Genomic DNA, 72,089 nt, shown 5'->3' on the forward strand with positions numbered 1-72,089 from the left:
CTTCAGTATCTATTTTAAAACAACTAAATAAATTATAAAAACTTCTGAGTTCATCCCAACCTCTCGTCCATTTACTCCATGCCAAAAGTATATGCAATATCATGTGCTCCCGTATAACACACGCGTTATACGATCATCGCACATACAACAAACACACAAACAAACAAATAAGGGTAAGCTAACAAAAAACAATGATATTCATAACAGAAATTCATACATAATACATGTCTAATAATACTCAACGTCGCATTCAAGTAACACTTAAGCATTATGATCACAATCAATCCTTGGTTTGAACATACCAACCCCAAAATCCAAACAATCATATCAAAATCTTCAAACATAATGATAATAATCAAGCTTTGGTTTTCTGCGGTCTCTCACCCCACAACAACATCTAGTTTCCTATAACAGATGGTTCGATGTGTCCCACTATCGCAGCCAGACTGTCTCCCTTATTCCTCAAGGAATTATGAGTAAAAATGTCGATACATCGCACATCCAGCACTATACTCGCAATGAGCCGAAATAAGGTGAAAACATCTTTCCCTTCCTCACTGCTTCACACAGGCGAGAGGGTACAACACTCGAACCAATCTTCTACCACTGCTTCACATAGGCGAAGAGGACCCATTTCCACTGCTTCACACAGGCGAAAGAGTCTTCATTGGGTTGCTAGGTACGGAAAATCTCAGACAACACTTAATTCCACCAAGATTCTTCAATTAAGGAAAAACACTCCCAACACTCAACACATGAGAATTTCATATTGCCAACAATACACCACTACATCATGCGTAGCAATAGTTCCATAACAAATACACACCACCACATCATGTTTGAAAATATAAAGTTTCATAACATAAACTCGTCAACTTATCAAATAATACATTCAAGCAATGAACTCAACGAATGACATTCATTCTAACGCATGCATAACATCCCACGCAAGTAATTATCCTCATACCCCAATTAAACTATATAACCATGCAACCCCATGAAAATCAAGAAATACCACCAATCAATAACCCATTTATTCACGTCACTTTCTCACTGAATCACATCCTTGCACACCTTCATGCCTCAACATCCTCACTTACATCTCTCTCTCTTGGAAAATAACTAATTCTTATAATTTTTATCCAATCTAACTTAACAGCACATTATGCAAACGATTTTGGATTTTAGAAATAAAACTGCAGATTGTGTAAAACTCCAAAAATTATGTATTTATATTCAAATTAAAAATGATTGAATCAAGAATCAAATGCAACATTAACCAACTTAATTGATTAACTATAGAGAAAGTTATGCACCAAACAAGCAACAAAGGTCAATGCTGTAAACAACCAAACTACAATGATCTTGCGATAAACACTGCTCTTACTATGGAGCTCCGATTCAGGATCCGACCGCTCAAAGTCAAGAACTATGTGTTAAGGATCAACTGTTAAAATTTCAGCTCGATCCAACGGTTAACAAAGTAGAAACCTTCATTTTACGAAAAGTGTGCAGTGTAGGAAAATTATAAAAAAGTGAACCAAGCAATATATGGTGGTTTCAAAACGAGAATGAGAAAAAGAACGGCCTGCACCTTGAATGGAAAACAACCATCATCCCATGCAACTTTAAGGCTTATAAAGGAAACCAAAAACATGATTCTATCATATCTAAAAGAGAAACAAGAAAGGAAAAGTAAAAAAAAAAAAACACTGCACCATAAAATTTGACAGCCACCACTTCAAGGATTTATCCATCAAATAATCAAAGAAGGAAGAAGAAAGAACAAGAGTAACACGCTTCAAACATAACAAAAGAAAAGAAAGAAGGTCAACTTGCCCTACAATACACATGCATGATTTTCCCATTTCATCCATCAAACAAACAACAAAAGAAAACAAGGTTGGCTTCCCCTACCTCGTGAAGTTCTTCCAAACATCTACTTCGTTGCCTCGTTTCACTTCTCCCTGGAAACGCATAAGCTGCACATACTTTAATTAAATAATAATTAAAATAATTAAAATCATTACATGAGGGTAGCCCAATTCGAACCAACGTACTTGCACACATAAATTCACTCTCCAACCAACAAACCAATTACTTTCTCATGTTACAATATGCACCACTTAATTATATACACATATCCACAACATTAAATATAATATTAAAATTTAAAATAAATAAAACAATAACTTACATCACTTAAATAATTATTATAAATACCACAATAACTTAAATTACTCAAATAATAATTATTTCATAATTTAATAACCTAATTAAATTAAATAAATCAACAATATTAATCAAGCCATTGATTTTTCCCATGTGTTTCCCTTTTGTCTAATTTTTCCCGAGTCTTACAGAGTGGTTTGTTGGTGCTGTCAAATTTGTATGATGAAGGTGTTTGGGTTCCTGATCGTATATGGTGCAGCGTTAATACTTGGTTGGTGCAGTTGTTTTCACGCATAGGATTCATGCCACGACTTGCATTATTCTTTTGTTTTCTTATTTCAGGTGTAACCAAAAATCCATGGTCTGCATGCATACTGTTATGGTGTCATGTTATGATTCATTTACGTGATGCATGGGGTTACAGGTGTTAATGGATAGTGCATGTTTTCATTGAATAACCACTACATTCCTTCCATCTTCTTCTAAAAGCTTTTATTTAACATTGAGTCTTGTCCCTGGAGGAGTTACATTGCATGATAAAAGAGTGAACCATAGCCTTTCCATGGGACCCCTAGAACTTCTCTTTTCTGTATTTTATTCATGGTGCACACCCTTTCTTCATTTTCATACCATATGCTTTTGTTTTTCTTAACCATGTAAATGTATCAAGTAGTTTGGTGCTCTTTAAAAGTCATTATCCCAAGATTAATCGGTGGGTGTAAGCCATGGGGTTCACGTTCAAAAATTCTATTTTCTTTCCTTTGTTTTTGAGTGCAGCTTTACACAATTCCTTTGGTCTCCTTTCTTATGCTACTTGGTTCTTTAAAATACCTTTTGGTTAGTTCACATGCATGTTTGAATTGTTGATTGTTAAATCATAAAGTTTTGGTTCAGCCACTCCTATCTTTCCTTTCTTATTCCCTTTGGTTCTTTATGTCACGGGTTGGAGTGGTTCGTTGGTGGGGTTTGACGGTGTTGTTCGTTGGTGCTAGGGTTTTAGTTAGTTTTATTCTTTTGAAACCCATAACCTACATGGTAGTGCTATTTATTTTTACGATGAAACAATATTATTTTTGAGAAGCATATTTCTTTTTCTTTCTTATTATTTACAACTCTTAGTTAGGTGCTTATGGAAGACCATGGTCACATATAGATAGGTTTTTCTTCTTTATGATTTTGGGGTGCAGACTACACATGATTTCATAGTGTATCTTTCTTAAGGTTTAAGACCATTCTTTAATGTTTTGATGGGACATTGGTGCTTTTTGAAAGGTTTAGTTTATGTTTTCCTTGTTTTATTTTTTGTTGGGATGCGTGGGCATTGTTTATGGATCACGTAAATGGGTGGCAGCATCATGCAATGGTTTTGTGTTATTCAAATGAGGTCCTTTGGGTGCAGCTTTGGCATTTTAGTAACGTGATAGTGCATGCGAGAAGTCTCGTATGAGTTGGTAAGGCATGTTTATTGTCTTCTTGATTTAGTTATATCACATGTTTCTATGTTTTGTAAGGGGACACATATGCATATAAATTGATGTTTGTTTATATGTTAGCGTTATTTGGTTTTCATGGGTCACATGATTATGGAGTTTAAATGGTGGTTTGAGGATAATTAATTGTGTGTGATGTTATGTCTGTGTTTGAATAAATGTCACTCGTTGAGTTCGTTCTTGAATGTATTGGTTAGTAAGTTGATGGGTTTTTGATGAAACTTTATTTCCCATGCATGATGTGATGGTGTGTATTTTGTTGACATTATGTAATTCTCAAGTATTGCATGTTGGGAGTGTTTTGCCTTGCTTGAAAGCTCTTGGTGGAATTAAGTGTTGTGTGAGGTTTTCCGTACCTAGAGACCTAGTGAAGACTTTTTCGCCTGTGCGAAGCAGTGGAAAGGGGTCCTCTTCGCTTGTGTGAAGTAGTGGTATAGGATTGGTACGAGTGTTGAACTCTCTCGCCTGTGTGAAGTAGTAGGGAGGAGAAAGATATTTCTCCTTACATTCAGTTCGTTGTTGAGTATAGTGTTAGGCATGCGATGCAATGATGTTTTTACTCATAAGTCCTTGAGGAATAAGGGAGATTTGTCTTTGCTGCGATGGCGGGACTACTCGAATTGTCTATTTCTAGGAAACTAGATGTTGTTGTGAGGTAAGAGGCTGTAGAAAACCAAAGGTTGATTATGATTAAGGATTCTTGATGAATGTAATAGTCTGTTTGGTTTGGTATGGTTGTTTGGAGTTTGGGGTTGTGTGTTCAAACCAAAGATTTGATTGTGATTACAATATTTAAGTATTTTACTTGGATGTGATGTTGAGTATTATTTATCATTTTTATTGTTGTATTTCTTTTATATATCATTATTTATGGTTAGCTTAACCCTATTTGTTTGTTTGTGTGTTTGTTGTGTGTGCGATGATCGTATAACGTGTGTATTATAAGGGAGCGGGTGATAATGCAGAAGCTTTTGGCATGGAGTAGATTGACGAGAGTGATGAGTCATTATTTTTCTCCATTCCACTAGCCTTTGTGTACCCATTTGATAGTTGTTCAGTGCTTAATTGTTTATCTTTAGTGTGTTTTCATATGTTGGGCTTTATTGGGCCACTGTTCCAAATTTGGGTTAATTTCACACTATTTGGCCTAATTTTCGTTTTTAATTATTTTTAGGTATTTGGGTGAAGCAATTTTGGAGCTTAGACATTAATCTTTAGATGAAGAGAGTTGCCACGTCATTTCCATATCATTTCCACATCATTTAAGTGAATGGGCCAACATTTGAGGCTTAGTAGTGGCATTTTTGTAATTTTGCACCCAATAGTAACATTTTTGTAAATAGTAGGGGCAAAATTGATTTGACCACGAGAATTTTAGGTCATTATGCAACACCAGCTGCACTTCTTCTTCTCCAACCTCCATGGAGGTGCTCTTTTCGTTTTTCACGTTTTTGTACTAGTTTTTACCGTTTTTATGCACATTTGACAGCACCCAATGTGGTGGGATTTACGTTTTGAATTCATTTGGTAGCTTGGGTATCTCATTTTGTGGATTGTATTGATTTGAAACAACACCCATGTTGGGGTTTTTAGTTTTTTTATATCATAACAACGTTTTTCATTCCATTTAAGCTTTAGAACTCTCTTTTGCTCTTGAATTTGCGTTTGAATAATTTGTAAGTTAGGGTTTGATGCCCTGTTTTTGTGAATCTCGTTCTGAAGGGCTTGTATGCTCCATTTCCATGTCTAGCTAAGCTTTTTGCATTGATTCCTTAATGAAATTGAAATGAAACCATGAGATTGTTGGTTATTTTGGGTTGTATTCGGATTTGCATGTTTCAGGTTATATTTTCATGATAAAATGCATTTTTGATGCATGCTTAATCTCAAATTCGTGTTTTGTGCACATTAATGGCTCGTATTCATTCTTAATGTTTATGGGTTCTGTCACAAGTTGCTTACTTTTGTGGGTGTTAGTTGCCTGAAATTTGTTGTGCTTAATGACATAATGAATCCATGGTAATTTTCACTTAGTTGATTAACTTAGAGTTCATGAGAGCAAAACCGAATAGAACAAGTAATTTGGAAATCTGTGATTGGTGGACTTTCAATTAAATCAAGGAATCATTGCGCTTTTATATAACTGTTCAATTTTTCTGCATTGCGAATTAAATTTTGTGTTGAAACAGAATCTGCCAACCCCCCCCCCACTTGTGTTATAGTGTTGTGTTCATCTGGAAATTGAAGCTTTGGACAAAAATATTGGTCGTTGGGAGACGACTTGGTTCAACTTTCACATATTGCATTTAATTATTTTAATTTGGTGGGGTACGGCCTCTATCAAGAGGTTGGGGTGAACTTAGGAGTTCTTATAATTTATTTAGTTGTTTTAAATTAAATACTGAAGACTATGTAATTTTCTTTTGTTCAAAATTCATATTTGATTTTTTTAGACAAATTCACGTTTTGAACTATGGAATTTAAATCAAATTAATTGTTTTTTTATTAGTTCATTTTCAATGATAATCCATTTTCCATCAAATGCGTTCATTTTCTAACCTTCCGTGACATCCCAAAAGTGCGGTGTTACACATGATATTTAACAAGACTCTAATACTCACATCTTTCATAAACACATGCAATTAAAGATCATGAGGACTTTTCACAGGTTGTAACGAGGTCAAGGAAAAGGTAGGAAAACTTTAGGACTTTTGAGTTTTTGAATTAAAAATATAGAAAGAATAAAGGAGCATAATTTCAAAAACAACTCTTTTTCACTTTTATCCTTTGTTACTCTTTTTGAGAAAGCAATTATTTTTCTACATTTTATTTCAAAACTCTTTCATCATTTTTTTCTTTTATTTCATCAATGTATGACCTTTGAATATGAAAATATATTGAATAATTTGAAGTTATTTCATGACACTAATAAAAAGCGTACTAAGTGGTAAATTGTTAAAAAATTACAACTGAAGAACAGGCGCATATTGTATCCAAAAAAGGCATTTGCTGCACTAAGTAGAGTTTCCAAATTTTGACGTGATTTTGTTAGTGATTTGCCATATAATTGCATTCCAAAAGATAGGTTAACATAATCAGAGGTTGTCCATTGAATAATTTGACGATTTTCTATCACACCAAGAAATATTTGACTAATATCATAGTTATCTAGAAAATATACATGAAGAACACACATATTACGGCTTAAAAATGTAGTTACTGGTCCTACATACAAGAACATCAATGTTCTTTTACATGCAATGTAAGTATGGAAAGTTGCTCATAGCTCGCTTATTTGTTGAATATTATTATAGGATAATAGAGTTTGATAATGAAATACTGAAAAATTTTACTCAGATTATTATGTAAGTCATCATAAAAGTAAAATACACTTTAGGAAAGGTTAAAATATGTTATTATTTTCGTAATAGCAAATATAATTACATAGTAATAGAAGAATAGAAAACAAATAAGAGAAATAATCAATATTATTCTTAATAACACATAGAGTATAAAATTATTTTTCAATTTTGAACATTCAAATCAATAGATAAACCACAACACAAGAATTCCCAAAAAATTAAAGTTTTAATTGATGACATAACATCTGACCAAATTAAGTTTACCTGATTCACAATTTCATATTAAAAGAGTACAAGATTTTAACAACTTGTTTAGAATGCACAATTCTGATTAGACACATTATTATTTTCATGAACCATCAATAAAACTTATATAAATTAACAATAAAAGAAGGAAAATACTAATAAGTAATTCAAAATTGTGTTAACAAGAGAATATAACCTTATTCTATCAAGTAAATAATTATGATCAATTTAGATATACAAATTACGAATAATCATTTTAAAGATTAATGCACTCACCTTACATGATATCCAAAAAGTAGTAAAATCTAGAGATGTAGGGATGTGAGATAGGTTCTAGGATATGAGTAGAAGCTTCCTAGATTATTAGTGTTCTTGAATTATACATATTAAAAACATATTTTGTTTTTGTAGATTAAGCTGACTCATCCTTGACGAGGCACGGATTAGGCAAAAGCTGAGTTGTTAAGGACCGACCTTGCAGTTGCAACTTGTGGTAATTGTAAAGTTTTCGACGTTCAAAAAAAAAACAAAAATATTTCATTCATTGTCGCAGGCTGACCTTAGCTGTCCCTTTCTGTCAAACATATGATATGATGTCTGAAATGGATAAAATTTCGTACACACTACCACTCTGCAACTTACTATAAATTGTTGCCAAACCTCGCTACTTCAAATTCCAACCTCATTCATTCAACTCATTAGCAGTTACGTTCTGTTTCACATACTTTCTGCTGCTTCTGCTATCTGATCAAGTTATCACTCCTCTTTAACCTTTGTGTGCCAATATGACTGTCACGGCGGCGCCAACGGTGAAGGACGGGTTTCTTACGGTGAGGGGCAGGACCGTTTTGTCCCATGTCCCCGGAAACGTTCTTGTTTCTCCGGTTGGAACAGAGTCCGCGTTCTTGGGTGCAACTTCAACCGTTTCAAGTTCTCGTCATGTTTTTGATCTTGGAATTCTTCAGTGAGTCTCTGATTTCATTCGCCTTTTTATTTGCTTGGCTTTCTCACCTTCACCAGAAGCTTCTAGGTTTGTATCAAACGTCTATGATTATGTTCACATGTTATACACCTCGTTAAGTGTTATTGATTTTCCTAATTTTATAAACTAGTCAAGTCTAAAATTTATCAGAAGGGATTATATTCGTGTATAAAATTTGTTGGCTTTTTTCTTTTTCTTTTTGGTAATTTAGTTCTGATTGTTTGTTAATAAATTCTGATAGATTATGATTGTGTGTTATTAGTTAATACATGAAAAATCTGCACCAAACTCTGAGAGTTGCTTACCAACTTACTGTGGAAAACAAAACAAAAAATGCAGGGGATATAAGTTGCTATCTTTGTTTAGAGTCAAAATCTGGTGGATGATACCGCGTCTAGGGTTATCTGCCAGTGATGTTCCAATGGAAACTCAATTGCTGCTCCTTCAAGCAAATGAAGAATCTGCACTTGAGGATGAGTTTTCTTCTGACTGTGAAGAGCTAGCTACAGATAACACTTGCTACATTCTCTTCTTGCCTGTTTTGGATGGCCAGTTTCGCGCAACTTTACAAGGAACTCAATCGAATCAGCTCCAGTTTTGCATCGAAAGTGGTAATTACTTCAGTTTTCACTATTTCATTTCCTTCCCGTTATTATCATCCTCAGCTCTGCTATTTAAAAGTAATGAGTATGACTTTAGATTTTTAATGCTGCAGGAGATGCCCATGTTCAAACTTCCCAATCACTAGAAGCAGTACTTGTAAATTCAGGGGACAATCCATTTGAGTTAATCAGGGATTCAATCAAGTATGCTTCTTGTTCTAGAATGACCTAAGTCTCTATCTGCTTATTTGCTTAGAAGTCAGGAAATGTTAATTTTCTATTTATAATCACATAGGATATTGGAGAAACACAAAGAGACTTTCTGTCATCTTGAAAACAAGAGGATCCCTGCACATCTTGACTGGTTTGGATGGTGCACTTGGGATGCTTTTTACACTGCAGTGAGTCCACAAGGAATAAAAGAGGGCCTTCAAAGGTATGTATATACATACATAAATAGATACATACTACTTTTTTAACTAAGTACACCTATTGATAGATAGCCAGCAAATTTTGGAGATATCAATGACTGCCGATTTTACCTTTTATCAAACAGTTTCTCAAATGGAGGTTGTTCGCCAAAGTTTATCATCATTGATGATGGATGGCAAGAGATCCTCAATACGTTTCACAAAGAAGGTGAACCAGTGATAGAGGGAACCCAGTAAGTTCTCTTTTCAGTCGAGGCCGCATGTTTTTCTTCTCCATTTTCTTAGTCATTTGTTCACATCTTTTTTGAACTGTTAGGTTCGCAACTAGACTAGCTGACATCAGAGAAAACAAAAAGTTCATCAATGCCGACTCTGACAATTCTTGCAGCAATCTCCACGATTTTGTTGACTATATCAAACATAATATGAATGTAAAGTAAGCTGTCTGATCCCATAAATATACCATGCTATGACTACATTGATACTTAAGAAACTGACCATGAATATAATTGTGCACTCTTTAGATACGTTTACATGTGGCATGCTTTAGCTGGTTATTGGGGAGGTGTACTCCCATCATCAGATACAATGAAGAAATATAATCCAAAGCTTGCATATCCAATTCAGTCACCTGGTGCCACAGGGAACCTTAGAGATATAGCCATGGACAGCCTGGAAAAATATGGAGTTGGAATCATTGACCCAGAAAATCTCTATGACTTCTACAATGACTACCACAGTTACCTTGTCAGCTGTGGTGTGGATGGAGTCAAAGTAGACGTCCAAAATTTGATAGAAACGTTGGGTTCTGGGTACGGTGGTCGTGTTTCATTAACCAAACGGTATCAAGAAGCATTAGAGCAGTCCGTAACAAGGAACTTTAAGGATAACAACCTCATTTGCTGCATGTGTCACAACTCTGATTCAATATACAGGTTTGCAGCCTATCTAATTAGAGGCAAGTACAATCCAAAATCTTGTTTGAATCCCTTTTCTGACTAGTTATTTTACATTCACAATTTTCAGTTCAAAGAAGAGTGCAACAGCAAGAGCATCTGAGGATTTCATGCCAAGAGAACCAACATATCAAACCTTACACGTTGCCTCTGTCGCGTTTAACAGCCTTCTTCTGGGAGAGATATTTGTGCCAGACTGGGACATGTTCCATGTAATATTCCTGTCTCATTGCTTGTCCAAATGTTTCATGTATGGACATATTAACGACTCGCTTGATATGATTAATTAATGATTCTATTTCAGAGCAAGCACGAGACAGCGGAGTTCCATGCTGCTGCAAGAGCAATTGGTGGTTGTGCAGTATATGTAAGGTAAGGCACCAAATCAGATTAAAGTCTTGGTTCCCATTTGAAAACAATTTCTTAATCATATAAAAAGTTTGAAAAAAAATATTTATCAAATTTGTTGCATTACAGTGACAAACCTGGCAATCATGATTTTAAAATCCTCAAAAAGCTAGTGCTACCTAATGGATCCGTCTTGAGAGCAAGGTTTGCTGGCCGTCCTACTCGAGATTGTTTATTTGAAGACCCCGTGATGGATGGTAAGAGGTAAGTAACATGTAACATGTTACTATCTGTCTCTTAAGAATGGCCAGAATTTTCTGCTTCGCTTTCACTCTTTACTGAACAGTGAGCACGAATATCCCTTCTCACTATTTTGCAGTTTGCTGAAAATTTGGAATTTGAATGCACTGACCGGGGTGGTAGGCGTCTTCAATTGCCAAGGAGCAGGAAGCTGGCCACTGAAAACGCTGGAAGCCGCACCTTTGCACATAACCATTTCAGGGAAAGTGAGGCCCATTGACGTTGAATTTCTTGAAGAAGTTGCAGGAGAAAATTGGAGTGGAAATTTCATAGTATATGCCTTCAATACAGGTGAAAAATCCTGCATCAACTAATCACATTTCATTTCCTTTTAGAACCTAACACACATTCATTCCTCTAGAAATGCCAAAACTAACTACTGTACAATACTTCAGGCTTGCTTTCCATGGTTTCTCTGAGAGGAAAACTTGAAGTGTCCCTGGATACACTTCAATGTGAAATATATACAGTATCTCCAATAAGGGTCAGTACTCAATAGACCTACTTTGCAATCTACATTTTTGTGAAAAACCATCTTAACCAAGTCTCTAATGAGAAAGAGTGTTCATGTGTGTCTAAACAGGTGTTGGGTCATGATGTGCACTTTGCACCAATAGGATTGCTTGACATGTATAATTCGGGAGGAGCAGTAGAAACCTTGGACTGCAACATGGATGTTGCACAGTGCATAATAAAAGTCAAAGGCAGAGGTGGTGGCCGTTTTGGAGCCTACTCCAACGTTAAACCAAAGCGTTGTGTTGTGGACATGAAGGAGGAGGAGTTTTCCTACAACCCTGAAGATGGATTATTGTCGTTTATGCTTGATGGTGAAGGCAATTCAAGGGATATAGAATTTGTATACTGAGGTGGCTATATAAAGTCATAAGTAAATGTAACCCGATTCCTCTTGAGAGCCATTTTTTTATTCACCTAAACCAAACCAACCATGAATGGAATATTTTTGCTTTAAGAATAAAAAAATGGAGTTGTAAATATTTATGTAACCTCTGTAACAGTGATGTGTAACGATTTTGTTCATACAGAAGCAATACGTTTTCTTTAGTATTTATCTGAACTTTTCAGTGGATTCCTGTGTCTTTAATCTTGGCCGCCTATTAAATATTCGTTTTCTTTTTATCACAAATAAGGATTGTATCTGAAGAAAATCAAGTCAGCATAGAGCTTTAAGAAAAAAAAAATGGAGTTGTAAATATTTATGTAACATCTGTAACCAGTGATGTGATATGGTCTTATTCTTTATAACATCTGTAACTTTTCTTCCTTTCACCATGCTCACCAGTTGCCAACCATTCTGGAACGAAGTCCTTGAGCAGTTAAGGAAGCAGTTGCTACTTCCTGCTACATGAACTGGGTTGATTTTGATCCAACTGTAGATGATTCCAGTGACTTGGGGTGTGCTTGGTTTCCCCTTAAACAACCAAACTAGCGTTCATTGGTTATCCAAGGCTGCATCCACTCATTTGACAATATCCTGTTAATGTGAATCTGTTCTGGTCAGAACTTCTGTTGAAGTTAAAACAACACTGAGGATGTTTTTCCATTGAACAGAAAACATGTTGAGGACATTAATTAGTCTTGAAATCTCAACAACCCATATTGGATAATATTACCTCTAACCTAAGAAAGATGCAATAAATCCAATGTACTGTTTCAACGTAGTCTGTTCAACATTTCTCTTACTCTTGTAATACACAATTTCTCACGTTTCATTTAACTTTTTTTTTTTTGTGTTCTTTTTTATTTTTATATGCATCATTTCCATTTCATAGTAGGTGATATTGTCCCTCTTGTACATAAGAAAAGTATAGGATTACCTATTTTTATTTGTACATATTATTTACGAAAATGATATTTCAATATAATTTTTGAACTCAATTTTGACATGGTTGACGTGCCTGACTTTTTTTATTTTTTTATTTTTTTTTAAAAATGAAACTTAAGTGACGTACACGTGCCTGGAAGTTACCCTCAAACTTCTTTTTGGCAAAATGAAATGAGACGGGGAGAGAGAAAGGGGAGAAAGTGTTGTTTGTGCGACAGAGAGAAAGGCGTAATCAAACGGAGAGAGCAACGCCTGGGTAAACTCCAGTTGTTAGAAAAATGAAGAAAGAGAGAGATCAAAAGCCATAGAAGAAGACGTTTGTGGTTGCCGGAGAACAGAGGTGTGACTAGAAGTCATCGACGGTGACGTTTCCACAGTTAATCAAAGAAGACAGCCACTAGGCTTCCAAAAATCCAACACCTCCGGCAAACAATCGCTCCCAGAGGTGGGGAGTTCTGTCAAATTATATGGGAAGTGCTAGCAAAGATTTTGGCATTCCGATTTTCAAATAAAAAATGGAACACCCACCATAAGGTGCACAACATCATGACCTCACATTCATGGAAATGAAATGAAATTAAATTAAAGTTACAATGGGCTCAAAAATCTTTTATCTTCCTTGCTTGGAGGCATTTCCAAATAAATAAAACAAACAACCGCTACCAGTGGTGTGGAGTGCTCTCATATTACATGGGGAGTTATGGCAAAGATTTTGGTATTCAGATTTTGAAAAAAAAAATGGAACACCCACCCTAAAGTGCACAACATCATCACCTCACATTCATGGAAATGAAATTAAATTAAAGTGACAAAGTGGGTGTTCCATTTTTTACTTCAAAATCTGAATACCAAAATTTTTTCCATGACTCCCCATGTAATATGAGAGCACTCCCCACCTCTAGGAGCGGTTGTTTGTTTTATTTATTTTGAAATACCTCCAATCATGAAACATTTTTGAGCCCTTTGTCACTTTAATTTAATTTCATTTCCATGAATGTGAGGTGATGATGCTGTGCACCTTATGGTGGGTGTTCCATTTTTTATTTCAAAATCTGAATACCAAAATCTTTGCCAACACTTCCCATATAATTTGAGAGAACTCCCCACTTCTGGGAGCGGTTGTTTGTTTTTATTTATTTGGAAATGCCTCCAATCAAGGAAGAAGAAGCATTTTTTAGCCCTTTGTCACTTTAATTTAATTTCATTTCCATGAATGTGAGGTGATGATGTTGTGCACCTTAGGGTGGGTGTTCCATTTTTTATTTCAAAATCTGAATACCAAAATTTTTGCCATGACTCCACATGTAATATGAGAGCACTACCCACCTCTAGGAGCGGTTGTTTGTTTTATTTATTTGGAAATGCCTCCAAGGAAGATAAAGGATTTTTGAGCCCACTGTAACTTTAATTTAATTTCATTTCCATGAATGTGAGGTGATGATGTTGTGCACCTTTTGGTGGGTGTTCCATTTTTTATTTCAAAATCTGAATACCAAAATCTTTGCCATGAATCCACATGTAATATGAGAGCACTCCCCACCTCTGGGAGCGATTGCTTGTTTTATTTATTTGGAAATGCCTCCAAGAAAGGAAGATAAAGGATTTTTTAGCCTACTTTAACTTTAATTTAATTTCATTTCCATGAATGTTAGGTGATGATGTTGTGCACCTTTTGGTGGGTGTTACATTTTTTATTTCAAAATCTGAATACCAAAATCTTTGCCAGCACTCCCCATATAATTTGAGAGAATACCCCACATCTGCGAGCGGTTGTTTGTTTTTATTTATTTGGAAATGCCTCCAAGCAAGGAAGATAAAAGATTTTTGAGCCCACTGTAACTTTAATTTAATTTCATTTCCATGAATGTGAGGTCACGGTGTTGTGCAACTTATGGTGGGTGTTTCATTTTTTATTTGAAAATCGGAATGCCAAAATCTTTGTCAGCACTCCCCATATAATTTGAGAGAACTCCCCACCTCTGGGAGCGATTGTTTGCCGGAGGTGTTGGATTTTTGGAAGCCCTAGTGGTCGTCTTCTTTGATTAACTGTGAAAACGTCGTCGTCGATGACTTCTACCCACACCTCTGTTCTCCGGCAACCACAAACGTCTTCTTCTACGGCTTTTGATCTCTCTCTTTCTCCCTTTCTCTAACAACTGGAGTTTATCCAGACGTTGATCTCTCTCCGTTTGATTACACCTTTCTTTCTCTGTCGCACAAACAACACTTTCTCCCCTTTCTCTCTCCCCGTCTCATTTCATTTTACTAAAAAAAAGTTTCAGGGTAACTTCCAGGCATGTGCACATCACTTAAGTTTCATTTAAAAAATAAATTTTAAAAATAAAAAAAAGTCAGCCACGTCAGCCATGTAAAAAATGAGTTCAAAAATTATGTTGGAATATCATTTTCGTATTATTTATTGATGCACACTAATGTGTAGTTTTTGGCCTATAGTTAAAAAAATTTAAGTTTGGTTCAACTTAATTTTACAAACTCAGGTTTGTTGAAAGTAACTTTAATGTAACTAAGTGTTTATTTACATTTTTTTATTCTTAAAATACTTTTATAAAAATGACAGTTGTTTACGTAATATTGATGGAAAACACTTTAGATGTGTAATTACTAAAACTTATATGGATTTTATATTCTGATAATAATGCTATTTATTTTATTATTGTTTTACTTTGTCTGAATTGGAATACTATACCGCTACTATTATTGTATCTTGTGATTTTAAAATTATTTATATAGTTATTTTTAATAAATTTGAATTTGTATTTAATCTATTATTATTTGATATGATAAAGTGACATCAATAACATTATTAAATATGTTTTAATAAATTTTTTCCACAATTTAAAAAATCAAATACAAATAAATATTGGACCAGTTAAAGTAAAAGTACAATAATTAATTATATATACTCTAATAAAATAGAAGATAATTAAACATAGTGAAGTTAATATAAATATAAATTGCATAAGATTTGTAATTTGAATCTTGAAAAATATCCATCTTTGTTGAAGATGTTATCGTGGTAAGTATAGATTTTCACTAGTATGATGATCATTTTCGTGTTTAAGTGTGTTTTCATCTTTATAATCAATTTCAATGTCCTTCTAACGAAATTGTGTATAACCATTATTGCACTAACTATTTGAACATGTTTTTCAAATGTAAATTTAGGCAAACATAGTAAAATGAAAACCTATTTTTCATTACCAAAAGTCATTTTTGTTGTACACCTTACTTAACATAGAATGATAATAGTTGAACATATACAAGTAGTGTTGGATAACTAGAATCCACCAAGAAATAATTACTAAGAGAGACTAAAGTGTCATATAAATCGTGTTTTCAATATAACAAAAGCATATAATTACAAGAAACACATACCTGAAGATTGATGTGGGAAATTCATGGTTAACAGTGAGGGTGTTCTCAAAATTCTTGGAATAGTGTTTCATAACTATTGATAAGATGACTTAAAAATCAATGGTTGATACTTTTTTTGTCCTACACAAAATACTCTCCCACTTTGGCGGCCCATATGTAAAAAAAGCCCAAATGTGTTAGATTTATGAGGTTTTGGCTTGTGTATGATATTTTAAACAGCATAACCCTTCCCCTGTTTTTCTTATCCTCACACACTCTTGTGCTTCTTCTTCTTCACCGTTTCTTACATGTCTATCACTGCCACTGCGTTCAAGTCTCTCACCATGGCCGATTCGTGCCTCCTCTCTTCTCCCTCCTCGCTCTTCCACAACATAACCAAACCCCACGTTTTCTCACCTCCTTCCAAACCCCTCACACTCCAATTCTCATGCCTCAATTCCTCGCCCTCGCTCTCTCTCTCCCTCGCTGCACGAACCCACCGTTCCCCCGTCCTCACCCACGTCGCCCAAACCTCCGATTGGGCCCAGCAAGGAGACAACACTGCCACCTTCCAGGCCCAAGAGGAAGACCAAGAAGAGGGTGGCCTCCTCGATTGGCAGCCCGAGGGTGAAGGCACGGAAGATGAGGGTTTCGTGGAACCGCCTGAAGAGGCCAAACTCTTCGTCGGTAACTTGCCTTACGACGTTGATAGCCAGAAATTGGCCATGCTATTCGAACAAGCCGGAGTCGTGGAAATCGCCGAGGTTCGAAAGAGAGAGGCTTGTTTACCCTCTCAATTTTCATTCTCGGTTTCTGTTAATGTTATTTAGGGTTTAAGAGTGAAATGAACGCGTGTGGTTGCCGTTTCTCTGTAATTTTAGGTGATTTATGCCAGGGACACTGACCGGAGTCGTGGATTTGGATTTGTGACGATGAGTACTGTTGAAGAAGCTGAGAAAGCTGTGGAGAAATTCAATAGCTATGTAAGTTCGTATCACTTGTTTTTTATTGTTTATTCTGATGTTAAATGAGTCAGCTTGGGATTGAAATGTTTGGTTTGTTTTTCTGTTGAGTTCTTCGTTCAATATTGTTTTTTATATATATGGTTGTTGCTATGGTGTAAGTGTCTTGGAATAACGGATAAAAAAGGAATGGCTGGTGTTACCTGTTGAAGAGGCCGTGTGAAGTATTTTGAATTAAACCCATATGCATTATATTATATATCTGATTGTTGTAGCATTCCATGCACCCCTATTGGTAAAGAGCAACGATATGATTATAACCACTTTAAAGTGTCTTTGTTTCCTCTATGCGCAACAAGACTTCTTTTGTGGCTGCATAACTTGTGTGATAAAGATGAGGTGGCTTGTGCCTGTGTCATTTTAATTCTTTATAAATATATGGTTACATCCTGAAGTTCGGACTCCCATTCAACTATTTTTGTTATATTTTTATTTGTTAGCCAATGACCCGAAGACTCCCTGAATCAAATGCTACATAACCTTTCTAAGTTTGCTCTTCTCGCATTTCTTGTTGCTTTGTGCGAAGAAGGTTTTCCAAGTGATGTATATTACATGTCTTCCGATGCAAAAGGATTTCTAAATAATTTTGGTATGTTGTTGTTTGAACTTATTCATATTATGTGTGACAGGATTATGATGGAAGATTGTTGACTGTTAATAAGGCTTCTCCGAGAGGAGCTCAACCTGAACGCCGACCTCGTCGTAACTTTGAGCCTGCCTTTTCTGTCTATGTTGGTAATTTGCCGTGGGATGTTGATGGCACCAGGTTGGAGCAAGTTTTCAGCGAGCATGGTAAGGTTTTGAGTGCTAGGGTAGTGTATGACAGGGAGAGTGGTCGTTCACGTGGCTTTGGCTTTGTGACAATGTCGGATGAGTCAGAAATGAATGATGCTGTTGCTGCTCTTGATGGGCAGGTATTACTCAAGTTCTTTGTTAAATTATCAATGCTTTCATGCATTAGCTTGAAACGTAGAGCTTTTGAAATTGCCTCTAGCTTCAAATTGACTACTTTTACAGTTTATTTCTGGATGATTTTCTGATATGGTGGTTTGGTTATTTCAGACTTTGGACGGAAGGACAATTAGGGTGAATGTTGCTGAGGACAGACCCCCCAGGCGTAGCTCCTTTTGAGTGGCACCCCACGTAGTTCCCCATTTCAGCTGCTGGAGTTTTCTTGCATTTTTTTAGTGGCTGAGGATATAGTGACAATTTTCTTTGAAGGAAATTCTTTTCTTCGGGCGCTAGTTTCATATTAGATTTATTTGGTTTGTTATTATGAATGTGATGTCCAATGCAAAGTAAGTTGTAATTCTAACTCCTAAGACCTTGAAAAAAAGTATACTATGTTGCGTTTTTGTTTGGGGCTATTTGTTAATCTATGAAATGAGAAAACGGGGAGAGGGGACTTCTGTCGTGACTATTGCAGAAATGCTTTGTTCGTTTGAACTTGATATTCAAACTGAACAAAAAAACATTATTTCCAGTCACCGGACACGATTCAGTTCATCCAGCTAATAATAATTTAAGTTTGCGTGAATCCGATACGGGTGATGATTTATTGATTTTAAATCATTGATGTGCTTCTCGGTAAGTTTCATCAGAACGGTTTTATTGTCCTTTTCTAATTGATTTTTTTTTTTATTACAAATGAAAGAACATCTGCAGTATTTCAAAATAATGGATGAGTAGTTTTTTTAAAGAATGTGCTAGTACTCCAGGAAAGAAAATTTTCAATTGTGATTTTTTCCCCAGAAGAAATCCATTTCAAAAAAGTTATTTCCACTGTAATTCTCAAACTGGACCTATTTAATGATTATACGTTGAGAATTTGGCCATTCTTAATGAAAAACAGACTTTACTTCCTTGCTTTTTCTAATTTTCAAGAAAATAAATTGAAAAGTCAGGAAAGAATTTGGATTTTGGAAAATTGAATGTTGGCATATTTTGGAAAATTGAATGACTTCTTTGAAATAGTTATAAACGTTAATACATTTATTCTATATCACAGTTTTTCAGTAAATATAAAAGAAATTATATTACAATTTGGTCGATAAAAGTAAAATATAAACAAAATATTATATATTATTAATTATTAATAGGTAACGTGTATTGTTTTTTGTTCTAAAAGATCGTTACTGAAGTTTAGTTAAATGGAATTGAAAATGAGTATTTATGAGTGAATAGTATGATTTAGTCTATTTTTTAAGTTACTTTTTTATTTATGACGATTTTTAAAGAGAAGTTCAATCTTTAAAAATCGGTTATATTTAGTATAACGAACGGTTAAGTCCACAAAAGACTCAAAGTGGTTTAAAGAGTCCAGTGAAACTTTTAATTACGTACTTCAAACAGAGGTGTATTGTTAAAATTAGTCTCTTTTTTATTTTATTTAAGTTAGCTAATAAAATACGTCAAACTAAGTTAACTATAAAAATATATTTTTATGTCATGCTTCTTTTCATCAGCAAATAATAAATAAATTATAGAAGAGTATTTACAGATGCTCTAATCCTTTAATAAAAAATATATAACATGAACAAAAAGATGTAAAAATTTGCTTTTATAAAAAATATATAACCTGTACTGTAAAAAATTGGCATGGAAACCTTACTGTAAGATAGCCACAAAAACAAAAAAGACAGAGGTCAATCATGTAAGGAAGGATCCTTAATGAAGAGAAACCTGAAACTAAAAGCAACAAAGACAACCTCTTCTACGGGCCTGTCTAACAATACCAGGCAAAAATGAGCCTTGGCAAATGAATTGGCCATGATAATACATGTATAATAATGAAGCAAAAGTCCACCAGAACCTTTGCTTAACTTGTTTAGGTGAAACACAACCAAAGCCAGAAATTAAGACGGAAAAAGCAAAACTAGAGCCAAATAAACATGGCTGAATTCCATTCCAAATTGATTAAAATCCTCAAGTTCTGGTCTGAAAGTGTGCTGGATGTGAAACTAAAGAGTGAGGGAGGGACGGGTTGTGCTTATCCCAGATTTGTTCATGATTCCACTTTATCTCCCTCCGGTCATTGTTAAAAAGATCATACACTTTACTCACTTGTCAAACTTAGAAACGTAGTGTTATCATATCACATAGATTTTAAGCATATAAAGGAGAAAGATACAAATCATTATATGAAAATTTTACTGAAAGAATTTTATGTTTTATTCAAGCCAAGTTGTTAGTTGAGAAAGACTAAAAATTTATTTAGAATAAACTTTTCTTTGTTTGAAGATTACTCCAGTCCTATCTTTCCACATAGAGTTTTGTCTAATATTAATGTTAGTAATATAAAAGTGTTTGGAATTCACCCTAACTTCAATATGGTGCACCAAGCTCCCCCCCCCCCCCCCTCCCCCCGCCCCCCAAATCGATTATCACACATGTTCCAGACCTTTTGGAATACTTTACAGGAGAAGAATAAGTGTTCTACACTCTCATCGCTTGCTAAACACAACTCACATAAGCTACGTTGTACTTGGACCTCTCTCTCAATTAATTTATCCTTCGTTGGTAGTCTATCCAATGATATCCTTCATCCTAATAATTGTGCATTCAGGATTACCTTTGTGTTCCACAACATTTCAAATACTTTGTTCTTTTCCTCTGCAGAGTTTCCTTGCAGCTTATTATAGATAGACTTGACGAAAAATACACCATCATCACCTTCCTTCGAATTTCATGTATCCGACCACCCCTTTCTAAAGCTTTGATTATTTATTAACCAAAGGAGTTGTTCCTTTAAAGTTGCCTCTCAAATGAGTCTTTCTCTCCTCCAATATAGGTCCAAATCCATAAGCTTCCTTCCTAATGACCCACCTCCTTTATATATCTTTCTTTACTCTCTGATATAAAATAGAGCCTAGGAAACCTATTGTTGAGAGATTCATCCCCTACCCATTTGTCTTCCAAGAACTTTACTTTTTTCCCTTATCCTATTACCCACCCAATACACTTATCAAACCATGTCCCTTACTCAGAATTATCACAGGTTTTTTGGATGTCTTTCCACCACCTAGAGGCATTCCTAGAAATGTTAGTTTCATCAAGATTTCTCCATGACCCATATTTTGATTCAAGTACCTCTTTCCAAAGGCCATGACCCTCCATTCCTAATCTCCACTTCTGTTTGGCTAAGAATACTATATTGTAGTTTCCTATGTCTCTTATGTCTAGACCCATTCTCCATTCCTAGTCTCCACTCTCATTTCTACATGGTGTTTGGATTGTGCAATTTAAAAGGATAATTTTTTTTAAAAAAATTTAAAATTTTTCACATTAAAATGTCTTGTTTGGATAAAATGATTAAAAATAAATTTAAATTTAAGAAATTTCAAAAGATATTTCAAATAAATAAAATAAAAGAAGTTCTTACCTTTTCATTGTCACTCTCTTCACAAAAGTCAGTTGAATCGATTTAACTGAAGACTCAATTGAGTCAACCTGAGCTTAAAGCTCAAGCTAGGTCGATTTGGACCAAATATTGAGTTGGGTCGATCAAACTATTAGTCGAGCCAAGTCAGCATAGATAAAAAGTGAAGTCAATTCGACACTGGCCTAAAGTCAACTTAATTATGTATTAACACAAGGTTAAGTCGATTTAGCACAAAACCAAAGGTTGAGTCAAGTTGTTCATACCAACATTCAAGCCAAGTCACCTAGGTCAAATGTCGAGACAAGTCAGCTAGGCTAGAACGAAGGTCAAGCTGAGACGATTTAGGATGAAAGTTGGATCAAGATAAGACAGTTTGGGATAAAGGTCGAGTCAAACCAGTTTAGACTGAAAGTTGATTTGGCTCAAACCAAAAGTCAAGCTTAATTAGTTCATACCAAAGGTTGAACTGAGTTGGTCAAACCAAATTACTAATTCAAAAGTTGGTCAAACCAAATTACGCTAAAGTTCAACTAGTTTGCTTCCTAAGTCCGATCTGAATTGAAAACTGAAATCAGAAAATATAAATTCTTCTCTATTCTACGTAGCTTTTATACATTTACTAAATCAATTAATTATAAATTCCGCGTCTAATATAACTTATTTCTCACGAATTTTCAAACATTTATTCATTCAAAGGCAAAATGTACTACAAATTTTGTTTTGTTTTCACTAGAACTGGTGAAATAGACTCGTTCTACATGCCGGCGGGAGAAAAAAAAGTCCCTGTCAATATATTTAATAATTAATTCATCTCTCAAAAAACACGTATACTTTAAAATAATATGGAAATAAAACGCAATTCAAATATCTTGAAGAATGTAATTAACATATATTTTTAATATCCAGATAGTTTTGTTTTCTTTTGAGAAAACTTACAAACACAGAAGACAGTAAAAACAAATACTTGATATCAAAATTATTATTAATGCACATGATGAATATGAACTAATCCAGTAAGCAGAATATGAAACTTTATACTAACAAGATTCAGGAAATTTTTAACTGTACAAATTCAGGAAATTTTTAACTGTACAAATTCTAACAGTATGTGTTCGTCCAAGATCCCAACACTGACATCTGAAATATAAATATTCAGTATTTGGCTGCATTTTAGTAAGTTCGCAGTTGAGCTTCTCGACTAGTGAGGGGAACGTAACGAACAGACGTCTCAGTCCGGACACTGATAGAACCATCAGAATTCTTATCCACCACCTTTAGATCTTGAAATATGTTTCCAACAGGAATCACCATTCTACCTCCAGCCTTCAGCTGGTCAATTAGAGGTTGGGGAATTTCTGGTGCTGCTGCTCCAACGTGAATGGCATCATAAGGTGCAAACTCTGCCCAACCTTCCCTCCCATCTGTCAACACGACACTTATCAATCCTCCAATCCATAATCCCAAGTAGACGTTTATTTAACTGGTCAAGAAATAATCAGGCAACTATAGTAGATCCTTAAGATTCCATTGTCGCGTACAATGTCACACGGATGTTTCAGATAAAAATAGTAAGAACAATGTTTTCGGATCAACTCCACTTTAATCGACTCAATAACATCAAAGAAATAGCAAGTCTTGACAAACAGGTTATGTTTTCACCATTTGACAGAATTAATCGTATTCAAACTATGGCATTATGTCTCTAAACCCTATGGTTGAAACAAGGATTGCATTCATTATTGTGCTAAAATGAAAAGACACAGTATTTCAGATTCAATTCAAACAGATACTTAAAAAACCATACCACCAGCATGAATAGAAAGGGATCCATCTGTCAATTGTGTAGCAGCAGCACTTTTCTGAATATTCTCTATGGAAGAAGAAACCAATTCAGGAATATGCTCTACACCAATAGCACGGCCTTGGGGTCCAACCATCAAGGCAAAGCACGCCGTCAGATAACCCGTTCCTGAACACAAGTTAAATTTGGAATTGTGTGAACACCAGCTAAAGTTAAAAATGTGAACAGCCAAAAAGACTGGTAAACAGAACAAGAGTTGATTTATGTAGCCGGATGTCATAGATCCACCTAGAATTGGGAATATGCAAATCAATAGCGAGAACCTACTTCTAAATGTCTTTCAATAAACACTGTCACAGTTCTACATCTTCACACCATCTTTCTCTTGCTATGCCTGTAGAACCCCTCCAAGGAAGGAGGGTGTGGTGAAGCTTAAACCTGCCCTTCATCCGCGTTTCATGAAATCCATCCATTCCTCAAGCAATAATATCCAGTATCTTGTACAACATGTTATACTGTCTATTTTAATAATCACACTCATTAACACGAGACAGTACTTCACACTTTTTACCTTGGGAAGTTTATGCCTCATTAACACGAGACACTTTACCTGGGGAAGTTTATGCCTCATCAACAGCAAATCAAACACACATATATTAATGGGATACCAGAAAAAATTCCATTCACTAACTAGCAAGCAACTCCCACTTCTTTTGGACGTGTTCGAATAAAATTAGTCAAGTAACTAATTTTCTAATTTGATTAGAATAGATTCAAGGAGGATATACCAGAGCCAACGTCCAAAGCACGCATCCCAGGCTGCAACTTCTCCTCAAGCAACTGAAGACACATGGCATGCATATGCGGGGCAGATATAGTGGCATTGTACCCTATGGCCATGGGGCTGTCATCATAAGGCTCAGCTCCATCAGGTACAAACAACGCTCTGTCAACTTTCTCCATTACTTCAGCCACTTTACTTGATGTGATCACTCCACATCGTTGCAACCTCTCCACCATCGCTTTGATCTTACTCGTGCCACTCACAGGGTAAAATCGCTGCAATTTTTTAACACAAAATATAGGATTCAAAAATTTCAGTCAAAAATCAAGAGCACATGATCAAGGAACACAAGTAACAATACCATTTGGTTATCTCTCATTTCTCTTATCTTTTTCCTCTTGGTAAGAAGGCACTAAGAAAAGACAAATACCAAACTAAAATCTAGAAACCCAAACAGACAAAAGAAAATAACATGACGTTGACGCGCTCGCCATTTCTGAATTTCGAGAACTGTATTTCCGCAGTTTATTGCTCAATTAAACGAATATTCAGCGTGCTTTCGCTTGGTAAAATAGAATTGTGAAAAGGAAAGAGAATGCGTGGTTTGAATAAACTATTATTACCTTCATCCTAAGGAAAAGAGTGTTCCCCGTGAAGAAATTAGGGTTTGGGAAGAAGAGATTGGTGATGGCGGAGAAGCAGGAAGAGTGCGGTGGAATACGACGGTAGGTGGAGAGAGTGCGTTTTGTTGCATAAGTAGCGTAATAGCTGCAACCATAAGCCAACGGTGGGAAAGGGTAGTAGTGGAAGTGCACGCTCATTTTCTTCTTTTCTCGCTCTTTCCTTTCCTGCTTTTCCCTCCACGGGCTCCCGTCATATATTACCCACACGTGTCAGCCCATTCTTCAAGCCCGGCCCACACGTGGACAACCATAACGATTTGTGTTTCTTGTACATTCTGGATCCATTGCGGTTCTGTTGGTCCCTTACAGTGACACGTCTTATATATCCTATATAATTTAACAAAATTTTAAATAAACTTTCACTAATTCTATTAATTAAAAATATTCTTAAATACAAATCTGAACATGAACATGATATTTACGTATAATCTAAGTTTTACTAATATTTTTTATATATATTAAAAATATTGCTAGCATTTTGCTGAAGTGGTTTAAGGTTTTAATTAATTTAGTATTGTTGAATTTTTCTTATGCAATGAAATATGAGTTTATTAAATTGGGAGGATAAATTATCAGTTATAACATTTTAACATAATAATTTGCAATAAATTTAGATTTTGTTGAGTTTTTTATACGATAAAACCACTCCTTTTTTTAAGTGAGTAGTGAATCAAGAAAAACAATGGTTATAAAGGAATTTGACAAAAACCATCCAGTTTTCTTTTAATTTTGATTCCAATGGACTTGGATGGTAGAATAAAAAATGTTCCTGCAAGAAGAATAAACAAGATAAGTTAGGCATAAGGTCACTTTACTCATGTAGTTCGTTATCTCCTCAGTTGGTCTCATCCCGGTTGATATATGTCGGCTTGGACCCAGGAGGGGTTACCTGCAGAAGGGACTCCGAAGCTCAAGTAAGTCAAAACTCTCAGAAGGTCAAATCAGTGATTAATGGAATAATGAATACGTACCTTAAATTACTGGGGTCTACGTGTATTTATAGAGTATTAATCATGTTTGGTTATGCCATGGGCTGGGCCCTGGCTTGGGCTTTAGTTTGGGCTGTAAGTGGACTTGGGCCCTAGCCCAGGCCTTTAAGAGGACTCACTGAACACTAGGGGGGACCTTAGTTTTACTAAGTATATTGGAGTATCGGCCTAGGCCGACTACTTTCCTTGGCGGTTTATGTTGGTTATGTGTTGCCTTGTGCAGGTTGTTTCTCTGGACGTTTAGGTTACCGGTTTAGTCTGGTAAGGCTTAGGCCAACTCGGCTTGGGCTGACTACTTGATTGTTTTGGCATATACGTATCGTTTTATTGCTATTTGGTCGAGTTGGCTAGGTGTGGTACAAAAAAAATACATTTCAAACTTGTCACTATCATTTTGATCTCTAAAATTTTCAATTTATTCTACACTTTGTAACCTCATTTAATTAATGAAGTTAATTAAAGGAAATGTCACACAATATAATATAAGAAGCAAGATCAATGGAGTATAATGTCACTCCCAAGATCTTGAAGGACGATAATAGAGACACACCACAATGCCAGATACAAAGTAATGTAAGAGAGTGATAATAATTTAAATAAATTCCAAGAGAAGACAATACACGGGCCTTAGCCCTAAATGAAAATCCACTAAACGGGAACCAGCCCAGGCGGGCTAAGCAACAGAGTCACCATTTCCCTGTTGACCGCGAGAACCACGAGAACCTCTCGCATCTGCTCACATCAATAAATTGATGATCATCGTAAAAGGAGAAGAACCACATACGGGCAACCAAACAAGCAAACAGGGTAAGCTAGAGTAGAAACAGTTTATCATGCAGTCACATGCTATTACACAATCCAAGCAGTATATATCAACCAATCATGTTATGACTTCTCAAACAATACACTAGACTCAGACTCGACTCATCCGGATTACATATAATCTAGTCGGATTCAGCGGATGCTTGCACTTGTGGTGGATTATCCTGCTCACCCCCGAGCTGCTCACCTCCGAGCTAAGTGTTATAAGTGTTACAATGTCTCAATCCCCCACACACAAGGTTAGACCTTAATGAGTTTTAGGCCTCCTACTACTCTCACCACAAGAGTTAGTCCGCTCTATGTGAGACTAACTGACTCCTTAGAGCGTCAGAATGCAACCTTACCTTGAATCCTTACCAAATTATATAGATGGGGCACCACCATGAACTCCCACTAACAGGGGTTATGGAATTACGTCCCGACCACTGAAACACCACCAAGAGGTCTCACCTAGAGGCTCATAGGTTTACGTACTGACCACATACCAATCATACTCAATCAGTCAAGAAAGGTTTATATATATATATATATATATATATATATATATATATATATATATATATATATATATATATATATATATATATCACCTGCTAGCCCTTTATAATCAACCTCTTTCATATTTCCGGTGAATCCATACCAACTCATCATTCTCAATCCATGAATATAGAATCGTATCTCATACCAATACCATGCCACTTTAAATTACCAACCATATCATTCATTTTACATACCGAGACCACACCAACATCTCCATCCAATTCATAATCACAGATATTCCATGCATTTCACAAGCCTCACACTTTAAATAGAGTAAATAAATAAATCAATAACCCATAACACTCAAGTGGAGAAAACAGCAAAGCCTGCAACGGATCTCGCTCAAGCCAGAAGCCCTCGCTCAGGCGAGAGGGATGCTCTCGCTTAAGCTACAGACTCTCGCTTAGGCGAGCTCGCGACAGAGGCCCCTGGGAGGTTTTGCGAACGCTCGCTTATGTGAGCCTTTCTCGCTTGAGCGAGACCACCCCTCGCCCAAAGGTGAGATTCCTTGCCTGGGCTAAGACTGTAGTAACTTACTAAGGTCCCACGCATTCTCGCTTAGGCGAGCGTCTCTCGCTTGAGCGAGATAGTACTTCGCTCAAAATAAGAGCTCTCTGCCTGAGCGAGAGTTCGAGTAAGAACTTGGCCTACTTATGCAAGTCTCGCCTAGGCGAGACAGGCTCGCTTGGGCGAGAGTGTCAAACCTCGCCACTGTTTCTCCCTGCAATAGCTATATTCTCGCACACAAACAATAATACCAACCATCTCATGCATCCACAGTAGCATACCAGTTCAAGAATCATGAAATGAAAGCAAGACAAACAACGATAGAATTAACAAAAATGTTCTAGCTTCCCTTACCTGGAATAGGTAAAAATGCCTCGACCCTAAACAGTGGGTACGACAGCTCTAAGAACGGACTTGTGAACTGAACAAGACAGTGGAACAGAGTTAGGAACTGAGCTTACTACGAAACCCTACTGTAATTACGAAAAATATGCCTAGAGAGGAGAAGCATGAGCTGAGGAATGACTTACGTGGAGCAAGAAAATGGGGTTGAACAAGCTTGGAGATGACGAAGGTCTAAACCCTAGTAGAGAGTTGCGGCTGCTCTAAAAAGGAATAATGAGAATTGTTTCTGCAAAGTGAATAGAATGAAAGCGTTAGGGCAAATTAGGGTCTTTGACTCCTTATGGACCAACCCCAGACCCAACTGAGTTGGGGCAGCCTCTTGAATTTAGGGTATAACAATAATAAAGAAATTAGTGGGCCTTACACTCTCAATCATATATTTTAAAATAAATGAATTACGTATCATGTTTAAAATATTTTAATGTTTTCTACTATTTCAATTATGCATTTAATTTAATTTAATTTAAATTTACTCTTATTCTTATAATTTTAATTTTAAATTTTACAAAAAATAAATTATATATTTAGCACTCCAATTTGAGAAATTTTAATATATTGTTGATTTATTGTTAAATTTATTAACATGTTCACAAAAAAGTATATATACCGATATAGATATTTACGGGTAAGAAATGCTAACAACTAAGGCAAAAGAAAATTATCTTACAAGATTATTTGGTGTTTGGCCTGGTGTTCGACTTTTGTTTCTTTCTTCTTCCCGAGGTGAAGTTATAAATACCAAAAGCATATAGTAGAAGTAATTAGGTTTAATTAATCGTAAGGTACCCACTTTGGTACCCGCTTTTAAAAAAGTGTCAATTGCATCCCAACTTTTGAAAATTGCTTCAATTAGGTCCCTTTCAGACAGAGTTGACTAACGCCGTTAGTCAACGTGCCACGTGTCAATCTGTGATTTTTTTGATTTTTTTTAAAAAAAATTTTAATTTTTTTTTTAATTTTTAATTTTTTTTTTAATTTTTTTTTAAAAAAAATTAAAAATGCCACGTGTCAAGTCCTTGTGTGTGCCACATGGCATTGTCAGTGCCACGTGGCATTGTAATGCCACGTGTCAGTGTCACTATTAGATGTCATTGTTTTGATTTCGATTTGGTCCCCACATATGTCTTTTTGTTTCAATTTAGTACCTAAGTATGTGTATTGATTCAATTTTGTCCCAATTTTTTTTTTAATAATTAAAATATTTTTGTAATCCATCTTTTATAAGATTAAAAATAATTAAGTATAAATATTTTTACAAAATTAAGTACTAATATTTATAATGTTTCTCTCAATTTCAGACCAAATTTATTATTTGTATGAATGTTATGCTATTTATAAGTACTAAAATGACTTTTACCACTAAATTTTAATATAAATATCAAATACTTAATTTTTTTTAAACTTTTATACTTAATTACTTTTAATTTTATTAAAAAATATTTTAATTATTAAAAATTATTAGGTCAAAATTGAATCAAATACACATAAGTAGATACTAAATTGAAACGAAAAAACATAAATGGGGACCAAATCGAAATCAAAACAATGACATCTAATAGTGACACTGACACGTGGCATTATAATGCCACGTGGCACTGACAATGCCACGTGGCACACACAGGGACTTGACACGTGGCATTTTTAATTTTTTTTTAAAAAAAAAATTAAAAATTTAAAAAAAAATTTAAAAAAAAATCAAAAAAACCACAGATTGACACGTGGCATGTTGACTAACGGCGTTAGTCAACTCTGTCTGAAAGGGACCTAATTGAAACAATTTTCAAAAGTTGGAATGCAATTGACACTTTTTTAAAAGCGGGTACCAATTTGACACTCTAGTACCAAACTGGGTACCTTACGATTAATTAAACCAAGTAATTAATAGGGATGCTTGTTGTTGCTGAAATGTACCTTATGAATGGTGCATTGTCTTCGAGCCTTTTTAGTTATAAATTGTAGAATCAATTTTTTTAACTTCATCACGTTGGGAGCATTTTGGGGTGTATGTATCGGTGTGAATTGCTCCATTTTTGTCATTTCTTTTGGTTCTTGGTTATTGGTTATTTAAGAAATAGTAATGGTCATTAAAGTTCTAAAGTTCTGAAATGGTTATTTAGCTTTGAACTGAAGTTCGGAAATTGTAATGGTTATTTAGTGTAACACCCCATTTAAATAATATCCTTAATTTAAATGAAATGGCACACCGATAGAGTAGAAGAAACAAATCCGAAGGTATAACCACTACTCCTTTGACCCCAACCAAGGATGAAGGCACATGCTTAAGAAGACTAAGCATGTTTAAAAAGGAAGTTCACTAATCCTTCATCCCTTTCATTTGTGTTTGTTATTTTTGATTCCCTAAGTTGACTTAGTTGAATCAACTTTAGTTGACTTGTTGACCTTTGACTAGGTTTGACTTGTTCACTATAGTTGACTTGACTTAAGCCAACATGCTAATCTATGTTTATTTGCTTTGTAGGTTAATTAGGAGTAAGAAAGCAATGCTAGGTGGCGCATGGTGATTGGGGAGCATAAATGATGTGGAGGAGAGAGTAAAGCAAAGGCATAAAGCATAAAGTAAAAGGCATGAAGCAAGTGTACCTATGTACCTTTGGTCTCCTTTGTTTTTAGCACACTTTGACCACTTTTTGGAGACATATGAGACACATTCTTTGTCTCCTTTTGTGCTAGAACGAAATTAACCTTGCACACACTATAGTTAGCTCTTTTGTCTCTCATTTTTGTAACCTTATTTGACCTAGTTTCTAGAAGCTAGGGTTAGGTTTTTGTAGAGACATCCTTAGGTATCTTTTATTTGCTTAGAGGCCCCTAAACTCTTCTATATAAGGGGTGCTCCTAGACATGTAAAAGGGTTGAACATTTTGAAGTTAAAACACTCTTGTGTCTCAACCATTTGTGAGAGTTTCCTCCCTTGGGAGTGAATACTTTTAAGCCTTATCTTGCATAGCAAGTGGCGGCACACATCCACTCATCTTCAAGGTTGCCATGGCTTCTAGCCTAGCTTTGTAGTGGCGTGCTTCTCACATTTTTACCATTTCTTTCCTTTCCATTTTATGTTTTCTTCTTCCTTTAATTGTTCTTGGTTTTCTATGGTTTATGTGCTTTCCATTTCCTTTTCATTTTGAATCAATCCATCATCTTCTTCTCTTGAGCTTTGTGAAAGGAACCTTCACATCTAGATAGCTTGCTATCTTAATGTCCAGTGGGGATTTCACTTAGCTTTCTTAATCAACTCACACCATATTCAATATTATTAAAAAGGAACAAGAGAATCCTTCATCATTATAATATAAAAAAAAACTAGAAGAAACCAAGGCACACCACGATGCCAGATACAAAGTATAATACAAGAACTTGACAGTAGTTATTAAAGTACTAAAGGACAAAATAGTACATGGGCCATAGCCCTATGAGAAAGCCCAAGACAGTAGAATCCAGCCCAGATAGGCTACGCAACGAAACCATCACCTCCCTGTTGACCTCGGGTGTTCCTCGCATCTGCTCACATCAATAAATTGATGATCATCGTAAAATGAGAAGAACCACACACAAGCAATCAAACAAGCAAAAGGGCAAGTTAGAGTATAAAACAGTTTATCATATAGTTACATGCTATTTCACATTCCAATTAGTATATCTCATCCAAACATGTTATGACCTTTCAAACAATACACTAAGACTCAGACTTGACTCATTCGGATACATATAATTTAGTTGGATTCTGTGGATGCTTGCACTTGTGGTGGATTTCTCTGCTCACCCCCGAGCTAAGTGTTACAATGTTACAATGTCTCAACCCCCGCACACAAGGTTAGTCCTTGATGAATTTCAGGCCTCCTGCTACTCTCACCACAAGAATCAATCCGCTCTATGTGAGACTAACTAACTCCTTAGAGCGTCAGGATGCAACCTTACCTTGAATCCTTACTAAATTATATAAATGGGGCACCACCATGAACTCCCACTAGCAGGGGTCATGGAAATACGTCTCGACCATTGAAGCACGACCATGAGGTCTCACCTAGAGGCTTATGGAATTACGTCCTGACAACATACCAATCATATTCAAACAATCATGTAATATTTATCATACTTATAAATCTCATGCCAACCTTTATAATCCATCCTCATACATGTTCCATGTTGAATCCATTCCAAATCATCCTTCCCAATCCATGAATATAGAAGTGTAATTCATACCGACACCATGCCACTTTGATTACCAACCATCTCATACAAGTCACATGCCAAGGTCATGTTAACTTATCAATCACAGACCATAAACCATTCTACTCATACCCATTTGCCTAATTCATGCTTTTAAAAGTATTTGAATCAATCCACAAGTTCAAGTTAAAGTAAGGAATTAAAATTCTGCAGCAATTTTCGCTTAAGCTAGACTGATCTCGCTTAAGCTAGACTGGTCTCGCTTAAGCTAGAAATTCTCGCTTAAGCTAGACTGATCTCGCTTAAGCTAAAATCTCTCGCTTAAGCTAAACTGACAGATTTTCACTGGTTTCAACAAGCAAAAACACAAAAATCCCAAACAACAAAAATTTAAGAAAACACAAGCACGTTGTATAAAACTTTGGCATCATATTTCATGCTTTAAAAGGGTGAACAAATCAATCATGGGAGCATACAAACATTTAAAAAACTGTGCTATCAATCTCGCTCAAGCCAAGGAGCTCTTGCTCAGGCGACAGGGTCTCTCACTCAAGCGAAAAGCTTTTGCTTAAGCGAGATTGAAAATAGAGAGTACTTCAATTTCTCGCTCAAGCTAGCCCATCTCGCTCAAGCGAGAGGCCTTCGCTCAGGCGAGCACTCGAAACTAAAGGGGGCGAGTTACTGTCATTCTCGCTTAGGCAAGAGCTTCCCGTTTGGGTGAGAAACAGCTCGCTTAGGCGAGCATAGCAAATCTCACCTATTCTCATGCATGCAAAGCCAAAAATCCATCTAGAAACAATACACCGATTATTTTCACACCATCAAAAGCACATCAAATTATCAAAAGCACCCAACAGAACCAAAACAGACACATTATTTATAAAAGCATGAAAAATCCTAGCTTCCCTCAACTGGACAGATGCTAGTGGAAAGCACAGGCACCTACGACAACGAACCCAACAGCTCTAGGAGCATACTCAAGAGGTGGAGCAGAGAATGAGGTTGAGCTGACTTGAATTTGAATGAGCTTCGAGCCCTAGCAGAGCACTATTTGAGGGAAAAAGAGGAGTAAGGTGGCTGATTTTGCAAAGTGGACAGAACATGAGAGGGTTAGGCTATTTAGGGGTTTTGGGATGCCCTATGGGCCAGCCTTAAGCCCAACTGACTAAGAGAGGCCCTTAAATTTTAGGACAAAATTAAAGTGGGTCTTACATTTAACAAGTGAACCGAAGTTCTGAAATAAAATGAGGGACGAGGTTTGATGGTGGATTGGTTGGCTAGAATAGTTTTATTTATTTATTTGAATTTGTCTTAGAAAAACATAGTTTAGATTCATGGTTACTTACTATGGTGACTGGGGATTCATGTTTGAAAACTTTTGGTATCCAATAGAGTGAAAAAAAGTTCAATAAATATAGATATTACATGTTACATCGGTTTTAAGTAACAATCGATGTAATATGTTTGTTTTTCGTTTTAGAAAGTTATATTCCTACATCGAACAAAAATATCAACCGAAAGAGGTGATGTAATATATGCTATATACTTGGTTTCTTACATCGATTATATTATATATATATATATATATATATATATATATATATATATATATATATATATATATATATATATATATATATATATATATATTAACTTTTAACTTTGATTTAAAAAATATGCTCTGTATCTCCATGGTTGTTTTTGGAATCTTAATAACAAGCAATGCATAAATGTTTCCATTATGATTATCTCTTTGCTTATTATGTCATTTGTGTTTAATGTTTGTGGAAGAAAGTGATTACAATTGTTATTCTTTTTATATTTCACCTTCAACTTTGAATCCAAAACCAATTATTTAAAAAAAAAAACTCAAAATTTATGTCGAACAAAATCTTCAATGTCAATTTACGTCATTGTTATATTAGAAAAGGAGGCAAGGATAGAATTGGAAATGACTAGTGGGAATATGCAACCAAAACAGCTGGCAAATGAGGGAGTGTAACAAACTCGCGTGGTTTGGGTAAAAGGTGTGGGGTAGTAACTAAATATATAGGTCATTAGCATAGGGAGGGAGGGGGTGAATTTGGTCTCTATTCAATATTGTCTCTTCATATTCCTTTGTATGTAGCTTTTGTTAGCAACTTTCTCCTTGGTTTCTTTCTTTACAACAGTAAATAATACTACAGAGTTGTTTCCTTGATTCACCTTATTGTGTTACTTTATTTCCATTATTTATATCATTACAATTGGTGCTTTCACTGATTTTTTCCATGGCGGAAAACACTCGTTTGAAGGACATTACCGCAGAGCTTAAAAATTTGTCAATTGATGTCAAACGCATGATGGAAATGATGGAATTGTGCCATGTTGATTATTCTATGCGTTTTGAGAACATGGAGACTAGTCTTGCCGCTTTGAAATCAGATGTTGCATCTTCGCAATCTCCTGGCCAGAAAAATTCGAATGCCTCAGCTTTTCCATTTCAGGTTAGAAATGTCAAGCTGTATTTCCCTCGATTTAATGGATCTAATGCACTTGAATGGATTTTTAAGGCTGAACAATTTTTCACTTACTATAATATTCTGGGTGCTCAATGTTTAAACATTGTTGCGGTTCACATGGATGTTGATGTTATACCTTGGTTCCAAATGATGGATAAGAACACTCTCTTTCAGTCATGGGTGGGATTTACTCGTGCACTCGAACTGGAATTTGGCCCTTCACCATACGAAGCTCCTCAATCTCTTTTTAAGCTCAATCAGCTTGGGTTTGTGCAAGAGTCCCATCGAGAGTTCACTGTGCTGGCAAATCGTGTATATGGTATCACTCCTAATGCTTTGTTAGATTGTTTCATCGGCGGTCTAAGATCTTACATACAGAGGGATGTCATAGCCCAAGAACCTACTTCTATGTTGTGTGCAGTTTCCTTAGCCAAATTATATGAAGCAAAATATGTTGTTGGAAAGAATACAGTTTCGTCACCGACATCTTCCACCAATACCCTTGCCATAGACAATTTGTTACTTTACATGGTGAAAAATCTCAATTATCACCTCCCATTCAATTTCATAATATGATCACAAATGTCAGTGGGTCACTGTCTCCACTAATAAGGAAGCTGCAACCTATGACTATGTTGCAATCTAGAGTCATCGTAAGAGGTAATCAACACATGCAACAGGTCTTAATTCAATGGGAAAGCATGGATGATATACTTGCTACATGGGAATATACTGATATTAACCTTGGGGACTAGGTTACTTTTAATGGGGGTGGTAATGTTATATTAGAAAAGGAGGAAAGGATAGAATTGGAAACAACTAGTGGAAATATGCAACCAAAACAACTAGCAAATAAGAGTGTAACAAACTCGCATGGTTTGGGTAAAAGGTGTGGGGCAGTAACTAAATATATAGGTCATTAGCATAGGGAAGGAGGGGTGAATTTGGTCTCTATTCAATATTGTCTCTTCCTATTCCTCTATATGTTGCTTTTATTAGCAACTTTCTCCTTGGTTTCTTTCTTTACAATAGTAAATAATACTATAGAGTTGTTTCCTTGGTTCACCTTATTGTGTTACTTTATTTTCATTATTTCTATCATTACAGTCACTCGCAAAAATTTCGGATTATTAACGAAATAAAAAATAAAAAATATTAGACATAAAATATCTTTTGTGGCAGTGTGTATAATGTCATAATATTAGAAGTATAGTCTAAATTCTTAAAATTAGACAAAGTATGGTCTAAAATATCAATATTAAACAATATACATTTGCAAGTAAGTTGTAATAAATAATACATTATCTACTCCTACACTATACATCATCTAAAATTTAAATAAACATTAAACGACAACTACATTAAATGTTGTTTTATAGTTTAAGTAAAATTAGGTGTTTTTGTTATTATAAATGTTATTTAATAATATTTTTTAAAGTTTTCTGATATCCTTTTAACATTTATGAGTAAATAGTCCATAATAGAAATTAAAATAAGATGTTGGTCAATGACCATTAAAAGACACATTCTAAGCACAAAGGCACGTAGAAAAGTATATGATTCTCTATTATCAACTAAAGGTAACTAAGAACACTGATCTTATCAAGGAATCACATTGGTAAAATATATTATGTAAAGCCTTTGATCTTTAAGTTATTTTTTGTTTACTCCTTTATATTTTAATAAGACATGTAACTCTTTATACATTTTCTTTTTCTTTCATTTCTTTAAGTTTCTCATCGTAATTAACATCTTGCAAATTAAGATCTTATAGTGCATGAGCTGACAAATTAAAGATCATTTCCATCCTAATGAATTTCAAGTTAGAGTAAATGTATTTTTACTTTAAAAATCTCCGTTTTTTGTTTTACTAGTATTTGAGCTCAATATTGGTTAGGTTAGTTGTGAAGATTGATAATCTCAACTAGTTTCGTTTTTATGTTATTATCGGTATTGTTTGGTTATGTTGTTATTGGTTTTGGTACATTTTCCAACTATCTGGCCATTATTTATGGTGCAAGTAACTTCCAAGCAAGGAAAATTATCTTAAATTGTACTTAATTGGTACTTAAATTGAAATTTTATATGTTTAAAAATTTATATTGAATTTGAATTAGATAATGACTAAATGCTACTAGAATTTTTTATATTTTGTGTGGATTTTCTTAAAAATTTCTTACGAAAGTATGCAAAAAAAGTATTTCCTATAGTTTTTCTTATGAATTTTAATTGGTTGGTAATTTCTTCGTGTGTAATTAGTTATCGTGGGTAATTTCTTATGTATTTCAAATTCACAATTAGTTTCTTAAAAAAAAATCAACTGATTTTTCTTACAAAATTAAATTTGTAATTATAATTTTTTCTACTAATAATTGTGCAAGAAATTTCATAAGAAATTTTTTGAAATAAATTTTTAAAAATATATAATTACTATTTGAGGTATAACTTTGTTATTTTAATCTTTATATACCTTTTAAATGTCATTTTATCCAATTTTAAATTTTTGATTGATTTCAATTCTCTCATGGAAAGTGTATATGGGTTCAACAGTTTTTCTAAAAGCCTAAAGGATAAAACTCGACTGTAAAGAAAAGAAAAAGTTGTCAAGGTCCTTACTCCAATTAAGAGGGAACCATTATTGAAGTACAAAAACACTCTTCTCATAACTACGCGAGAGAAAGAAGGATTCATGGCTGCAGAGAAGAGAGGCGAAAGGGAGAAGAGAGAAGATGCTATCACGGGAGGAGAGAAACTCCAGGACAAAAGCAAAACAGAGGAGAGCTCTGGGAGAGAAAGCGCAAGCAAGGTGAGAAAAACCAAAACTTTATCCTTCTGTATTGAAATATTATTGTGTTACAAAAAAGGGAAAAACCCAAAGGGGGTTCTTATAGGAAGAGAAAAAAGGGTAACAACAAACCCTAGATTACTGATTTTTCCAGTAATCAAACTAAGGGAAAGGGAAAAGGGAGAAACCCTAAGGGTTAGGGTTTCAATATCCTCCCCTCAAGCAGGATGGTGAATGCTCAGCATCCCAAGCTTGTGAACGTTGAGCTTGAAATTGGTGTAGTGAAGAGCTTTCGCGAAGACATCGGTGAGCTGGTCGTCAGAGCAGATGGGAAGAAGACGAAAGAGATTGTTCTGTAGCCGTTCACGAATCACATGACAGTCAATGTCGATATGTTTCGTTCGCTCGTCGAATGAAGGATTTTAAGCGATATGTCGAGCTGACTGATTATCGCAATGGAGAACAGGTGGTGGATGAAGTTGAATGCAAAGATCATGAAGGATATAACTGATCCATTGGATTTCACAAGAAGTGGTTGCTAGGGCCCTGTACTCGGCTTTAGAGGATGATCTGGAAACAATGTTCTACTTCTTTGATTTCCAAGATATGAGCGAATTTCCTAAGAAAACACAGTAGCTAGTGATGCTACGCCTGGTTTTAGGGCAAGTGGCCCAGTCAGAGTCATTGAAGCTCTTAATTTGTAGGTCATTCTCTTTAGGGAAAAATAGTCCACGACCAGGATCAACTTTAATGTATCTTAGGATATGTTGAGCAGTTTGGTGATGATAAGTAGTGGGTGTCTAAACAAATCGACTAAAGAGATGCATTGAGTAGTTGATATCAGGTCTAGAATTGGTGAGGTAAAGAAGTTTCCCTATCAGCCGTCTGTAGGAGTCAGCATTGATGAGGGTTTGTTGGTATCAAAGAGAGGTTTGATGTCACTCATAAGGGGAGTTTGACAAGGTTTGTTGTTGATCATTCCTGCTTCATTTAATATGTCCAAGGTGTACTTCCTTTGGCACATATGGATCCCTTTTTTTAGTTCTTGAGACTTCAAAGCCCATAAAGTATTTCAGCTTGCCCGAATCCTTGATTTTGAAAGTTTTGATGCAACATACCCTTGGTTTTATTGATGATTTCCATAGAGTCCCCTGCTAGAATAATGTCATCTACATACACAAGTAGAGGAGTGAAAGTACTAGTGGTTTTATATGTAAAAAGGGAATAATCAAAATTAGATTGAACAAAACCAAGATTTTAAGAGAAAAGAAGACAACTTAGCAAACCATTGTCGGCTGGCTTGCTTGAGGCCATACAAGGACTTGGTTAGGCGTCAAACTTGACCTTGTTTGGTAAGTTTTAGTCCTGGTGGAGGTGTTATGTAGACCTTCTCATTTAGATCTCCATGCAAGAAAGCATTATCAACATTAAGTTGATATATGTACTAGTCTTTTGCAGTTACAAGGGCTAGAATAATCCTTACAGTCGTGAGCTTAGCCACAGGAGAGAAAGTGTCAAAGTAGTCCACTCCTTCAAGTTAAGAATGTCCTTTTGCAACCAATCTAGCCTTATGTCTTTCTATAGTTCCATCTGCATTATATTTGGCCTTAAAAACCCATTTGCACCCTATGGGCCTTTTTCCATCAGGGAGATTAGTGAGATACCAAGTCTTATTGTTCTCCAAAGCTTGTATTTCTCTATTCATGGCATCCATCCATTTAGTAATTTTACTGGCTTCTGTATAAGACTGCAGTTCATGATTGGTAGTGATAGCAAGAGTGTAGTTGAGATGTTCCTTAGACAAACCATCATAAAATACAACAGAATCAATAGGATAAGCAGTTTTATAATTGTTTTTAAGTTGATTGGTATGTTTAGATTGGCAAGAATTATTAATAATAAAGGAACCATTAACTTGGTAATCCTTTAGGTATTAAGGAAGCTTTCTGTCTCTTCTCGATCTTCTTAGATTCAGAATGTCTTCTTCTGCCTCACTTTGTTGATAGGTTGTGCTGTTATTTTGTTGCCCTGATCATAGGCAGATTGGTTCTCAATCTATGCAGGTTCAATTTGTCCCTGATTAGAATCTTTAATAACCATGTCTTCATCAACATCAGTAATGCTTTCATCATCATCCTGATTTTCTTCTGCAGGATTGCTAAGATAGACATGGTCTTCCCTGATATTAATCCGGGAATCATTTAAGAAATTTAGATCTTGAGTCATACTCTTCTCAATAGTGTCATTATCCATAGAGCTGAAAGAAAAGATAGTTTCATAGAACAGATCATTTCTACTTATAAAAATCTCTCTAGTTTTTAAATCAAGAAGAATGTATCCTTTTATTCCATTTTTGAAACCAATAAAGACACATTTCCTTGCCCTAGGATCAAGTTTACTTATGTTAACATCAGAAGTAGAAGCAAAACATAAACAACCAAAGGTTTTTAAATCAAGATATGTAGGAGGTTTTTGGTAAAGCATTTCATAAGGAGACTTATTTTTTAAAACAGCAGAAGGCATTATGTTTATTAGGTGAACAACATGGTTAACAACATAAGACCAGTAGCATTTAGGTAAGTTGGATTGAAAAAGTAAACTTCTAGTAACATTTAAAACATGCTGGTGTTTTCTTTCGACAATAGAGTTTTGTTGTGGCGTTCCCACACAACTCCTTTGATGAATAATGCCATATTTGTTATAGAGATCAATATACTTAAATTTTGGACCATTATCTAATCTTATGACCTTAATATCCTTCTTAAACTGATTTTTGATATAGATGACGAAATTCAACAAAAGATTTCTAGTTTCACCTTTAGAATGCATGAGAAAAGTCCAAGTATGTCTAGAGAAATCATCTACCATAGTAAGAAAATATTTGTGCCCATGTATGGAAGAAATAGAAATAACTCCCCATATGTCAACATGTATTAAATCAAAATAGTCATCAGAATTAGTAGTACTATTGGGGAAAGGCAATTTGTGTTGCTTAGAATAATGGAAAATATCACATATGTTTGTACAAGAATTATGAACATAAGGAAAAATTCTACAAATCTGTTTTAGAACATTATTACAAGGATGTCCCAGCCTGTAGTGCAAAACATTGATATCTTTCTTAGAGTAATTCATAGTAGTATTTATGAAGGCATGATCTTGTACAGTGGAGATATTTTCATCTGGGTAGTAAAGTCCATCTAACATGCTAGCATGCCTAGAGATGTCAAAATGGGTTTCAACCCGTGAGCCAACCCGGCTCACCACGGGTTCGAGCCGGGTTGGGTTGAGAAAAATTCAACTTTTTCAAAAGTGGGTTGAACTCAACCCGGCTCACTTAACCCACGGGTTAAACGGGTTCGAGCCGGGTTGAAGGTGGGTTGGCCCACTTAACCCACCAACATTTTTTTACAATTTTTTTTTTTATTTTTTTTAAATTTTCTTTTAATTTTTTTTTTAATTATTTACTACTCCAATTATATTTGTTCACAATTTCATATTTTTAAATGCTAGAATGTTGCTTAATTATATTTGAATTATTTGAATGTTTAATTAATTTGATTGTCAAGTTATATATATGTTGATACTTTAATCTTTAACTATAATCTTTATAGTAAATTACTCAAGTAACCGTCTTATAAACAATTTTTTCTAAATTAGCATGAAAAAAATGTATAGTTTTTTTTATTTATATTTTGTTGAATAGCATGACAGAAAATTTGTAATATTAGTCATGCTTTCTTAGACTAATGGATACTTTCTTGGAAATAATTCTTCATATATTGGTGGTGAGCGTGATCAAAATATTGGTTCTTAATTTTACTATGATTGTCATCTCATGGGTTACTTAAAAATTTATTTAAATATTTGAATAATAAAAAAAAAATAAATAAATAATTTTTTTAGGTGGGTTGGTGAGCCAACCCACTTAACCCACCAACCTGTGGTGGATTGAGCCGGGTTACAAAATTTCTGGCTCACCAGAAAGTGAGCCGGGTTGGGTTCACTCATTTTGAACCCGGCTCGTGGTGAGCTAACCCGTGTGAGCCGGGTTGGCTCACTTTGACATGTCTAAGCATGCCCAATCATCTTGGATGAATGATTGTCCTGTATCCGACAATGCTCACAAGAAAAAGTTAATTTGCAATTGAAATCCTTAATGAGAGTTTGAACAAATATTAGATTGAAAGAAAATTCAGGGATGTAAAGAACATTAAAAATAACCAAAGAATCTGAAAAATTCTTAGTTCCAGCAAACTCAACAACAACAGTGGAATTGTTAAGTAATTTCACAATAATGGGCTTGATTCTATAGAAAACAAAAAGTTGATTTAGGTCATAGGTCACATGGTTAGTGGCCCTTGTATCAAGAATCAAGAGTTTACCTTGTTGATGTTTGTGGGTTGATGCATTATTGCTGAAACTTTGGATGTGACTAATAATGTGTTTTGACTCATCTTTGTCATCCAAAAGTTTCAGCAGCCTTTGAATCTGTTCAACACTAAGGGAAGCGTTGACAGTACCTTCATCTGGGGCATGATCAACAGATTTTTGAGAATCAGAATTGACATTAAAGTTGCACATCTGTTGTGTGCTTGCAGATTTATTGTTGGAAGAGTTTTTGTCTTGTTGTACCCTTTGTTTATACCAAGGAGGATACCCATGCTTTGAATAACATTCCTCTGTAGTGTGGTTCATCTTGTGGCAGTAGGTACATTGCTTTCCTTGATTAGGATTTTTGCCTCTGCCTCTTCCTTGTGTTCGAGATCCATTGCCTCTTCCCTGACCCCTCCAAGAACCTTGTTCTTGGCTTCTATAACTTATGTCAACAATATTCATCAGTATTTTGTTCTCATTGGTCACAATTCCAGAACCATTGTTCTTCCTTTCTTGTTGCATGATAAGAGAAAAATCTTTGTTGATGCTAGGTAGGGGTTCCATGAGTAAAATTTGAGTTCTAATGCTGTTGTAGTTATCATTCAATCCCTTTAAGAAACAAATAACACGTTCAGTTTCCCTTTGTTTCAAGAAAACTTTGGTAAGGTCACAATCACAAGGTCTCCCACAGGTGCAGTTGGGCACTGGTCTCAAGAAATCCAACTCCTCTCATAATTTCTTTAGTTCTATAAAGAATTGACTTATGCTTCTATCTCCCTGTCTGATAAAGTGAATCTCTTGCAGCAGATCTGAAATTTGAAAGTAATCTCCTTGAGAGAATCTTTCTTTCAATTCGTCCCATAATTCCTTGGCAAAGGCTCTCATAATCCATGAGAGAATCATTACATTGCATCTTTCCCAGGTTTCATAATTTGGATCAGTGGGAAGAGGGGTTAAAATGTTGCCATTAACGAATTTTAGCTTATTCTTGGAGAGCAAGGCACGTTGCATGTTCCTGCTCCAAGAAATATAGTTAGTGTCATTTAGAACATTAGAAACTAGAACTAAACCTAGATTTTCCCTAGGATGCAGATACAATGGGCTAGTGGGTATGAGGAATTGGTCAAGATCAAAGTTGTTGGCCTTCTGGCTAATGTTTTCTAGCTTTGTTTCTGATTTTTCATCCATGATTCTTCAAAAAAGATGCCAAGAACCTGCTCTGGTACCATATTGAAGTACCAAAAACACTCTTCTTCTCATAACTACGCGAGAGAAAGAGGGATTCATGGCTGCATAGAAGAGAGGCGAAAGGGAGAAGAGAGAAGATGTTATCAAGGGAGGAGAGAAACTCCAGGACAGAAGCAAAACAGAGGAGAGCTCAGGGAGAAAGTGCAAGCAAGGTGAGAAAAATGAAAACTTTATCCTTCTGTATTGAAATATTATTCTGTTACAAAAAGGGGAAAAACCCAAAGGGGGTTTTTATAAGAAGGGAAAAAGGGGTAACAATAAACCCTGTATTACTGATTTTTCCAGTAATCAAACTAAGGGAAAGGGAAAAGGGAGAAACCCTAAGGGTTAGGGTTTCAATAACCATGCCATGTTATTCTCGAATATCTTAACACATGCATAGAGGCACACATTATTTGAGATTATAAAACCAAATAACAATTACATTTATCACATTAATAAGGAGATTTAAATAAAGCAAAACAAAAATCCTACCCTATAATAACACATATTTGAAATTATTTGACCAAACTCACTTGTAGCTTGTAAGGAAGAAAATTATAATCTTGCATGCTTCGATTTTAGATTTTTGTCAAATGAAATATTTAATAATGACTAGTAATTCATCTATAACCTTTCAAATATAGATTGTTGACAAAAATGGTCAAATAGTTTGAGCGCAAATTTTATCTAAACATTGCACAACAAAATAAAATTGTAAACTGACTAAAGGGAGAACATATACAATGGGAAACCAACAAAAAGATCCAATACTCAATTACTAATATTAGAGAATGACTGTGAAATAAAGTCTTAGAGACATGTCTATACCATGAGTAGTACCAATAGAAATCATGTGATCTATATTATCAATATTCTCTTTATGGACTTTAGAAGTGAATTCAAGGATGAAACTCTTTTCCTAACACTATAAATCTTAGCAGCATGATGCAATATGAATGGCAAAGGTGCATCTTCAAGCAACTGATCAAGTTCTGCCAAAGAAAAAATTGAATTTCAAGTCAACAAATCGAACACCTAGAATAACAAGAAATTAAGATCTTAAAGTGATAGAAGAATCTTTATTAGAAGCATCAAGACTAAGCATGGCTGAAGGACTAAACAAAAATTACAACATGTTAGCAAAGAAAAAACTAGTATACCATAACCACAAGTTTGACTTGCTAATGAAGACAACATGGAGGGAGACTACAAGATGTGATACATTGTACCATATAAATTTTTTCATTGACATGGAGTGAAGTCTTCTTAGAGTTTAAAAAAATGTTCAAACCAAGGCATTAATTCAAATATATATTAAATTTTTAGAGTAAAATGTTCCTCACCGCGAGGCTATGAAATCAACCCTTTATAGAACTTTGACCATATCGACCACATAGTTCGTTGGCATAGTTATTTCCAACATAAGAATTTTATAAGAGGGCTAAACCAACAGTATCAAACTAGATTAACAACATATTTTTCAATTGCAAAGATTAATTTAAGAAATAAAAAAAATTGTATAAAATTAAGGTTGCATTATTATACATGCTTTGAATATATGGTATACAATTTGTGAGCTAGCTTAATTCAGGACTACCATCATATAAGGCTTTAAACTAACATTCTATTTAGTATCATGATGTCAATAACTAACTATCTCATACACATGTAATTTAGATTAGAAATACAAATCAGAAACCTCATTGCAGAGAAGGACAAATGACAACAAAAAGTAGAGAAGGAGGAGTTTTATGGAAAATGACACAACAAAGGAAGACCACTGAACCATAGTTGAAACAGTAATTGAAGGTTGCCTCCATTCAAACTGATGCTATATTGAAGATAAACACAAGAAAAGACTTATAGGATATAAATATTGTTTCAACTACATAACATAGGTTGCACGTAGAGATCAATACAGTATACCAAAGCATCAAATATAATAAAAATATTGTACTCTCTACAAATTCAAATGAAATATAATAAGTAACAAGATCAAAGTAATATAACAAATACAAAATAAAATATTAAATATCACCATCTTCCATATGGTCACTACTATCATCATCCTCATTTTCATTATTATGTGGAGATGATGAAGGTGGGTGAGAAGAGAATGTCGGATTCATAAAATTTTACTATAAGCTACCCTACTTTGCATATTGTATGCTGCTAAAGTTGGAAAATCTAATTTTAATTCTACACCAGTAGCGATCAAGCGACCTAATGTTGCTTATTCAAAAGAAAAAGAAGGGCCTAATGGAAAAGACTCTGGTGGCACATACTGAAGTTGATGTGAACTTTGAAATGGATGGCCAAGGTCAACATAAATAGTGACAGATCTTGACCAACACGGTTGGGGAAGCCAAAATAATACGTCCAAAATTTATACATTTAATTATTGTCGCTAATACAATAAAAATGAATACATAATTTAGTATAATGATAGCTAAAAAAGAAATAAGACTAAAAATGAATATCTGAAAGAGTAAATAATATCATGTTTTTATCTTCACGGGTAGCTTCCCTTTTATCGCTTTTAAAAAAATGAATCTATTCTTTTATCCTTCATCAATATACCTATTTAAAAAAAGAGTAAAAAATAATTTATCGTAATCTAAAACAAATTGAGAGATGTAACTACTAAATGAAAATTCGATGATAGTCAAACAACACTTAAAATCCAATTATAAAAAATACACAGTACAATATTTTTTCTTCTATGTTCATAAAATAAAAAATTAATATACAAGAAGCTCATTAAATAAATTATTAAACTAATATATGTGAGCATAAATAATAAATATGTGAGCATATTTATTATTTATGCTCACATATCTCAGTTGTTGTCTTCCATTCTTCTTTGAGAATGGAAGACAACAACTGAGATATGTGAGCATAAATAATAAATATTTTTCTCTTCAAAAACAAAAGAAAATAGGTGAGAATGGGAGATGAGAAAAATTTGTGAGAAACTCAAATCATATAATGGAACCACAATTAAAATCCAGTTATAAAAAAACACACAGTGCAATACTTTTTCTTTTATGTTCATAAAGTAAGAAATTAATATAAAAGAGACTCATTAAATAAATTATTAAACTAATATTTCACTATTAAGTGAGACGAAAAAATTACCTTCTTTTTTTCTTCCTCGAGAATAGAAGAGAACGAGGAGAAATAAGAGCAAAAAAATAGGAAAGCAGATGAAAATGAGAGATGAGAACAATTTGTGAGAAATTCAAGCCATAATGAAAAAAATAAAAAAATATCTTGATAAATTTTTTATTTGTTATTCTTGATTATGTTTGATTTTATTTTTTTTTATTTATTAACATTAATTATTATGTTTATAAAAGAAATAAAATATTTGATTTAATCATTATTAATTTATAATATATTGCCTAATATCTATAATATAAAAAAATCAAAATACCTAGAATATAAAAAAAAAAAAAATCAATTTTTTTAGGGGGCCATGGCCTCCCCTATTACCACAAACTTCTGCCACTGAACATAATGCAGACATGCACTTCACATAACCAAGAGAGGATATATCTAAACCTTTAGAGTTGATTACTAAGGAAGTTCTCCCTACTGAATTAGCATCACAATCCAAATGATTGTGTATTTACATCCAATGCTATCACATTAACCGTTGAATAAAAGATGACTACATTTAGTAGTTTTTAAAGTCCACTAGAATAGAAAATAAAAATTAAACTAGAGTTTCACAACTCAAATCATGAAATCATCCTATTTTGGTAATCGTTATATAAAAAAATCATTAGGACCTTTATTTTAACTTACATACGTGGATTGGAAAATTTAAGTTGCGCCTACAATAAAGTTGGAGAACCCTCAGAGGTTTCCAACCAAGTAGTAAGTACCAATATTTATATACGTCACCACTACTTAATGAACAAATCCTAATGGCCAAGTTTTAATTCGAGTTTCAAATTACAATGTCATGTAATGAGGGTGATTGTACTAAAATAGTCATTTTGAATTTTCATAGCCAATTGTCAAAACACTTTACACTTTCAAGAATCATAACAATAGTTTATTATAACCAAACCAAACATGCTTTAGAAAAATATATCCATGATTAGATAAACTCAATCTTTTTAACCATTATTATCGAATTTTTTCGTTCTCAATTCGCAAATCAATTAATTAGAATATGGTTCGCCTATAGTTGTCCACCAATTAACTTATCTCACGTCTGCTATTAATGTATATTCTCAATTAGAATAATTGACCAAACTCTACACTTCTTAAATCCCCTATCTATTTTGTTTCCCAATGATAGAATGAGAACATAAATAATTAAGCAATATACCTTTTATAGCAGCAAAAGTGACCATGTCAAATTGAATTTTTAGTTGCTTATACTATAAATATTAAATTATATTAAATCGATAACGTGTATATCAATAAATTGAAACAAAAAATAAATTAAAACCAGAAGAATATAAATAATGCACTTAGAGGGATAATTTCTAAGTTGTTCCAAAGCCAAACAAACAATAGCTAGTGTTTGTGCTTCAACACCCTGCGATTTGAATGCAATTTCTTTTGCTAAAAGAATAAAGAAAAAAAACGAGATAGTGAGAACCAAATGAGATATATTATATACAATTGAAAACCAAATCATAGTTGAGAACAATACCGACAATGAGACCGGGAGATTGAGCAAGAGCACGAAAGCAATCCCATAGCGCGATAGTCGCATGAGAGCGCGTGAACAATGTTATATCATGACATCACACGACACTATTAAAAATTCTCATATTACAAGAATTTTTTTTGCAAATATATTAATAAAATTTACAAAAAAAATTTTATCTTGTTATTTTTTTTAAGAATTTTAATTGGCAGATAATTCCTTCGTGGATAATTATTTCCTACAAAATTATAAAATTGATAAGTATTTCCTACAAAATTTGTTGTGAAAAGTGTTTTATACAAAATATTTTACAAAAAAAAAATTGACAACAATTTCCTACAAATTTTTTTAATTAGAAAATTTATAAATATTTTCTACAAAAAAAAAAAAAACTCAACACTTTGGCAGGAAATATGAAATTTTTTAGTAATGGGAAACAGCATGAGAGAACAATGATAGCGCGAGAACAATGCAAAAATAGAGTAAAAGCACAAGCAAGAGCGGGATGATGAATAATTTTGAATTTTTTATAACAGTAACACACATTATAGGAAAGCTGAAAATTACCTACAAAATTTTAAATAATTATGATAAATTTCCTACAAATATAAATGTACAAAAAAAATTCAAAAAATATAAACCTACTTTGAACTTCAATTTTGGATGAAAAAAAAGTTTTAAAATAAAGAAATTTCCAATAATTTTTGCATGGAGTTCCTACAAAAAGAAATAAACTGAAAATTAGTAGAAAATTTGTGTTTGTTTAGTAGTTTCCTGCCATATTTTAAAAAGTATTTAACATGTTTTTACTAATTTAAATTTGTAAGAAAATTCACAAAATATAAAAGTTTCATGTGAGAGTTTTTAGAGATTTAAATCAGCAAGAAAAAAAAATCATATAATAGGTAAATACATAAGCATTTTTGCATGCAAACTCTGTGAAAACTTTTCATAGCAATTTCCATAAGTAATTGATAAATTTCTAATAGTTATAGGATTACTAAAATGAGCATTGTTAGAAATTTGGAGTAAATTGTGCTTTTATTGAGTTTAAAATTGTGTTTTAAACTTCTTAGGATTATTTTGGTTACAATGGACTTTGAGCTATTTTGGGTTGGTCCTTGCCTTATGGAGAAACTTTTGTTTTTTACACATCTCACTTGAGCAATAAGATGTCACTCAAGTGATTATGTTAGTGCACATGATTGAGATTATTATATGAATGATATATACAAAAATGTTGTGAATTCAATTGAGATCATAATCTGGTTAAATGAACTAGTCAATTGTTCGAACTTGTACATGAATTTTTACAAAACTACGATAAGAGGAATTGTATGAATCTTAAATATGTAAATTGACCGTTCATTTTACAATTCTTTTCATTTTCTAATATATTGTGTTTATCTTTTATGTTTCATTTATGTTTGTGTATCTTTTGAGAATCAACCTAAGTTGTGCTCCATATTGAAAAAAAATAGAAAAAAAAATATAGATACTTTGATTTCAAAATGACATTGAAAATTAAGTTGTAGTCAAAGTGTTCACTCAAAGAGGAGTCAGGTATAAAAATGTTCTCTTATGTCTCTAAAACATATTTTCTTCAAATAATTATGATATTAGTAGCTCATGTTGTATTTTGAGTTACATCAAATGGATGTGAAAATAGCATTCCTCTATCGTGGCCTAGAATAAGGGATTTACAAAAAACAACTTAAAGGATTTCTTTCTAGTATAGTGAGCATTTAGTTTGCAAACTTAACAAATCTATATATGAAATAAAACAAGCCTCCCAACAATGGTATTTAAAGTTTCATAAAATCGAATCTTCACATTTGTTTTGAAGAGAACATCATGGATCAATAATGTAAATACCAAAAGGATAATGGGAGTAAAAGTTATTCTTGGTTTATACTAGGATTATATTTTGCTTGAATCAAAGGATAAATGTATGTTATATGAAATGAAACAATTTTCTCAAAGAACTTTGATTTAAAATATATGTGAGAGGAATCTTATGTCATAGGCATTAAGATCCATAAAGAAATATCTCAAGGTATTTTAGGTTTGTCTCAAGAGATCTATATAAACAGTTTTAGAGAAGTTTATCTAAAAAATTGTTCACAAAGTTTGACTTTCATTGTAAAGGATGATAAACTTGAATTAATTTAATGCTTGAAAAATGACCTTGAGCAAGAAGACGTGAAAAAGATTCCATAAGTTTTAGCTATTGGAAGATAGACATAGTAATCTCAAGTTTGTATTAGACATCACATCACATTTAAAATTGGATTTATTGGAAGATATCATAGTAATCCAGATGTTGACAATTGGAAAACGACAAATAAGATAATGAGATATCTTCAAGGAATCAAGGATTTCACGTTCATATGCAAATGAATTGATAGTTTGAAAGTGATAAACAACCCTGATTGAAACTTTGTTGACTACATTAGTACCAAGAAATCTACATTTGGTTACATTTTTATGTTAGCTAATGGAGTGGAATCTTAAAATAGAAAGCAAACCTTGATTGCTACTTTCACTATGGTGGCTGGCTAGTTTCTCGTTTTGGGGCTACCTCATGTGGTGTATGGTTAAAGAATAATAAGAGTGAAAAAGCTTATAAATATTAAACACCTAGTTATAAAGAATGTGTCAAAGAAAATAAAGTGGTCATTAAGCATGTTAATACTAAGTTGATAATTGTTGATACTTTGACTAAAGCATAAGATCAAAGGATTTTAAGATTATATAATATGAATGAGACTTTCTTCCATAATGCAAGTTTCATGTTTTTTAAAACTCTTATTAAGTTTCATGTTTTCTCATTTGTTTTGTGCACATACTTATTTATTTTGGAAAAATCTCTTTTATTTGTGACCTAAAATAGACAAATGGTTTATTCATTATTAAAAGCTTATGATGAAAGGCTTAATATATTATAGTACATGAGAGATAATAGTCATTATTAGAGGACCTATAACCATTATTCATATATTTTGGTTTCTTATTTTGATTAACAGTTGAATAAATGGACCAAGTGAGAGAATGTTAACATGCATATTTATATATAGGTGAGAGAAGCATTTTCCATTAATATGCAACCAAGAATATTATAAAAGAGGGTTTCTACTTCATATATTCTCGGCTTTTTATGACAAGCAATACATTGACATGGACCTCTAACATGGTTGCAGATGACATGAATTTATGTTGGATTAAAACCCTAACATAAGACTTAAAATTTATGTTGAACCTAAATGCAACAAACATGATTCAATACATACGTTAGAGGGGAAAAATATCCAAAATATACACCTAGTAGTGTATGGTCTGACATAGATCTTGGACACTATTTTTTTTTAAATACATTTGGTTTTGGCTTCAACCTACTAATTGTGGATGAAACTTAGAAAGTATACCCATGTCAACCAAATATTGGTGTGCTTTAAATCCATCATTTGTCTTTCTTTTTATGATTAACAATGTCTCAATTACATTATTGTGAACATTTTTCTTCACATGCATAACATTTATTCAATGTCTAACATCTAGTTTACACTAATATGGAAGACTAAAGAATATTGATTGTTTCATTAAAATATTCTTCTTAGTAGTATTCTTTTGTACCTTTTTTAACACAATATTAATACTTTTCACCTACTCATATACTTATTGACCATTGCGGGATGTTGACGCAACTTCATCCTCTTGCCATCCATCAGGAAGACTACGAGTAAAGAACTTTAATGCCTAATGTATAAAATATTTTTTCAATGATTCAATTGAGTATAACTAGTGTTTTTTTTCACTTATAGAGCATTAAAAATAACTCTTCACCGCTCAAGTTACCATGTGTTGGAAAATAATTTATTATTCAAAACAACATTGCATCCAAACAAAAATTATCTTCAGAATACACAACAAAGACATCCACATTTGTTTCTCACAACATCTTCAAATTATCAGTTAAGGGCCTAAGATGCACATTATTGTCATTTCCTGATTGTTTGGTTCCTAAATTCATCATCGACAACATAATGCATTTTCTCTTCATGCAAATCCAAGGAGGAAGATTATAAATGACAAAGATAAGTCATCAACTGTGTAGTAAGTTGATGTGTCTTAAATTTTTTTACTTTTCATTAGTCAAAGTGTTCATTTTTCCATTCTAGAATAGCTAATTTGAGCATATTAGGTTAGATTCCTCACTTTTGGCCATTTTTTCATTTTCATAGAATTAGTGTTTGTAGAGTGTTTTTAAACATTATTTGAGTGTGGTTGCATCATATTTTGAGTCCTAAGGTATTAGGTTAGTAAAAACTTGTGTTAAGAGTCAAATTTTGCTCATTTAGTCTTTAAACCATGATATAGTTGACATTAGAGTTGACTTTTTGAAATTCTTCCAAATTGAGTGATTTGACCTTGTGGAATCATTATAAATGCCTAATTACACTTGTTGTAAGTGTTCAAACACCAAAATTTGAGGTTTAGGGCTAATTGAGCAAAAGTCTTAGTTTTCATGTTTTTTGTCATTTTAGCTTAGTTGTTCAAGTAGTGTTTAGGTAGAGCTAACCCTTCCACTTGAGATTTTGATCAATTTGCAGGTCCTCTATCCTTAGGCAAGGTTTCATTGAAGATTTGAAGGCCTAGAAGTTCACATAGCAAAAAGGTCAAGTTGGTTGCAAAGCAAGAAATGTGCAAAAGTGGTATGTTTGACCTTAGAGTTGACTTTTGCCATTTGGACCCCAAATTAAGAGCCAATCATTTGGAGCACTTTAGGACACTAATTTTGACTGGTTTGGACCTTGGGATTGAAAACAATCAGAGAGGGGGTTGCACTTTGAACTTTGGGCTCATTTGGTGAGAAGTGGCTTAGTGGGACAACTCCTTGTACTCATTTTTGGTATTGTAATATGGATTTGAACTTCAATGAATGACAATATCAGTACTGGTCATTAGGCCTATGATTTCATAATGTTCATCATCATTTTCCATTAAACCACCACCTTAGCTACCACTTTTTGAGCTTGAACCCCATCCTACCTTACCAAATCAAGGCCCTAGAACCAAGCCTATGAATTGGTGTGTCCAAAAGACCTATATACATCATTGTTTCAGAGTAAACAAGACGAATGGGTTGGATTCAAGACCAATGGTAGTAGCCAAGCTCATTTCACTCATATTTCTCCACTTCATTGCACTCTTACTACAATTTTGAGTTTCTTTTCATTCCACCACTTCACACACATCACTTTTAAGTTTCTTTAACTGTTTGCAAGCTTAATTTTAAGTTTCCATCTTCAAATCACCTAAATCTCCATTCTACACCATTTTCACGTTCACACACACCTTAGTTACTATTCCATTAAATTCCTCTCTCATTTCTCAATCATTTTGAGTTTTGTAAATTCATGCACACTCCTGGGATGATTCCCAAGCATTTCGAACCATCACACACCCAATTCCATCACCATTTCACCAATTCACGTTTCTCTGCATTTTCTCGTTCATGCTCAACACAAATACACTGTTCCATTCAAATTTCGCGTGATTTGAGATTTTTGATTTGTTCTTGAGCTTCATTCATCCTCCTTGGATGTTCCCAAGTGATTTGAATCATCAATTTCACATTTCCTTCCATGAATCATTGATTTTGAGTTTCTACATCTCAACCATTCACGTTTCTGCATAATCTTATAATTGCGCAATTTCAATGATTGTTGGTGCAATTTGGTTTGGGGGTTTCATTCATAGCATCATGAATAAGCTTTTTGCACTTTTAATTGCATTTTCATTGTACGAGTTGGTCGAATCGATCAAAATCGGGTTTCAACTCAAATTTGGGAATTAGGGTTCTTGAAATTGGGAACTTTGTGTGTAGTGCACCAAGTTGAGCTATTCCATTTTCTAAATGCAATTTAGATCAATTATAATCATTCCACATCATTACATTTTCAATTGCATCATCAAAACAATCTGAGGTTACCATGTATTTTGCTCATGAACTTGTTCTTGATTTTGGGCAGATTTCGAGTTTGATGAATTTGGACCAATTTAACCATTGCATTAGCTTAGTTTTGATCATTAAACATGTTTTGAGCATTTAGGATTATCTAATTCATCATTCCCTACCATTTTGTGCATTGCAAGTCATGCATTCATGCATAATTCATAACATTTATTGCATTTGATAATCTTGAGTTTTATGTTTTTAAGTGTTGTTTTTGAAAAAATTTCTCCACCACAATTCAAGCATAAATATTGCATTTGAATTTAGCCATGTCCACATATTGATTCCCAAGATTCTCCCTGTACTGCATTTTTAAGGGGAAATTGGTTTAACTAAGTCTTTTAGGCGACAAAAGGGCTTTATCATATGTCCAATTTCTAAGTTTATTGATTTTGTAGAAAATTATAAAAATATTTCACCAATATTCTTTCATTGTGGAGAATCTATTGGATGTCAAAGAATATTTTCACATTTTCCTTTTATTTGCATATCATGTTAGGCTTTTTACACTCTCTTTAGTGGTAAACAATCATTTAAACCTTGATATTACTTTTAAATACCACAACACCTTAGCAGGCAAACCCTTTATTTCTTCATCACCGATTCTTCTATTAAGTTTTTTTTTTAAATGTTGTAATCCATATGTTGGACACATCCTTAATGTAGCAAATTTATATCTGTACAATACAAAATTATTCGGACATGCATGTAACATTTTAAATTTCAAACCTATCATACGTAATATCTTATTTGCATTATAGTTACAATTGGGTAACATTTTATGTTTTGGAAGCATCTCCTTTAGCTACTCCAATAATTCAATGAAGCTTCTATCAATTCATCCATTTCTTGCTTTTAAACTGAATAATTTTAAAGTTGTTAGCAATTGAGTAAAGTTACTGCATCTTGGGATAATTATTGCTCTAAATCAAACTTCAAAGTATCATACACATGAGCTCTTTGAAAATTTTATTCACCAACATCACATATCATGTCCTTTAGATGATTGTTCACCCTTTTTTCATTTTTTTGTTGTTGTTCCAAGTAGGACCATATAATATTTATTTGTGTCAAGTTCATATTGTCTAACTCTACATTTAACCAAAGAATAACAAGTTATCACATCCCCCAAATCTTGATGTATTTGATTTAAACACTAAACACAAGGGAAATGATATTTCCCATTGATAGGTTTTCTATTTTGATGAGTAAACTGCGAAAACTGGTTGACTCCCTTTTCATACTTCACACTAACATGACATGCATTCATCTAACTTTGCTTTATAGCTACACACATTACAAATTCCATCATAATCAACCATGTGAAATGAAATTCTTAATTTTTGAATTGAAGGTGAACCCTTAACACGTACAAAAAAAATCTATTATCTTAAATTTGATAAAATTTTGACAACATTTCCCATTGGTTTTTAAAGTAGACAAAATGAAAGTACTCACACAAAACTAGAGTCAAATATGCACTTGAAGAACAAGACAAATAGAAATTTAATCAAATATAAGCACGAACTAACAATTTGAACATATTAATTGTAAAACCATTTTTCTTTCTTCTTTTAAAACCAAGGTTAACTTCTTTGAAAAAGCAAAAATACAACTCCCACCCTCTCATACGGTTTCCTCTCCAAACACCTTCATCTCCTCCCCTTGTGAGCTCACTTAAATCTCCTTCTTTTCTTGAACAAAAGACATCTTCTCAATCACCACAAAACCTCTTTCGAGTCTATCGAACAAAATTTCCATTCGAGTAAGTTAGAAATTTCGTTCTCCTTCGATGTCCAAATTGTTTTTGGCTTTGCAAGTGGTCCTTATTGGGATGCATGTGCTCCTATAGCCTTTGTTTTTGCTCTTTGCTAATTGGTAGTCCTTTTGGTTCAATCTACTTGTTCTTACATTGTCTCTAGGTTGAGTTCGAGCTTTCGTGAGTCGAAAAGCCTATGGCTGTTGTGGATCTGTTGTCAGGTTTTTCTTAAGGAGATTGAAGCTAACTTAACTAATTTTCTGTGAAATTTCATTTTATCATGTTAAAATGGGTGATGAGTTGTATTCTGAATTGTGAAATTGCATGCTTAGTTTACTTAAAGAGTTTGTTTCCACTTAAATTAGGTTGAACATGAAGTTTGTTAATTGGGTGTTTAAGATGTTAAATACATGGGTTAATTGTGTATAATTTGTGAATATGTGCATAATCATGGTTAGTGTGTATTGAGTTTGTGAAAAGCTTAAAAGTGATTGATGAGTAATTGAGAATGTCTCTGTGAGATTTGAATTTGGTAATATGGCATGGTTGAGCTAAGGAACACAAATTTTATGATCATGGAAATGTTTAATCAATGAGAATAGGCTCAAAGAGTGTCAAATTACACAAATCAAACTCAAAATGTGAAGTCTAACTTTTCTGATACTGTTGCACATCGTTGTAGTGTCGTTGGACACCACTTAGATAGTGGCTAATGACTTGGGGGAGTCGAGCCACTTTTGGACCACTAAGCGCTCTCAAATTAGTGGGTTCCAAGGGTTGTAGCACTGGACGCCACTTTTCCAATATTGCGTGACACCCTATTTTTCTAGTCTACGTCATCTTGGAAAAAAATGGGTTTTCCGCTTCGTTAACCATCATATCGAGCTGAAATTTTAACATGTCATAGACACATGGATTATTTCTTTGACCTGTGGGATATTTGATTAAAGGTTTGTAGTTATAAAATTTAGTGTCTTATGTTAACCTATTTTAGGTTTCCCTTTTGAGAAAAGCACTACATATATGGTTGTTTATAGAATTGTTGATGGATTAATTTATGATTATACATGTGTATAATGATGTATGGAACTATGATAATGATTATGGGTTTTTTAATGGATATGAACATGTTTGGAAATACATGAAGATTGTAATTGATCATGAACAAATATAGGTGATTGTTTGGTATTTGGAAGTTTATATGGAATCATGTTTGTGGATGAAAGTATGAGTTTGGCATAATTCCAAGAATCTTGTAGGGAGAATCTATGGCGGTGTTCCTTTAGTGTATGCATTGATGTAAGAAGTCTGTACTGGAGGCTTGTCTTGATAATCTTATACCCATTCAAGACTCATGGAGAGTAGAATGAGTTATGTGGTGAGAAGGACAGGAGGTCCTGTCATTAAGAATGACCACAAGGTTCATATGACAATTAAATGGACTAACCTTGTGTGTATTAGCTCAGGTCGAGTAGTATTCGTTTTATTACAGCAAGTGCAAAAACCAACAAGAATCATACATCAATGCCTAAATCTGGATAATTGAGTCTAGAGAGTTTGTAATTGTATGTTTGATATTTTTATGAATGTTTGAAATGTGCTATTTTATTATGTAATCAGTTTAACTATTATATGATTATTTGTTTTATAAACTAACTTACCCTCTCTTATGCTTATGTTTTCTATGTTTTTCATTCTTCTTTTTCAATGATCACCTTTACTAGTGTGAGCAGATGAGGAAATAAGTGTAGGTTTACCTCAGGAGGAAGATGTTGATGCAGCTGTATAGACATAACATCATGGGAGCTATGTTTAGCTTCTATAGTGGTTTTAGTTATATGGTTAGCTTTTAGTCCTTGAAATTAGGTTAATGTAAAACATCTTATATGTCAATATAGTTATTTTGGATAACTATAATAGTATAATTATGTGTTTGTCTCTAATTGCTTATGGATTATCAACAGCTATGTAAAATCCTGTTTAGTAGTATTGCACTATTAAATTAGATGTTGCATTAACAAATTATGAAAAATAATTTTCCCAAATCATCCAATTGGACAAGTCAAGATTTAATAGAAATGAAAAATGTTTAACCATTTGCACTAAATCTCAAATGAAAATTAAGGCTCAGTTAATGCATGCATGAATAATAGTACAACAAAGGCATACAATATCACCCCAATATATTACAATACATCTTACTTTTACAACCGATCTAAAATACAATTTCTCTATATTTATTTTAAAGTATATTATACAAATTACCCTAAATTTAATCTAAAAAATTGTAAACAAACTAATGATTTAATAATTAAGTCACTCATAGGAACTAAAATAATTAATTAGTTCCTATAATTTTACTCTTAATTTTCAATTTTAAACATCCAATGTATTAAATTACTTTTAACAATTAATTTTAATATTCAAAATTTAAAATTTAAACATCAAAATAACATGATGCAATATCAAGAATGAATAACAACATCTAACGAAGACATTCATACATTGTCATAATTGAGATTCCTAAAAACAATCACGATATTTATTTAAAAAATAAATTATAGATTTATACCATTAACCCCAATGAAGAATGTTAAACCACAATCCACTCTGACAAAAAACTCACACAAAACTATCTATAGAGACAAAAAAAAGAATGTCTTTTAGATCACTAATTGAGGATAGATAAACTCTTCTTAGTTGTCACCAAAGAAGAGAAACAAAATGTTAAAAACACAAGGTAGAACTAAGGAAGAAGAAGTTACACGCAGAGGTTAATAAAACAATATATGTTAGAGTATGACAAAATCTAATGTAAAATTCATAATTTACGTTGGATCCTAAACATTTTACATAAAAAAAAGTTGTTTTTATCATGAAAATGTTATTGCACATTTGTCACGTAATGTAATTTAATATCAAACATTAAATTTATGACATAGAAGGCATTTTTTCTAGTGCAATATAATATTATAAAACGTGTTTTTGATTATCAATATACACATTTTATTTGTTTTCTATTAAGTTGTATATGATCCATTATTCAATGTCAATTCAATTCATTATTAAACAATTTCAGATTATTTAGCATTGTGATTTCCACATTATGTTTACCGTTCATAAAGATTTAAATTTATGCTTATAATCACTAAATTTATTCTCCTATTTAATACGCACACCATTATATATTAAAAACAAAAAGTTTAGAAACCAAAAATAAATAAACTAACGATAACAATAACATTCATTACAAAAAAATCTATAAATAGTGATCAATTTTAGTGATCAATAATCATTAATATTTATAGTAACTAATTTAGATATTAATTTATAAAATTAAAAGTTATTGATTACTAAAATAGTTATTACTATGAATAAAAAATTATAATATATCACTAAATTGATCTTTAAAATTAGCTATTATGATTTTGTGTACCAAAAGGACTTATTTCTTAATCGGGCTCTAATATACTATTGACCAATTATAATTTTTTATTTATAATAGTGACTATTTTAATAATTGATATTTTTTAATTTTGTAAATTGGTATTTGAATTTATAACTATAATAACTAATTATTTTTTATTTTTAAAATTGGTTTTTCATTCAGAATTCTTTTTTTTAGTGATTAGTGTTTTTTTCCTTTCACAATTAAATGATCTATATATGTTTTTTATATAATTGCTTATAACATGTTTGGTTCATTAGAAGTTGTTTATTTCATATTTGAAAATGCTTCATATTTTTATAGTCATTCTCGAAGCCTTCTAACGAAAGTTTTCTTTGATTCGCTGTGATAGAAAACAAATATATTATACATAGTCTTTATTTATATTATTTTGTAAGTTTATACATTAATTGTAAGATATGAACAAGATTAATAACTTACATCAATCCTCGAAAATCCTTCAAGAACAATATATCTGTTAAGTTTATGTGAGGCTTAGTGATTGATCATCATTGATTTGATCTCTTGTCTATTGTTTCAGCAAACTTCTAGATAATAGATGTTGTTGAATAAAATTAATTTCACCTGTAAGTATTTCGGATCAATTACAAGTAACAAAAAATAAATTTCACACGTCTTTGATTGTTTTTTATTTTGAATTAATTAACTATGACCGAATTTAAATATTTTTAGTTGATAACTAGTATACCGGGATGCATTTGTTTTATTTTGTATATTAAAATAATAAAATAGTAAAAGTATTATGTAATAAAATATTATGAAAATTAAGCTATATTGTTCTAAATGTTGTTATTAAAGTGATGAAATAGTAAATCTAAGTGATGCAATAATAATTTCAGTTTTAAATATAATAAATAGAATTGATATCACAATATAATACGGTTAATTGATTTTACGAAATAATTATAGTAGTCTATAATTCGTGTGAACATTTTTTTTATTTGAAATTTTTTAGAATAATAATATAATTGTTATTATATTTATTTAACCATTAAAAATACTAATACTAATAATAATATAAATTATAAATTATAAAATTTTTAAAAGATTAAAACTCTATTTAGCAAAAGTATTTAGTATAACAACTTTTTCTATAATTAAAGAAAAGCACATTTATAATAATAACACCATTATGAATAGTAATAATAACAATAAAAATAATAATGATACCAATAATAATAATAATATTTATGCTATAAATATTAATATTAATGCTAACACTAAGGCTAATGTCAACTATAATAATCCATAATTATATATAAAGATATACATTAACAACAAAACAAATAAAAATGACAAGTAATTGAAACACAATCCCGTAGTAAATTAACTTAAGATGTGTGTCTAACTATAACAATAATACCATTATAATAATATCTTGTAGTGACAAAAATAATAATAATACAATAAATACATAAATAAAGAGATATACATTTGTTGTATCTTTTTTGTTTATACAATTTTATCCTCTTAATTATTATTTGTTAAATTAAAATAATTATTTATAATAAAAATTATTTGTCCATTTTATCATTTTAATAATTTTAGTAACTATTTTTTTAATTCAAATAATTACACAGATATACAACTAAAATGAACAACAAAATAAATAAAAAGTAAGTAATTGAGATATGATCTCGTAGTAAATAAATGTAAAATGTGTATTTAACTATAATAATAATAATAACACTAAAATAATATTGTGTAGTGATAAAAATAATAATAATAATAATAATAATAATAATAATAATAATAGTAATAATAATAATACAACTACATATATAAAGAGATAAACATCTTTGATCTTTGGTGTTCTTTTTTGTTTTTTCAATTTTACCCTCTTAAGTGTTATATTTTAAACTTAAATAATTATTTAAAATAAAAAAATTATTTTTCAGTTTTACTATGTTACTAATTTTAGTAACTATTTTTTTTTAATTGAAATAATTATTCAAATGTAAAGATAAATAAACAACAAAACAAATAAAAGGGTAAAGTAATTGAAACATGATTCATAAATAATAAGTAAAAGTAAAATGTGTACATAGTTATAATAATAAAAACAATAATAATAATAATAATAATAATAATAATAATAATAATAATATAATAGAAATAATTGTAGTTAATAATGATAATAATAATAATAATACTTATAGTTGATAGTAATATTGATCATAATAATTATAGTTGATAACAACAATTATAGTTAATAATAATAATAATAATTATTATTATTATTATTATTAGAGCTAATAATAATAATAATAATAATAAAAATAATTAGAGTTATAATTGATAAATAATAATAATAATATAAAAATAAAATAATAAATATCATGAGATGAAACGAAGTTGTAAATTCAGTTTTAAATATAATAAATAAAATTAATATCACAATATGGTGCAGTTAATTGATTTTACACAATAATTATAATAGTATACGACCCGTGTATGTACGCACGTTTTTTTATTTATCTCAAATTTGTTTAGAATAATAATATAATTGTTATTATATTTATTTAACCATTAAAAATAATAATAATATTAATATAAATTATAAATAGTAAATAATAAAATTTTTAAAAGATTAAAAATCTATTTAACAAAAGTATTTAGTATAATAACGTTTTTTATAATTAAAAAAAACACTTATACTAATAACATCATTATGAATAGTAATAATAATAATGATACTAATAACAACAAACAAATGATAATAATAATAATAATAATGTTTATGCTATAAATATTAATGTCAATACAAATACCAAGCCTAATGTTGACATTAGGGGTGGCAAAACGGGTTAGACCAAACGGGCTAGCCCGTTAGCCTGTGTTAAAAGGAACGGATTGGGTTGAAGATTTCAACCCGTTCTAGCCCATCCCGTCTAACCCGTCAACTTGACGGACCAAAGTACAGGTCAGTCCGTCAAGTTTGAAAAATTTATATGTATATATAAACAAATTTGAAAAATTTGAAAACTTTTTAAAAATTAAAAAAAAGAAAAAAAAAATTGGACGACCCAGCCCGACCCAGCCCGTTTTTGCTGGGCCAAAACGGGTCAGGCTGGTCCGTTTTGCCACCCCTAGTTGACATACTAATAATCTATAATTATATATAAAGATATATACGTCAGCAACAACAAAACAATTAAAAAGGAAACTAATTGAAATATGATATCATAGTAAATAAAATTAAGTTGTGTGTCTAACTATAATAATAATAAGGAAAATGATATTTTAACCTACTAACAATAATAATACCATTATAATAATAACTCGTAGTGACAATAATAATAATAATAATAATAATACCAATATAATAATATCCCGTAGTGATAATAATAATAATAATAATAATAAGGGTTAAATATGTTTTTGGTCCCTCAAGTTTCAGCAAAATTTGGAATTAGTCCCTCATCAAAATTTTTGACCAATTTAGTCCTCCATCTTTCAAAATACATGAATTTAGTCCTTTTAACCAAATTTTGTTAAGTTTATCTGACGTTTCAAGCGCATTTCATGATAGTATTTAAGTTAACATTGAAGCAAAAATGTGTCAAACAGTATAAATAATTTAAATACTATCATGAAATGCGCTTGAAATGTCAGATAAACTTAACAAAATTTGGTTAAAAGGACTAAATTCACGCATTTTGGAAGATGAAGCACTAAATTGGTCAAAAGTTTTGATGAGGGACTAAACTCAAATTTCACTCAAACTTGAGGGACCAAAAACATATTTAATCCTAATAATAATAATAATAATAATAATAATAATAATAATAATAATAATAATGCACTAACTAAATATATAAAGAGATACACATTTTTTATGTCCTTTTTTGTTTTTACAATTTTATCCTCTTAATTTTTATTTATTAAATTTAAATAATTATTCATAATAAAAAATTATTTGTCAGTTTTATCATTCTACTAATTTTAGTAACTATTTTTTCTTCAATTAAAAAAATACCAAGATATAAAGATAAAATGAATAACAAAACAAATACAAAGAGCAAGTAATTAAAATATGATCCTGTAGCAAATAAAAGTAATCTATTACATATTAAGAAAAAAATATACTACCAAAATTACTACATTACCCATTCTCTTTTATTGACACGTGTCATAAAAATTAGTTTTTTCGTCACTTTAAAACTTTGGTACAAAAGGATACGGGTTCAAATCCTACAAAAGTCAATTTGTTTTTGTTTTTTTCATTTATTTATGATTTCAACTATAATATTAGTTATAAATAATATTATTATTTGTAATATTTTTATAAGTATTAGTATTTCTAATTATTAATAATATTATTATAAATATTATTTATAATGATTCTAGTAAAATTATAACAAATATTAGTATTATTATAATAATAACAATAATTGTTATTATTATTATATGTTACTATTATATATTATTACTATTAATATTATTGACATTATTAGTAGTAAAGTTATTACTTTTATTTGTAATATATAATATTATTACTATTATATATTTTTGTTAGTAATTACGTCTCAATTTTTATTAGAATATGATCAATTATTTTTTTGTCTTAAACTTAAAAAAATAGGTATATTGATAAATATATGATTAGTTTAATATTTCACTCCAACATTTCATTATTGAATTATGTCAATCTTTGACAAAAACAAACAAATTAAACATATTTTACTTGATTGATTGTCTAATTCGTTTTATTTAACTTTTAATGTTTCATTTTGTATAACCAAGATTATCAAAACAAAATTCAGAATAAGATGAAAGATGAATTTCTTGAACACAATATGATTATTTACATTAAGAAAGGAATAACTGAAAATTTTTATTCTGAATAAATTATTGATGAGTTCAAAAGTTTTTACTATAAATTATTTTGGCTCCTCCAAAATTATTGGTCAAGATCATGTCATGGGTTATTATTATCAACTATAACTAATAATCATTATTACTATCAACTATAAATATTATTATCATTATTATAATTGTAATTATTTCTATTATTATATTATTAATATTATTATATTACTATTATTATTATTATTAAGAACTATAATTATTATAATAGTTATTATTATTCTTAGATACACATTTTACTTTTACTTACAATGTAGGAATCAAGTTTCAATTAGTTGTTATTTTTATTTGTTTTTTTGTTCATTTATCTTTTCATTTGAACAATTATTTCAATTTAAAAAAATAGTTACTGAAATTACAAAATTAATTTTTTTATTATACTATAAGTAATAATCATTATTACTATCAACTATAAATATTATTATCATTATTATTAATTATAATTATTTCTATTATTATATTACTAATATTATTATATTACTATTATTTTTATTATTATTATTAAGAACTATAATTATTATAATAGTTATTATTATTATTATTTTTATTATTATTGTTAGATACATATTTTACTTTTACTTCCTACGTAGGAATCAAGTTTCAATTACTTGTCATTTTTATTTTTTTTTTGTTCATTTATCTTTTCATTTGAACAATTATTTCAATTTAAAAAAATAGTTACTAAAAGTAGTAAAATAATAAAATTGAAAAATAATTTTTTTCATTATACTATAACTAATAATCATTATTACTATCAACTATAAATATTATTATCATTATTATTAATTATAATTATTTCTATTATTATATTACTATTATTATTATTATTAAGAACTATAATTATTATAACAGTTATTATTATTACTATTATTGTTTTGATTATTATTATTATTATTATTATTGTTTTTGTTATTATTGTTAGATACACATTTTACTTTTACTTATTAGGTACGAGTCAAGTTTCAATTATTTGTCATTTCTATTTGTTTTGTTGTTCATTTTATCTTTCCATTTGAACAATTATTTCAATTTAAAAAAATAGTTACTAAAATTAGTAAAATAATAAAATTGAAAAATAATTTTTTTATTATAAATAATTATTTAAATTTAAAATATAATAATTAAGAGGATATAATTGATAAAATAAAAAGGACACAAAAGATGTTTATCTCTTTATATATGTAGTTGTATTAATATTAATATTAATATTATTATTAGTAGTAGTATTAGTATTATTTTCTTTTATCACTATGTGATAGTATTATAGTGATATTTTTATTATTATTATTATTATTATTATTATTATTATTATTATTATTATTATTATAGTTAGACATATATTTTACTTCTATTTGCTACAGGATCATATTTCAATTACTTGCTCTTTATATTTGTTTTGTTATTCATTTTATCTTTATATCTTGGTATTTTTTTAATTGAAAAAAAAATAGTTACTAAAATTAGTAGAATGATAAAACTGACAAATAATAATAGTAATATAATAATAGAAATAATTATAATTAATAATAATGATAATAATATTTATAGTTGATAGTAATAATGATTATTAGTTATAGTATAATGAAAAAAATTATTTTTCAATTTTATTATTTTACTACTTTTAGTAACTATTTTTTTAAATTGAAATAATTGTTCAAATGAAAAGATAAATGAACAACAAAAAAAATAAAAATGACAAGTAATTGAAACTTGATTCCTACGTAGTAAGTAAAAGTAAAATATGTATCTAACAATAATAATAATAACAATTATAATAATTACAGTTCTTAATAATAATAATAATAATAAAAATAATAGTAATATAATAATAGAAATAATTATAATTAATAATAATGATAATAATATTTATAGTTGATAGTAATAATGATTATTAGTTATAGTGTAATAAAAAAATTATTTTTCAATTTTATTATTTTTGTAATTTTAGTAACTATTTTTTTAAATTGAAATAATTGTTCAAATGAAAAGATAAATGAACCACAAAACAAAAAAAAATAACAACTAATTGAAACTTGATTCCTACATAGTAAGTAAAAGTAAAATGTGTATCTAACAATAATAATAAAAACAATAATAATAATAACTATTATAATAATTATAGTTCTTAATAATAATAATAATAATAATAATAATAATAATAGTAATATAATAATATTAATAATATAATAATAGAAATAATTATAATTATAATAATGATAATAATATTTATAGTTGATAGTAATAATGATTATTAGTTATAGTTGATAATAATAACCCGTGACATGATCTTGACCAATAATTTTGGAGGAGCCAAAATAATTTATAGTAAAAACTTTTGAACTCATCAATAATTTATTCAAAATAAAAATATTCAGTTATTCCTTTTTTAATGTAAATAATCATATTGTGTTCAAGAAATTCATCTTTCATCTTATTTCGAATTTTGTTTTGATAATCTTGGTTATAGAAAATGAAACATTAAGAGTTAAATAAAACGAATTAGACAATCAATCAAGTAAAATATGTTTAATTTGTTTGTTTTTGTCAAAGATTGACATAATTCAATAATGAAATGTTTGAGTGAAATATTAAACTAATCATATATTTATCAATATACCTATTTTTTTAAGTTTAAGACAAAAAAATAATTTATCATAATCTAATAAAAATTGAGACGTAATTACTAACAAAAATATATAATAGTAATAATATTATATATTACAAATAAAAGTAATAACTTTACTACTAATAATGTCAATAATATTAATAGTAATAATATATAATAGTAGCATATAATAATAATAACAATTATTGTTATTATTATAATAATACTAATATTTGTTATAATTTTACTACTATCAAATAAATAATATTTATAATAATAATATTATTAATAATATAAATACTAATACTTATAAAAATATTACAAATAATATTATTTATAACTAATATTATAGTTGAAATCATAAATAAATGAAAATAACAAAAACAAATTAACTTTTGTAGGATTTGAACCCGTGTCCTTTTGTACCAAAGTTTTAAAATGACGAAAAAACTAATTTTTATGACACGTGTCAATAAAAGAGAATGGTAATGTAGTAATTTTGCTAGTATATTTTTTTCTTAATATGTAATAGATTATATTTTTTTAAAATTTGATTTTAAAATTTTATATATTAAAGGTGGGAACCTTTTTTATTTAACTTTTGTTTTAAAGAGAGGAAAAATAAAAATTATCTTTTTTAGATAAAAACTTGAAATTCATTGAAGTAAATTGATTTTTCTGTCAATCATTCATGGAATGATAAATTACTACAAGTGATGGAGATATGCGATTTAAATAACAGAAAATTTAATATTTTAAAATTGCATCTAAAATGACTAGAAAAGTAGACACGAAATCGGATATAATTTGATCATTTTGAGCAAATCCAAAATGTAAGGCCCATTAAAGTTGCTTTATTATTTTCTGCCCTAAAGTAAAGGGCTGCCCCTTGTAATTGGGCTTAGGGCTGGCCTAATTGATAAAACCATTTCCAATTTGCCTTAATCCATACTTTTCACTCTTGCAGAAGAATCAGCAGTCGTCACCTTTCCTTTTCCTCACAGAACGCTTTGCTAGGGTTTGCCCTAAGTCCCCTTCGAGCTAACTCAAATCCAGCTCTTACTCCGCGTAAGTATTTCTTTCTAGCTCGTATGGTTTCCATTGATCTCCCTTGACTTTTCCAGTTAGGGTTTCGTACTAATCCACCCATTGGTCCCGTCTCCTCTCCTGTTTTCAGCTCTCTAGTCCATTCCTAGAGTTGTAATGCTCGTTGTAGTGCCGTTGAGGTCTCCACTAACCCTTTTCCAGGTAGGGAAGCTCTGGCTTACTACTATATTACTGGTTTCCATGTTGTTGGCTGTTATTTCGAGTTCATGTGGTTGATGCGATGATATGTTAACTATGAATGGATGAATGCTTTGTTCTGGTTTTGGTGTGGGTGACTATTGCAGGAAAACAATGGCGAGACCTGCTAATCTCGCCCAAGTGAGCCAGTCTCTCCTAGGCGAGATGGACAAGGACTCGCCCAAACCCTATTACGCGAAAGGTCGCCCAAGCGACCAGCTCATTATTTTGAGCGAGCGAGTATCTCGCACAGGTGAGAGAGGTCTCACCTAAGCGAGATCCCGTGTTGGTTCCTGTTTCCTTTTTCGAGCCCTCGCCTAGGCGAAGGGGACTCGCCTGAGCGAGAACGTCTCGCCTAAGCGAGACCCTTCAGCCTGAGCGAGGGGCTGGGCGAGGCAGTACGCTGTTTGGTTGCTTGATTTCTTTTGGATGATTGGTATTTGTTGGGTATGATTGTTATGATGAGAAATATATAATGGATCGCTATGTATGCATGACGTAATTCATGAATGGTGAATGATGGATATTGTGGGAACTTGGCATGTGAAATGAATGAGTGGGTTGGAATCAAAGAGACATGGTATTGATATGATTTGAGGCCCTATACTCATGGGGTGGTAATGACTAGTGGTGTGGATTCAACATGCGATACAAATGAGGATTTATTTTCAGGGGTTGGTATGGAATTGTAATCATGATTAGTGTTCTCTGATTGTTGATTTATGATTGTTGGTCCGTGTCAGTGTGTAATTCCTTGGAGTCTCTAGGTGAGACCTCCGGGTTGCGCTTCAGTGGTCGGGACGTAATTCCATGGCCCTTGTTAGTGGGTGTCCACGGTGGTGCCCCATCTGTATAACTAGGTAAGAATTCAAGGTAAGGATTGCATCCTGACACTCTAAGGAGCCAGTTAGTCTCCTTAGAGCGTACTGACTCTTGTGGTGAGAGTAGCAAGAGGCCTGAAATTCATTAAGGGCTAATCTTGTGGTGAGGAAAATTGATTCATTGTAACATTTGTAACACATAGCTCGGGGGTGAGTAGAGGTATCCACCACAAGTGCAAGCATCTGCTTAATCCGACCAGGCTATACGTATCTGGATGAGTCGAGTCGTGTTGTAGTGTATTGCCTGAAAAGTCATAACATGCTTGGTTGAATTAAGTGTATGATATTGTGAAATTATATATGATTTGATGGATGAAATCTTTTGTGCTCTAGCTTACCCTACTTTGGTTATTGTGTGTTCTGGTGTGTGGTACTCTCTCTTGCGATGATCATCAACTTGTTGGTGTGAGCAGATGCGAGGAACACTCGCGGGCAACAGGGTGGTGATAGTTCCGCTGCATAGTCCTCCGCGTAGACTGGATCTTTTTCTTGATGGGTTTTTCTTTAGGGTCAGGGCCCATGTATTATTTTCTGCTTAGTACTCTACTTCATCTGTTAGACCTTTCAACTGTTTCATGTTGGCATCGTGGTGTGCCTAGTTTTGGAGGGGTGACGTTAAAGACTCCCAGGACTTCGTTGTTATACTATCTATGTGTAGCGTTTCTTTAATTACGCTTATAAATTAAATGGGACATTACACAAAATCTTTATAAACGAAGCCAAAAGTTAGTTCCCACTCATGGATAAAATAAAATTTTATCTCGTAAGAGAAATTCAATTATTTTATCTAAACAAGAAATTGAAATATGAGATATTTCAAACTCTAACCAAACAAATTATTTAAAAAATAAAGGGAATTCAAATACAAGAATTTCAAATCCAATACATTTCTATTTTTTAGAATTGTTCAAATGTTTCGTCCAAACACAAAGTTAAAATATATCATGCAAATTATTTTATTAATTAAAAAAGAAAAATTATGTTAAATTGAAAGACCATAATTACAGATTTTTTAAAATAGGGGAATTAAAATTGCTAATGAAAAACTAGTATAAACCAAAGTTAAGTAATTTTTTAAACACACACCCCAACACAGGTTTTACAAATGTGCTCAATGAATGGAGACATCACATGCACTTTCCCTTTTTTTTTTTCTTGTAATTGTGATCCTATTATAATATGGTATAGTACATCCTTCACCAGCACATAAAGAACCCTATTAACTTGTCTTTATTTTTAATAATTTTTCTACCTTTTTAGTCATTAAGCTGAGTCCGATCTTGATCACAAAATTTTTAATTTTTAATTTTTAAAAATAGTTTCTTAAATTTACTATTAATGACAAAAAATAGTTTTTTTTAAGAAAATCAATATATTTAATTTAGAGTTTGGAAACGTTATTTTTTTTTAATTTGAGAGTGTTTAAATTTAAAGTAAACTCCTTTATTGCTGATACACAAAGAACATGGAAATATGTTCTTTAGAATAGAAAATACATAGCTAGTGTGTTACTCATGTAAGCTTATAAAAGCATAAAATACACAAGATTCTTCGTAGCTGTATTGTTTGTGCTTTAAAAGAAAACAAATATATCTTTTACCAAACCATACAAAGTTATATCGAATTTGATTTCTAAGCATATTTTGCTTTTGTTTTCTTTTCATAACCTTCATATTGCCCTTAGTTCCTAAACATAAAAAATGTTCCTCTTTTTTCGCACATATATACCCCTGTCAATTTCTGAACATGTTCTACAAAGGTAGTTTCAAATTAGTAAAAAGCATACAATACTTTAAAGCCTATAAAAGTATGAAATAATAATAATAATAATAATAATAATAATAATAATAATAATAAATAAATAAATAAATACTGACAAGAAAAAATAAAAATAAAAAGTTGAGAAGAATGGAACAGTATAATTGGTTTGGTTGTAAAAATCCGAACATTGTTTCTTTCACAGGTTGTTTTCTGCTTTATCAATCTAACTCATTTTCTTTATAGTAACATTTATAGAAAGAACTAAGATACGTATAGTTTACTAATTCTGTAAACTTGCTTCATAATGGACCAAAATTCCTCCAAAAGTTTAATTCAACTACTGTCTCTCTCTCTTTGACTAATTGTAAACATTTACATTCAGAGTCGAATCTTAAAAATAAATTTGGGAATGTAAAAATATTTTTTGCGAATATATAAAATTTTTAAAGATGTTAATCACATACAATATATTAAAATTTAAAAAACTTACTTTCATTTATATACTAATTTATACACCACACAATATATATATATATATATATATATATATATATATATATATATTTATTGATTGATGAAGTTTTTATAAATAATTTTCTTAAATGGAGATATGTTTAAGATTCGATCATGATGAGTGTAACATCTAGGGATGTCAAAAAAATCCGTACCCGCAGGTATCCGCAGATAAAACCCGCAACGGGTAGAAAACGGATATTAAAAATGGATACCCGCTACCCGTGGGTACGTGTATTTTTGATACCCGCATGTTAACGGGCAGGTACGAGTATCATAGTATCCGTACCCGTGGATACTCGTACCCGCTAAACTTACACCCCTTGACATTCTTCTCTTTCCTTTTTTTGAAATTTGGCATATACATCAAACCTTATGTAGACAATGACGTTTATGGTATGCTTGTCGTCAAATGATGGAATCTAAATAAGAATATTTGGCACGTGACAATTGAGGTTTATTATTTCTTTATTTTTCAGGAATCAATCGGAGAAAGTGAGTTTGTTGATCAAAGCACTAATTAAAGAATTTCCATTGGGTTGAACGTCATTTATATTTACTTTTACAATTATTTGGACTATCAACTTAAGTTTATTTGAACTTTATTTAAACTATATGACAGTGATGCATTTTATTTATTTTATTTTATTTTATTTGAATTTATGATTAAATATTTGTTTTTTAAATAATTTTGCAAATACCCGCAGGTACCCGTGGATACCTGCGAATATGAAAAAAATAGGCGGGTACCCGCATAATGGATACCCGAGAGATATGAGTACGGGTACGGGGCATATATTTATCCAGCGGGTAGAGTACGGGAGAACTACTACCCGTACCCTACCCGCCCCGTTGACATCCCTAGTAACATCCCATTTAATAGAGAATAAATCCTATAAATGAAACATCACAAATAATATATTATAAAAGAGCAACGCCATGGAGTATATGTATCAACCATTACAGTTATCCAAAATATATTCGAAGAGAAAGACTAAGGCACACCACGATGCCATGAACAAAATATAAAAGGTTCAACGGATGTTCAAGCTTGCTCATCGAGCAAGAGATTACAATATAACAAAGGTCCTTCAAACATGAGCCCAACATCAATCCATGACCAACTAAGCTACAACATTCC

The 72,089-nt window shown here is 32.0% G+C and overlaps 3 protein-coding genes across 3 annotated transcripts; 2 read left to right on the top strand and 1 right to left on the bottom strand.

Moving 5' to 3' along the window:
- Positions 1 to 7,859: 7,859 nt before the first annotated feature.
- LOC114195879 (putative galactinol--sucrose galactosyltransferase 2) lies at positions 7,860 to 11,956 on the top strand. Its single transcript, XM_028086306.2, has 13 exons — positions 7,860 to 8,234; positions 8,592 to 8,863; positions 8,968 to 9,058; positions 9,150 to 9,290; positions 9,411 to 9,518; positions 9,602 to 9,721; positions 9,810 to 10,220; positions 10,312 to 10,453; positions 10,546 to 10,613; positions 10,719 to 10,853; positions 10,969 to 11,180; positions 11,285 to 11,373; positions 11,473 to 11,956. Exons 1-13 carry the CDS (start codon positions 8,056 to 8,058, stop codon positions 11,752 to 11,754), a joined length of 2,250 nt encoding a protein of 749 aa, XP_027942107.1. The 5' UTR covers positions 7,860 to 8,055; the 3' UTR covers positions 11,755 to 11,956.
- Positions 11,957 to 16,339: 4,383 nt separating this feature from the next.
- On the top strand, positions 16,340 to 18,558 carry LOC114164637 (28 kDa ribonucleoprotein, chloroplastic). Its single transcript, XM_028049375.2, has 4 exons — positions 16,340 to 16,871; positions 16,989 to 17,090; positions 17,759 to 18,043; positions 18,192 to 18,558. Exons 1-4 carry the CDS (start codon positions 16,416 to 16,418, stop codon positions 18,258 to 18,260), a joined length of 912 nt encoding a protein of 303 aa, XP_027905176.1. The 5' UTR covers positions 16,340 to 16,415; the 3' UTR covers positions 18,261 to 18,558.
- Positions 18,559 to 22,524: 3,966 nt separating this feature from the next.
- Positions 22,525 to 24,957, bottom strand: LOC114196230 (protein-L-isoaspartate O-methyltransferase 1-like). The gene is made up of 4 exons (XM_028086812.1): positions 24,719 to 24,957; positions 24,100 to 24,370; positions 23,315 to 23,479; positions 22,525 to 22,931 (listed from the first exon to the last, which is right to left on the bottom strand). Exons 1-4 carry the CDS (start codon positions 24,914 to 24,916, stop codon positions 22,681 to 22,683), a joined length of 885 nt encoding a protein of 294 aa, XP_027942613.1. The 5' UTR covers positions 24,917 to 24,957; the 3' UTR covers positions 22,525 to 22,680.
- Positions 24,958 to 72,089: the final 47,132 nt, after the last annotated feature.

The sequence above is a fragment of the Vigna unguiculata genome, chromosome 9 (genome assembly GCF_037176805.1).
Source record: "Vigna unguiculata cultivar grain cowpea cultivar isolate G323 ecotype 2 chromosome 9, ASM3717680v1, whole genome shotgun sequence".
NCBI lineage: Eukaryota > Viridiplantae > Streptophyta > Magnoliopsida > Fabales > Fabaceae > Vigna > Vigna unguiculata.

Bases quoted from the DNA above. Each gene is read 5' to 3' on its own strand.
- LOC114195879 (XM_028086306.2), top strand. From the start codon at position 8,056: ATGACTGTCACGGCGGCGCCAACGGTGAAGGACGGGTTTCTTACGGTG. The intron at 9,059-9,149 runs GTATGCTTCTTG...ATAATCACATAG, and splicing joins TTAATCAGGGATTCAATCAA to GATATTGGAGAAACACAAAG. The intron at 10,614-10,718 runs GTAAGGCACCAA...GTTGCATTACAG, and splicing joins GGTTGTGCAGTATATGTAAG to TGACAAACCTGGCAATCATG.
- LOC114196230 (XM_028086812.1), bottom strand. From the start codon at position 24,916: ATGAGCGTGCACTTCCACTACTACCCTTTCCCACCGTTGGCTTATGGT. The intron at 24,371-24,718 runs GTAATAATAGTT...AAAAAATTGCAG, and splicing joins CTCTTTTCCTTAGGATGAAG to CGATTTTACCCTGTGAGTGG. The intron at 22,932-23,314 runs GTATGGTTTTTT...TCGTGTTGACAG, and splicing joins CCTTTCTATTCATGCTGGTG to ATGGGAGGGAAGGTTGGGCA.
- LOC114164637 (XM_028049375.2), top strand. From the start codon at position 16,416: ATGTCTATCACTGCCACTGCGTTCAAGTCTCTCACCATGGCCGATTCG. The intron at 16,872-16,988 runs GTTCGAAAGAGA...CTGTAATTTTAG, and splicing joins GAGTCGTGGAAATCGCCGAG to GTGATTTATGCCAGGGACAC. The intron at 17,091-17,758 runs GTAAGTTCGTAT...TATGTGTGACAG, and splicing joins TGGAGAAATTCAATAGCTAT to GATTATGATGGAAGATTGTT.